General features: G+C 35.1%; 6 protein-coding genes across 6 annotated transcripts; 1 reads left to right on the top strand and 5 right to left on the bottom strand.

Moving 5' to 3' along the window:
* Positions 1-750: 750 nt before the first annotated feature.
* Positions 751-1692, bottom strand: LOC308429001 (olfactory receptor 5M11; the record flags this gene model as incomplete). Its single annotated transcript, XM_080927642.1, has 1 exon — positions 751-1692. The coding sequence occupies one exon, from the start codon at positions 1690-1692 to the stop codon at positions 751-753; it is 942 nt and encodes a 313-aa protein (XP_080783768.1).
* An 8838-nt stretch (positions 1693-10530) lies between these two features.
* LOC308429055 (olfactory receptor 5M5-like) lies at positions 10531-11454 on the bottom strand (the record flags this gene model as incomplete). Its single annotated transcript, XM_080927701.1, has 1 exon — positions 10531-11454. The coding sequence occupies one exon, from the start codon at positions 11452-11454 to the stop codon at positions 10531-10533; it is 924 nt and encodes a 307-aa protein (XP_080783827.1).
* Positions 11455-14966: 3512 nt separating this feature from the next.
* Positions 14967-15905, bottom strand: LOC308429010 (olfactory receptor 5M5-like; the record flags this gene model as incomplete). The annotated part of the gene is made up of 1 exon (XM_080927657.1): positions 14967-15905. One exon carries the CDS (start codon positions 15903-15905, stop codon positions 14967-14969), a length of 939 nt encoding a protein of 312 aa, XP_080783783.1.
* An 18255-nt stretch (positions 15906-34160) lies between these two features.
* Positions 34161-35123, top strand: LOC308429213 (olfactory receptor 5M5-like; the record flags this gene model as incomplete). Its single annotated transcript, XM_080927948.1, has 1 exon — positions 34161-35123. One exon carries the CDS (start codon positions 34161-34163, stop codon positions 35121-35123), a length of 963 nt encoding a protein of 320 aa, XP_080784074.1.
* An 8746-nt stretch (positions 35124-43869) lies between these two features.
* LOC308429212 (olfactory receptor 5M10-like) lies at positions 43870-49642 on the bottom strand (the record flags this gene model as incomplete). Its single annotated transcript, XM_080927947.1, has 2 exons — positions 43870-44684; positions 49492-49642. 2 exons carry the CDS (start codon positions 49640-49642, stop codon positions 43870-43872), a joined length of 966 nt encoding a protein of 321 aa, XP_080784073.1.
* A 13752-nt stretch (positions 49643-63394) lies between these two features.
* On the bottom strand, positions 63395-64348 carry LOC308429211 (olfactory receptor 5AP2; the record flags this gene model as incomplete). The annotated part of the gene is made up of 1 exon (XM_080927946.1): positions 63395-64348. One exon carries the CDS (start codon positions 64346-64348, stop codon positions 63395-63397), a length of 954 nt encoding a protein of 317 aa, XP_080784072.1.
* Between the last annotated feature and the right edge of the window lie 7741 nt (positions 64349-72089).

Here is a 72089-nt window from a genome sequence, read left to right as displayed (position 1 = left end):
GTCTATCACTGAAAGGCATTTTTCATAGAACCAGTGTATCCTGTTAATTCTTTTAAACAAGTTCCCAGAAAGAATACAGGCAGAAATCGGAGCATTCAGAAGTATTTATTTAGCTTTCCAAATACAATGTGCTGCTTAATATGGTGACCCGTCTACAACATGGATTTGAACACACAACTGAGGTGGAATGTGATTCACTGTTTTAACATGTGCTGCAGTGGGATCTATGCTGCTAGTTTGTATCAATTGCTGTGCTCTTCCTTATGAGAAAACATCTCACAGGAGAAACGTAATAGAAGAAGGTTGTATTGCAGTCATTATTTAATAAGGATATAGTCACCGTGGTAGGAAGATACAGAGGCAGGAAGGAGGTACATTAGTCATAGTGTGTTCACACTCAGCATGAGATGAATGGCTGTTTATGTGACTTCTCTGTTCATTTTCATTCAGTTCATAACCCCAAGTAAGGAGATGGCTCTGTGTACTTACAACAAGGATACTTTTCCTCAGGTTAACTTTTCTGGATGTCACTGTACAAACAGAGAAAGAGGTATGTTGCCTGGGTGATATTCAATTTACTCAAACTGACTGTGAATATTAACTAATGATAATATGGCCACAGAGTATATATATATATATATATATATATATATATATATATATATATATATATATATATATATATATATATATATATACTCTTTAAAACACAAATGTCAGGGAACTATTGCTGCAGTTTATTGATAGACATCAGTGCTGTCCTGATAATTTTTGCCTGAATATTGTTTTCAAGGCTTGTTTTACGTCTTTATTCCTCAGACTGTAGATTAATGGATTTAGCAATGGACTCACAAAAGTGTAGAAGACAGCTATTATTTTGGATTCCTCAACAGTCTTGTCAGTGGGTGGTCTTACATACATGCAGAAGAGAGTCCCATAAAACAATGTGACAGCCATCATGTGGGAACCACAGGTAGAGAATGCCTTGTGCCTTCCTTCAGCTGATTTGATCCTTAAAATGGCAACAATGATGAAGGCATATGACACCAGGATGATTGTGAGGGAGTTGGAGAGATTAAAACCAGCCGATATTAACATGGCATGTTCTTTTATGTAAGTATCAGAGCAAGACAGCTTAATGAGAGGTGGGTCAGCACAGTAGAAGTGGTTGATGACATTGGATTTACAGAAGGTCATACTGAAAGTCAAGATGGCTTGGAATAGTCCATCTGAGAAGCCATAGACATATGGACACATGGCCAAGCAGATGCAGAGTCGCCTGGACATTTTCACACTGTAACGCAGAGGATTACATATGGCCACATAGCGGTCATAGGCCATGGCTGCCAGCATGTAAAACTCTGTGAGGAGAAGGGCAATGAAAAGGTAGCACTGTATGAAGCAGCCAATGAAGGAAATTGTCTTCTTTTCTGATAAGAAATTTGTCAACATCTGTGGGGTGGCTGTTGAGGTGTAACAAAGATCCACAAATGCCAAGTTACTGAGAAAAAAGTACATAGGCTTGTGAAGGCGGGAGTCCAGTCTGATCAGGGCCATCATTCCCATGTTGCCTAAGATGGTGGCAAGGTAAACAAAAAGAAACAGCACAAAGAGAAGAGGCTGGAGATCTTGGCGATCTGTGAGCCCCAGTAAAATGAATTCTGTGATTTTAGTGCTGTTTGTGAGAGGCATCTCCTTAGATCTGGGTCTATGTTTCAAGTTGCAGAAACAAGGTAGATTCGGAGATGAAAAATTAAAGTTAAAATCATGTTCTTTTTAAAATATGACATCTAAAGCAAATTATACAATAATCCTCTTTATATTTCAATGTTGATCCTTTTCACTTTGTGTTTCATTCCTCTGTATTGTGCTTGTATACAAATATGAATTCTAAGCATCACCAACAGAATACAAGAGATAGAAGAGAGGATCTCAGGGGCAGAACATAACATAGAAAATATTGACACAACTGTCAAAGAAAATGCAAAAATCAAAAAGCCCTAACCCAAAACATCTAGGATATCCAGGACACAATGAGAAGACTAAACGCAAGAATAATAGGTATAGAAGAGAGTGAAGACTCCCAACTAAAAGGCTCAATAAATATCTTCCACAAAATCATTGAGGAAACAATATGAATTCTGTATGAATCCATAAAACTATGAGTAAAACTCTGCTGCATCTGTCCTATCTCTCGGAACTTCTTTTTCCTTCCCAACCTATCTATTGTACAAAATTAATACGATTTGGGTTTCTTTGTGAGGCATTTCATACATACTTCCTTTATATGTGAATATAATACAGTCTCTTTATTTTAAAGTTTCCAGGACATTTTATACACCCATGTATTCACATCCAATTGTATAGCTTTCTAATGGTAAGAATATAGTCCTGATAATTATTGTATCATGAAGATTTGCCATATAGCAATACTCTGGTTTATGAGTAAAACTTAAGCAAAAGAATTCATAGAAGTAAGAATTATTGCAAAAGGAAAAAATCCTGGATGTTTTGGTGACATTATGTAAATTACAACTTAAATATTCTATGTACAAAGGCATTTCATGTTTAGCTTAGTATTCATTTAAATTCACAGCTATTTCAGGATAGTAAGGTGAAATAAGTTTTTAATGGAATTTATTTTATGGAAGGAAGAAGTCTCTTTATTTGTAGGAAAATAAATAAAATTCTTGACATTTATGTTATAACCATGGGCTAGACCAAAAATTTTGCCACTTAGAAAATAATCTCTTCCCAACACTTAAAAGTCATTTGAATTTCTACAGTAAATTCTATATATAAAATTAAAATTTTAATTTATTTTTTCCTTTTGTGATATCTTGATTGTGATATTTTATGGGCAATAGGAAAAAGTGAATGTGTGTGTGTACTTTTTAACAGAAATTATAAAATATTAGTGTGATGATAATTCTAGTGTTTCTACCAGCATATTTATTTAGTAAATAATTTTATTTGTGAATAAATAATTAAAATGTTACTTGTGTATTAAGATGGTTATTAAAATGCATGATTCCAAAAATTAATATTTTATGATTAATCTAAATGCCCAATGCTTATTTTTTCAACTGATTTTGCACATGACTAACATTAGTATTACTTTATTGATAACTAATTGCTAGTAATAAATATCTAAACCAATATAAAAACAAAGGTGTTAATATAAAAGTTATAATTTCATTCCTACCTTGCCCAGGAATATTTTCTGAGACAACAGCAACCCAAGGAAGAGGTGCTGTAAATTTTCTATATGCAATTTATAACCTTGAGCTTTTATCTCCAAATGTATCTTTTTGACATACCCCAAAGAATTAATTAAGGAACGATAGTAATTAGTTCGGATATTCACACATCATAACATAGGGATTTGTGCAATGAGATTATATCACCCTGAGCCAATTGTTTCAGTTGCTCAGGAATTTATACTTAAGGGAATTTTTTATATGATAAATCAGTATTTCTTTCAAGAAGATGAATTGAATATTTAATCATGGTATAGCGTTATAGCATAATCCATAGACTCTGATGTTTATGAGATTTCTCTCAACTGAAATGTGTGCTTTACAAACATTTTCAAAAATAGCTGAGCTATGTTATTAAATTAAAAAAATTAACTAGGCTAAATTATTACTGATTGAAAAGACTATGCATAGAGTTGTAGTAGGATTATTTTAATATAGTTGTTCTCTATAAGTTGTGACTCTATAGTACAGTTTCTGATGTTGTAATGGCCCCCAGGAAAGCAAGAGACACTGAGGATCCAACAGGGATGGCATAATCTGAAATACCCAACAAAGGCAAGAGAGGAACAGAAGAGATCATATCCAGGGGTTAAGCACAGCCTTTAGTTGAGGGATGGATCCACCAACCAATCTTAAAAATATTAAACCTGAATTACTTCTGTCTAAAGAAAATGCAGGAACAAAGAATGGAGCATAGATAAAAGAAATGTTATCCAGAGTATGCCCCACCTAGGGATTCATTCCATATGCAGACACCAAACCAAAACACTTTTGCTGATGTTAAGACATTCTTTCTGACAGGTGTCTGACATAGTTGTCCCTTGAGAAGCTCTGTCAGAGCCTGACCAGTACAGATATGGATGTTCACAGCCAACTATTAAACTGAGTACAGGGACCCTAATGGAGGAGTTTGGAGAAGAACAGAGGAGTTAAAGGTATTTGCAACTAAATAGGAAGAACAAAAGTATCAACCAACCAGAACCCCAGAGTTCCCAGGGATGAAACCACCAACCAAAGAGTACACAAAGAGGGACCATGGCTCCAGTTGCAAAGCAGAGGACTGCCTTGTCTGACATCAATGGGAGGAGAGGCCCTTTGTCCAGTGGAGGCTCAATGACCCAGTGTAGGGAAATGCTAGGGCACAGAGGTGGGTGGGGGAGTACCCTCACAGAAGCAGGGATGGGATAGGAGGTTTCCTGAGGGAAAACAGGAAATGTAGATAAGACTTTAAATGTAAATAAATAAAAATAACCAAAAAATTAGAATGAATACTTTCCCACATATTTATGGAGACATTGGCCTCAATTTATAGTATAATAAATCTAAAAGTACAATTCTAACATTTAAACTTTAAAAAAGTATCAAGTAAACTAATTCTATAACACATATATTTTTGAATGCACAAACACATTCTGCTACTGGAAATACTAGGGAGTACCACAAAAGTTTCCATATGATAACAAGGAAAATGAGGATTTCTTGGTTTTTAATATCATAAACTGAAGCATATAAGTAGAGACTCAGAAACTTGCGATCAATTTTATGAATGTCTGATAAAAAATCCCTAGAGCAAGCAAGGTATAAATTCCAGCAGCTACCTGTAAAAGAAGAGAAAAAAAGAATAGGAGAAAAAGCATGCCATTTTAGTTAATCTAACTTGTAGATTAGCCACATGGTACACAAGCAGACATAGAATAGGGTGTGAACTCTAAAGGAAAAGGAAGACTATCTGTCATTACAGGAAAACCATTTTTATCCTCTTTCCAGTATCTACACTAAAATGACATGAAAGAAAAGTAAGGGAAAGACATAGTTTTATTAGACAGATTCAGACTGAATCTATTTTGTGACCGACTATATGATCAGTTTTGGAGAAGGTAAGATAAGGTGTGAGAATTAGATATATATTTCAGTTTTAGGGTAAAATGTTCTATAGATGCCTGTTAATTCCATTTGGTTCATAATTTCCGTTGGTTTCAATGTGTCTCTGTTCAGTTCTGCTTCTATGATCTGTCCATTGATGAGAGTGGGGTGTTGAAGTCTCCCACTATTATTGTGTGTGGTGCAATATACACTTTGAGCCTTAGTAGGGTTTCTTTTATGAATGTGGGTGCTCTTGTATTTGGAGCATAGATGTCCAGGATTGAGAGTTCCTCTTGATTGATTCTTCCATTGATGAGTAAAAAGTATCCTTCCTTGTCTTTTTTGATGACTTTTGTTGAAAACCTATTTTATTTGATATTAGGATAGCTACTCCAGCTTGTTTGTTTTGTGGGAACAATTGATTAGAAAATTTTTCCCAACTATTACCTTGAGGTAGTACCTGTCTTTGTTGCTGAGATGAGTTTCCTATATGCAGCAAAATGCTGGATCCTGTTTATGTATCCAGTCTGATAGTCAATGTCTTTTTATTAGGGAATTGAGTCCATTGATATTAAGAGATATTAAGAAATAGTTATTGTTTTTTCCTGCTATTTTTGTTGTAAGAGGTAGAATTATGTTTGTGTGCTTTTCTTCTTTGGGGTTTGTTGCAAGAAGATTAGTTTCTTGATCTTCCTAGGATGAAGTGTCCCTCTTTGTAGTGGAGTTTTCCATCTATTATTTTTTTGTAGTGCTAGATTTGTAGACAGATATTGGGTAAGTTTGTTTTTGTCCCGAAGTATCTTGATTTATTCATCTATGGCAATTGACAGTTTTGCTGGATATAACATGGGCTGGCATTTTTCTTCTTTCCGGGTCTGTATGATGTCAGTCTAGAATCTTCTAGCTTTTATAGTTTCTGTTAAAAAGTCTGGTGTAATTCTGATTGGTCTGCTTTTATGTTATCTGTCCTTTTTCTCTTACTGCTTTAGTATTCTTTTATTGTTTTGAACATTTGTTGTTTTGACTATTATGTGTTGGGAAGAATTTCTTTTCTGACCCAATCTATTTGGGGTTCTTTTGTCTTCACTCTCTTCTACAACTATTATCCTTAGGTTTGGTCTTCTTATTGTGTCCTGGATTTCCTGGATGTTTTGGGTTAGAATCCTTTTGATTTTTGATATATATATATATATATATATTTTTTTTTACTATGGTGTCAATGATTTCTATGGTATTTTCTGACCCTGAGATTCTGTCTTCCATCTCTTGTATTCTGTTGGTGATGCTTACATCTATGACTCACAATGTCTTTCCTAGGTTTTCCAACTTCAGGATTCTCTCCTTTTGTGATTTCTTCATTGTTTCTATTTTTGTTTTCAGTTCTTTCACTTGTTTATTTGTAATGTCCTGTAGCTCTTTAAGTGATTTTTGGTGGGTGTTTGTTTTTTTGTTGTTGTTGTTGTTGTTGTTGTTTTTTGGTTTTTTTTGTATTTTTTTGTTTTTATTTTGTGTGTGTGTGTGTGTGTGTGTGTGTGTGTGTGTGTGTGTGTTTCCTCTTTAAGGGCTTCAACTTGTTTGCATGTGTCCTCCTGGCTTTCCTGTACTTCTTTAAGTGTATTATTTTTGTGCTTCTTGAGGATCTCCATTATCATCATGAAGTATGATTTTAAGTTTAAAACTTCTCGTTCTGGTAAGTTAGAATATCCACTATTTGCTGCATTGCATTCTGATGTTGCCAGGTTGTCTTGGTTTCTGTTTTTTAGATTCCTTTGCTTGCCTCTTGCCATCTTGTCATTAGTGATTCTAGGTGATCTTGTTGTCTCTTACTGGATCTTGTCCCTCCTGTGGGTCTGTGAGCCTGTGCCTCCAGAGGGAGATTGTTCCTGGGTGTTTGGCTCTCTGGGTAGGCTGTGAATTCCAAAGGCAGTGACCAGTCTTTATGTAATAGGGCTGGCTCTAACATTGGGCTGGAAGTGTCTGTTCCCAGGCAACACTACCCCCTGCCCCTGAGAGTTCTGTGTGGCCTCTTCCTGGATAGATAGTGGGAAGGAAATGTAAACGCTCCCTTTCACTCAAGAATGAGAGCCCTCCTGTGCCTCTTCCAGGTATCCAGCAAACTGTGAACAGGCTGCCAGTCTTGATTAGAGTTTGGCTTTCTATGGGCAGGCTGTGAGTTCTGATGGGAATGGGCCAGCTCTAGCTCTTGGTGCAGATGAAGGCACATGGTCTCCATGGGAGATTGCTCCTGCATCTTCCCTGGGCTCTCGGTCCTCTATGGGTATGCTGCAAGTACTTATGGCTGATCTTCCTGTTTCTCTCAGCAAAGATGGATGCCAGCCCAGTCCAATCCCAGACTACATACACCAGGATCCTTGTGCACCAAGAGTTCCCGAAGGTCTTCTTTAGACAATCAGTGGGAAGAGCAGACTTGATCTTTAATTAAAACAAATAAAGGTCCATGGTCTCCCACAAAAGTAGAGACTGTATTGTACAGCATAGGAGACTTGGGTTTTTATAAGGTAGAAAAGGAAGAAATCTGAAGATGGAAAAGTCTATCTGCTTTTCCCTGCATTTCCCAGGAAAATGTCAGTTTCCCTGAAAGTGGTAGACACAGGCCCGGTAGGATGTGGATCTCCTTAGCATTAGCTTCCCCAGATGTTATTAATTAAGTCAATTTTGCCATCCAGAGCTTCTCAGTTCAATGGAAGCTGTGAGGTCATTAAGACTTCAGATATAATGGTCAGTCAGCCTATAAAAGTACAACTCACGAGAACAATACACTTGAATTGTATTAAAATGAGCATATTTCTTTCAATCACATGTATCATACAAAGATATATTGTGAAGAGTTTATAGACATAGCATCAAAATATCAGTACCAAGTATAGTATAGTGAGAAACAAATGCAAATGTATTAAAAACGATAAAAGAACTGCCTCAGAAGTGGTCAAAGAGCATGAATTTCCAGCTAAAACAGAAACAAAGCAAATTAACATCAAAATAGTAAGAAGTATTTAACTTCATTTAGAATAATAATTCAAATATTTTAGAATATAAATTGAATCTTTCCAACTGGAGAATGCTTAAGCAATTTTAAAATACCATGCATTCTGGAAGGTGGTAGATGAACATTTAAATATTCTTAGTAGTTTGTGGTATTAAAGTCTTTTGAAGAAAAACAGTGAATTTAATCATGAATGTCTCTTGTGATGCAAAGTTAGCACTTGCTTGAAGAAACTCTATCTCTGGCACATATTTATGCATACATTATTCAATTTTTCACTGGTTCTTTATATTATCAAGAAAATGGAAATATGCAATGATACTTTAGAGGAGAATGGATAGATGTATCATGTCTTTTATTGGCATAGACAATATGAATAAAAACTGATTTTATATGAATCAGTGAGCATATACTTAAGAGGTTAGTTAAACAATAAGCAGCTTGCAGAGACACAGTTATGTGTTCTCCATCAAGATTTATCAACAGCAAATTGCACTGTATAATTCTTCAGATACAAATACATTTCAACTGATGTAACTCTACATAGGGTTAAGATAGCCTAGGTTACAAGAAGCATTTATTGAGAAAACTCAACTTTTAGTATCAAAATATATTAAACCAATTTTACAATTTACCCAAGTCTTTATTTGGGTGTGATAACAATGAGTTCATTATATTATTTCCTTTTCTGGTTAAGGTTAAAAATCTTTCTTCTGAACAATTAATAAGTAGATTCCTAAAATTAGTTTAATAATGAAGATAATAACAATTTCATTGGACTTAGGAAGCAATTTAACCAATTCCTGAGCAGCAAATTATAAACCAATAAATTAAGCAGAAGTTACATGAGAAGCATTTCAAAATACATTACAATAAAAAGAATTAAAATGGAATATATGCATATGTTTAACAAAGTAATAAGAAGATGATCATATCTTTTGATAAGTTATTATCTATTGGTGATATAAGCCAACTTGAGCTAGATTTATAGGTCCCAAAGAAAGTGGACAGGAAAAGCTACATGGGATGAAGAAGAAAGATGGAAGAGAAAGAGAGAAAGAACATGCACACTCAGGAAGAGAAAATGCAGAGAGAGGAAGACTGAAGAGAGACCAATTCCAAATGTCTGATTTAATAGAAAATAGCTTCTGGGGGAGTGGAAGCCCAGCTCCTGGACTGAAAAAGTCATTTGTTATGTTAAGTAAACACCTCAGCCCCTTGCCCCAAGTCTGAAGTGCAAAAACCTTTTATAGACCTTTAAGATAAAAATATAAAACAAATTTACCAATATATAAATATTGAAAAACAGTAAAGCAATGCATATAGCTTTATCATAATAGAACCTGGAAGTATCAGTGAGTGGATTAAAATGTGACTTTGAGGTCATAGATCCACAGGAATACCCATGCACTGTTACAGTTAAAACATTAAAGACAGCTATGTACAAAGAGTAAGCAAGGGCAGTCTAACTCTTCTGGCAGAATAAAAATGTTCTAAAGAGACAATTCTGCTTCTCCCTTTGCTACCACACTTCTGTAACTGCTCCCAACTGTACTAAAATATTAACTAGGAATCACATCCTAAGTGAAGGAAAAGCCTATGCATCTGGTGTCAAGAAAAGGGGTGTTTTACCCCTATAATAGATTGGCAACCTGTCAATGTTTTGCAAGAGAGTTTGGAGCTGAGGCATTGAAGACTGTCAGGACTACAAAATGGCTTGACCAGGAATGCTTAATACCCGTAATCCCTGCAATGTGTTTCAGTCTATCTGTTATGATCCAAAAGATGGGTTTGGGATGCCTCTGGTCTGTTTTTACTTCTGAAGGAATGGAGGAGAGGTTTAAAACCAAGGGTCATGCATAACTATAAAAATATTACAAAGCATAGACGAACTTTTCATTTCAAACAAGCACCCAATATACAGTGATGCAACTGGCTCACTAAAATCATTTGAAAGGTACATTTTAAAGAAATCAAGAGTTAAGTATCTAAAAGAATTTTACTGCCTTACAATTTCTATTAAAACAAATGCTATTTTCTATGAATGAAAAAAACTATCAAGTTATAAGCAAAATTATAACTGAAAAAATTTCGATTCTCAGAGCACGGGGAAATTACATATTTTATAACTGTGGGTCAGTGTTAGTACAATGGATACATTCCTTTTCTACACTGATTAAAAATAAACATTGTTCCTACTCTAGTTTCTGGATTATTATGCTACAAAAATTCACTGAGATTATAATGCAACTACAGTGAACAAATTAATACAAACTAATAAATCTAACAGGTGAATTAAGAACTATCAAATAAAATGTGTGACATAGGTTTATTCATTTAAAATACAAAGTACTTTGTCAGATAATAAGAACATTTTACATACTAGTAAGCAATTCTCAACAATTATTTCTGGATAACTTTCCTTATTGCATTTTTCACATCTTTATTCCTCAGACTATAGATGAAAGGGTTTAACATTGGACTTACAAAGATATAAAAAACAGCTACAATTTTCCCTTGTTCTACAGATGTCTCAGAGGGGGGCCTCAGATGCATGCAGAACAATGTCCCATAAAAGATGGTGACAGCTGTCAGGTGAGACCCACAGGTAGAGAAGGCCTTGCGCCTCCCCTCTGCAGAACGGATTCTCAGAATAGCTGCAAAGATGAAAATGTAGGAGATGAGGATGATGGTGAGAGAACAGGTGAGGTTAGACCCTGCCACTACAAACATGGCAGTTTTTTTCACATAGGTATCTGAGCAAGCAAGGACCATGAGTGGGGGATCTGCACAGTAGAAGTGATTGATCTCATTGGGTCCACAAAAGGTTAAACGAAGCATCAGGATGGTCTGTATTAGACCATTTACAAAGCCATAAATGTACTGTGTAGCCACAAGAGAGAGACAGACACCTCGGGACATTTTGCTCGTGTATAACAAGGGCTTGCAGATGGCAACATAACGGTCATAAGCCATCACTGCGAGCATATAGTAATCTGTGATCACCAGAGCAATAAAGAAGTGGAACTGAATAATGCAGCCAATAAAAGAAATGTTCTTTCTCTTGGATAAAAAGTTAACCAACATCTGAGGGGCAACAGTGGTGGCATAACAGAGATCTACAAAGGAGAGATGGCTGAGAAAGAAGTACATGGGTGTGTGAAGCTTGCTGTCACTTCTGATTAAGAAGATCATGCTCATGTTACCAATCACTGTGATGAGGTAGATGAGAAGGAAAACCACAAAGAGCACAGGCTGAAGCTCTGCTCGATCTGTCAATCCTAGGAAAATAAACTCTGTAACTGTTGTATAGTTTTTCTTTAACATTTGTATGCTTGGGACCAGACAAGGATTTTTCTAAAGAAAAAAATTAAATTTATATGATTAATGATGTATATGCAACATATTATGTTTCTGTGTAATTCTGAGTCATTTTTCTTCAAACTTCTAATTACACATGGCACAGAAATGTCTCAGGAAACTGAAGCTACAGCTCTGAGGTTTTGAGCACTTGTTACTACTATATAAGTGCAGGTTCAATTCTGAGCACTCATATGATTTCACAACCATCTGTTACTTCAGTACCAGAGACTATATTGCTGTTTCTGGAGTTATGAATCTACCTCCTGAGACAACACTGCAGACAGTAGTACATAATTGAACTGCTCACACACACCATTTCTTTCAAGGTAGAACATTTGCATTCTACTTTGGTAAAATATGTCCATATAGGCAGGTAAGTAACCTGAATCCTACATGATAACCACAGTAACACACACACACACACACACACACAAAAAAAAACTAGTTAAGCACTACATAAACGTACGTTCAAGGGTTCTTTCACATTACAATTTCCTGTTCTACAAAGAAGAACTTAGGATTTATTGGATATAGTATTTAAATATAAAATAAGTCACACTGATAAATGAATACTTACTCTGGGAAATATAAAATGCATTCAGAAGTGATATTACAAAGTCATTGAAATACAATCCAGTTCAGTTTTTAATTATCAAAATGTATATATCTAAAATTTAAAAAGAATGTTCTCTACTCCAACTTGTTGAGAGAGAAGAAATTTGCAATGGCAGCAATATGAAGAAGTTGAATAATTTATAAGAACAACCTCTCATAGAACCAATTCCCCAGGGTTCAATTATCCCTTGTAGTAAGTTATTTGGATTATGAATAAACCCTATCTTCCTGTTCTAAAACCCTAAATCCTAAAGCAGGGGTTCTGTCTGCTTTCCATAGTCATCAGGAACTCAAATCATCCAAGAATGGTGAACCAAAGGACTCATTAATTATTTTACTTGTGCTAAATATCTTTATTTTTAACTCTCTGTGATTATTTGAATGTAAATAGTAATGACTGCTGATAAGGGTAATTATCAGCAGGGATGCAGCATCTATGAGTTTATCCAATGCTAAGTAGTCAGTCCTGAAACTGTATACATACAAGCAACACTAAATCAACTTAGAGGTTATATTTGTATATTTATATTTTCCCACGTTAGAGTAATGGGAGTTATAATTTTATTAATTTGGACGACTTTAATTAAATTTAAGGGGAGGATCCAGGAAAACATCAGAGGCAGGATAAGAGAAGTAGCTCACTGTGTTCTTCTCATCCTCTTCTTATCTAAACATGAGCATGAAAAATTCACCTTTTCCATACAAAGTGAACATTTTCCTGGGTGTTTCTTGAAGAAGAAAGAAGCATGAGATGTTCTTTCTGTTATCAGCTTTTAATGGTTCTGGAACTAGTAGCTACTGTCCTTGCTTGCTGGGGCCACAAAATGGATTTTTTTCCTGGCATGAGCCCTGTTGCTTCATCTTTATTAAATCTTTAAGATCATTTTTGTTCTCATGCATTATTCAATCCTCTTAAGACCAGACAACAGAGAAAAAGGTTACTTTACAGCTATGACTCCAATTTCAACCAGAGGGATGCATGATACATATTTAATGCACATTACAGTCATATAAAAGTAGTCACAATGACTATTTTATATTTTGATAAATGTTTCGGGTGTTTCTGGATTGCTGTAGTTAGAAATTATAGGGACAAATGAATCACTTTCCATCTGTCCTGGCACAGTTGAGAGTCATATGACCACCAAATGCAATCAATATTGACAATATGACAGACAAATTAAAGTTTGACCCTGTTGCTTAAGAATGACTTTCTTTTCTCTTCCTTTGTATTGACATCACCCAGAACCAGAAGAGCAAAGATTGAACATCCAACACCAAGTCTTACAATCTCTGGCACAGGCAGGAATGCAAGTGAAGGAAACTAGTGTGATTGGTAGGGGTAATAGTTGAGAAACTATCGACAACCTACAAACATTGTGGAGATGTTCATATTCTATGAACAGAAATCAGCAGCGCTTTTTCAGAGATACATATTTAGAATCTCACAAAGTATATCTTCAGGGTTTCATATTAACCAGAAAGCAGAATGTACACGTGTTCCTTCAGAAGAGAAGATACACAGCTGTGGATAGATGGCACATGGACATAGATGCAGAGACAATATGAGCAAAGAGAGCACCTAAATGAACGAGTGTGTATGTCTCTAACAATGTTAATGAAATTCTCTATTGCAAAAGAAAATGAACAATTTATTTCTGTGAAGATTGAAATCTAGCAAAGCTATGTTATAGTAATCTATAGATATATAAACAAGTAGCTACTGAGGTAACTCCACAGAGGGACTAGAGACTGACAAGCATTTACTGCAGAAAATAGGGACAAAAACATCAGAAAGAACTTCATTGAAAAAACAGTTAAACAATATGTGGAAATCTGATAGGAATGACTTGCACTTATAAGGATAATCTTTTTATCATATTGTTGGCTTACAGCTATAAATTGTTTCAAGTTAAACAGATCCAGTCTTAATATAATAACCGATATTGGTGATATCTCCTTAATTTTGTATGGAATATATTTTTCTAAGTACAAACAATGAAATAAGATGATATAAGAGTCATTTGTATATGTTAACAAATAATATGCTGTGCTGGAAATATGACACAGCAGATAAGTGCTCTGATGTTCTTACAGATGACCTCAGCAAAACTTCTATTACTCTCATAATACCAAACAATGATCTGTTAACATTATAATATTAAAACAGACAAAGGATGGGGCATGTCATAAGACAACTCTAAAATCTACTCACGGATGAGAGGATTGAAATAGAATGAGTTTTACACAAAACTAGCTGTATACTAATAGGTCTAAAAAAATCAAATTACTGTTTATTTGCAAATACTAGGCAATGGTCATTAAAAAGTAAAGGAGCAGAGGCTCTCTGATGGAAATGCATGTTCAATAACAGATGAACACTAAGCCCTCCTAATGGAAATTTGGCATTTCCATCAAGATAATATGTATAAAGATTCAATCAGATTAATAAAATCATTTGAAAGATCGATCTTGGAGTAATAATATGAGATATATCACTGAAAAATTATAAGTTAACAAATACAAAAATCTTATAAAGAAAGAACTGACCTACTATGGCTAGAAAATTTCAGACACATAAATAAGTACCATATTATATGGCAATTCTACCTTTGCTAAAATAGCTACCGTGTACCATGTTGACTTTATAGAATAAAAGCAATACGCCTGTCCAGTTTTAGTATTCATTTTTATTAATTCAGCAAAATTAAATGTAATATCTATCTTATAAGGTAGTGTTCACTGTTTTACTATTTGTCATTTGTGAGAAACAGAAATTAAAATAAAAAATGACAGAAAGCAATTCGGTAACTTAAAACGTCCATTGGTTTAAAGAGCAAAAGCACAGCAAACCTATCAACTTACTTCAAGAACACTTCCTTCTTAACAACTTTCCTTATTGCTCTTTTCACATCTTTGTTTCTGAGGCTATAGATTAAGGGGTTCAACATTGGGCTTACAAAGATATAAAAGACAGCCACAATTTTACCCTGCTCTACAGACTTCTCAGAAGGAGGCCTGAGGTACATACAAAACAAAGTCCCATAAAAAACAGTGACAGCTACCAGATGGGACCCACAGGTAGAGAAGGCCTTGCGCCTCCCCTCTGCAGAACGGATTCTCAGGATGGCTGCAAAGATGAAAATGTAGGAGATGAGGATGATAGTGAGAGAACAGGTGAGGTTGGACCCTGCCACTACAAACATGGCAGTTTCTTTAACATAAGTATCTGAGCAAGCAAGGACCATGAGTGGGGGATCTGCACAGTAGAAGTGATTGATCTCATTGGGTCCACAAAAGGTTAGACGAAGCATCAGGATGGTCTGTGCCAGGCCATTTGCAAATCCGTAAATGTATGGTACAGCTACCAGAGAAAGGCATACACTTCTGGACATTTTGCTTGTGTATAACAAAGGTTTACAGATGGCCATGTAGCGATCGTAAGCCATCACTGTGAGCATATAGTAATCGGTGATTACCAGGGCAATAAAGAAGTGGAACTGTATGAAGCAGCCTATGAAGGAAATGGTTTTTCTCTTGGATAAAAAGTTAACCAACATCTGAGGCGTAACATTAGTGGCATAACAGAGATCTACAAAGGAGAGATGGCTGAGAAAGAAGTACATGGGTGTGTGAAGCTTGCTGTCACTTCTGATTAAGAAGATCATGCTCACGTTACCAATCACTGTGATGAGGTAGATGAGAAGGAAAACCACAAAGAGCACAGGCTGAAGCTCTGCTCGATCTGTCAATCCCAGCAAAATAAACTCAGTCACTGCTGTATAGTTTTTCTTTGACATTTTGTATAACTGACATCAAACAAGGCCTATAAATTAAACACAATCATATTTGAATTAATTTTTCATTTATTCATTATCTCCTTGATGTTACCTGGTATATTTTCCCTCTATTCTCAAACTAAGATAAGTAACATAAAGACATGGCCTAATACTTGTTTAATTCATGTTATAATTATTTAAGAGAAATGGTAATAGGTAAAGAAAAGATAGATTATCTGTAGATAGATAATAAGTATATGTTACAATGATCAGTAAATAGACAATAGCTAGATGGGTACATAAATTATATAGAAAGATAGACTGATAGATGATAGATAGATAGATAGATAAATAGATGATACATAAATGATAGATTATAAATAAATAATAGATAAATGAGAGAAAGACACATGGTGGGTCATAGAGTAGATAGATATATAGGTAGGTAAGTAGATAGATAGATAGATAGATAGATAGATAGATAGATAGATAGATAGATAGATAGATGATAGCTAGACAGACAGACATATAGAGATAGATAGATAACTAGTGGATGATAGAAAATGTAACTTTTAAAATGATATTCTAATGTTTTTCCTGCAAGTAGTTATCACATTGCTTATGGTTTCTTGGAACATATGGATGTAAAAGTTATATGTAAGTTTAGGTAATTTAAGCCATATAAACAGTGTAGAGACTCACTAAATCAAGATCTCTTCACATGACCTTCTTAATACCCATGGAGTTTTTTTCAGCTATGATTCTCCCCGCTCTCATCCACCCAAAGTAACACTTTATCAATGATATGTCTTAATTTTTAGTACACTGTTCAAATTTTCATTTGCTCAGTACATTTTGCTTATGTAGAAAGTAATTCATGTGAAACAATAAAATGTACCTTATCCATTTCATGTATAAAAAAGTATATCTGTGACTATATTAATCAGAAATAAACACACATGTTAATGTACTTAAGAACATACCTTGGTAGTCTTCAGTGTTCATGATGTGCTGATGTTGAGGGCAAGCAAACACTGCCTATCTGAAACCTCTGGTGAAACAGAAGGAAACAATGTGATCACGTATAGAAGGGAATACTGACTTTGCCATGGCACTGCAGATTATAATTATCAATTGTTTTAATAAATGTAGAAGACTCAATGTAGGTTCCCTACTATAAATCATCATAAATAATAGCCATATTGACTGCATAATGAGGTAGCACATATGCTCTCCTGAATTACGTATCTTACTATTTAGGCAGAGTGAATGTTAATGTAGAAACCGTCACAAAAATTGATATCCTCATTAAGTGATACACACATTGATGATGTTGTAGGATCTGCTCCTTATTTGTAAGGAAAATACCAACAGAAGCAAGTCACTTTGTAAGGTGTTTGTGAATTGATATATAAAATTTATTTATTCAATTCTGTACTTGGAAATTATGATGATAAGATACAAAACAAAATTCTTAACTAAAAAGTCTAATGATTTTGTGCTTTTCTTATTTAATGATTATATTTGCTACTTACACAAGGTATTTGCAATACTAAAATGGTATTTTAATGTATTTATTCATTGAAATACTAAAATTCAAAATAATCAATATCTTCCCTGATTTTTCGTTACTATAAGGAAAATGAAGTAATAAAAGTTATGAGAGTTCTGAATTATATACTTATTCTTTTAGGAAGAAGGCCTTAATTTTGAGACAAACAATATTCACATGGCTTAATACAACATACCTGAATGTATATACATTGGAGCATGCCAGGACTAGCAATGTTGAAATTTACTGTACCTTAAAAATATCTCCTACTTGTGCTATCTCCTTGAATTAATCTTCTAAATTAATTAGAGAATTTACCTTAATTGAATATACCTCTGATTAATTTTAAATACTCAGTACAGTTTATAAATGTAAGTATCCATTTTTTAGCCAAATGGTTGGGCAGTACTCATTTATGATAGTGTAATATTGTAAAGTGAAAAGTAATCCTAAAGATTACTGACTGCCACTTCTGATAAAGCACATAAAAACAAGCATATAAATACTGAGAGTCAGGAGAATGCAAACACTCCTAGATGTGTGTACTTCACTACCTGAGTCTTAGAGCCTCTTGTTCCTGATTGTATGTTTTCAGTGACAACATACAATATAATAACATCATTGTGTCTTCATTTTATAACTCATAAAATTATTTCATATATAAATCAATTTTACGTGAAGAAGTTAGTTGAGGAAAATGTAACATATGACAAATACCTAAAATGTTTGATGAAGCTACAATAATCATGATGGAGATAAGAAAGTGTGAGTGAGATTCAAAGCAGAGATTCTTTAAGAACCAAGGCTGTGGTTGTTTTATGGTTATAGATGCATCAACACCTGGATAAGTGTTTTTCTATAGATGCAGACAATGATATTGATAGCTGATAATGTGTTCTTCTTTACTATTATGCAAATATACACCTTTAGGCCATGTATTTATCTGTGAGTAGCTTGGCTAGAGAAGAGTAGTAATAGTTCAACAATTGACTGTTAATTCATAAATCTATGTTACAAATTGACTTATTTTATAAATTAAAATGTTTATTTCTTTTTCAAACTTTAAATGAACTATAGATATCCTACCTGAAGAAGCAGAGTATGTTCACCATCATGGCATTCAAATGCAGACAATCAAGATTTTATTGAGAAAATTATTTGAGAGGGACCAAATCCCAATGGTTCTGTTATTTCTTGCAAGGAGTGATTAGTATTATAAATATGCTCTGAGTATGATAAACTAATTGATGACTTGAGTTTAACTGCTCAAATCATAGAGGAATCAAATCTCAAAGGAAAGGTAAAGCAATTGGATTTATGATATTTTTGATTAGAATAAATGGTTTCTATACTTTTGTCTTGGAAAAGCCCCACTTCCCTTGTTTGCCATCTCTAAAATATAGTCACAAACAGGAGAAACAGAAAGTTTGAGTCTGAAAAACCCAAACATCAGCTTTTTTTAAAAAAAGTTTGAGCTATCTATTGATTAGAAATTGGTATTTCCCTTTTTGGTGACAATAAAGAATTTAATATTTTACAGATAATATGAATGACCCAGGATACACTTTCCTGCCTTTCCCCCACCAGCAATTAACAAATGCCTAGTGGAGTTCCTTTGACCTTCAGGTTTACTCTTTTTATTTTTGCTAATGAAAGAAACCAGTAATAAGTTGATTAAAGGGAGGAAAAATAATTCCTCTATGGTTCTTTTCATTCCATTTCTGGTCCACAGTAAGCATGCCTGCATAGTCAAAGAGTTCCTAAAAACTCAAAACTAGATATTTGTCAAAGAAGACAATGCACAAGATGCTTTTCTGTGTTGTTGTTGTTGTTTCTTTTGTTTTGCATTGTTGCTTCTTGGGACAGTTGGTTTGGGTTCCAGAATACATTGCACCACACACAATTACAGTGGGAGACTTGAACATCCCACTCTCATCAAAGACAGATAATGGAAACAGAAACACAATGAAACTAACAGAAGTTACTAACCAAAAGGATTTAACTGATATGTGTAGAACATTGATCTTAAAACAAAAGAATATACCTTTTTTTCTCAGTACCTCATGATACCTTTTCCAAAATTGGCCATGTAATCATTATGAAACAGGCCTAAAGAGATAGATGAAGATAGAAATAATCTCATGCATCCTATCAGATCACCAGATGGCTTTAGTTCTGAATTTTCTCAGACCTTCAAAGAATGCTTAATACCAATAATCTTCAAACTATTTCACAAAATATAAACAAAAGGAACTCCACCCAAATTGTTCTATGAAGCCACAATTACACTTATATCAAAACCACACAAAGACCATACCAAAAACAAAACAAAAAAAAAAAAAAAAACAAAAAAAAAAAAAACTTCAGAACAGTTTCACTTATTAGTATCAATGCAAAAATACTCAATAAAATTCTCAAAAATGAAATCCAAGAACATATCAAATGAACATTCAGCATGATAAAGTAGGCTTCATCCTAGGTATGCAGGGATGGTTCAATATATGGGAATCTACCAAGATAACCTACTATATAATCAAACTAAAAAAAAACAAATAATTATTTTATTAAATGATGAAAAAGCATTTAACAAAATTCAACACCTGTTATGGTAAAAGTTTTTAAAATATAAACAAAGACCCATACCTACCCATAGTAAAAGCAATATATAGCAAAATAATAGCCAACATCAAAGTAAATGGAGATAAACTTAAAGCAATATCAGTAAAATCAAGGACAAGACAAGACTGCCCACTCTCTCTCTACCTAGTCAATATAGTACTGAAAATACTAGCCAGAGTAGTTAGACAACAAAAGGAGGTCAACAGGATACAATTTGGAAATGAAGAAGTCAAAATAACACTACTCGCAGATGATATAATAGTATATTAAGTGACCCCAAAAACTCCACCAGAGAATTCCTAAACCTAATAACTAACTTCAGCAAAGTGGCTGGATGCAAAGTTAACTCCAACAAATAAATAGCCTTCCTCTACTCAAAGGATAAACAGGCTGAGAAAGAAATTAAGGAAATGCCACCATTCACAATAGTCACAAATAACAAAAAGTACCTTGGTGTGACTCTAACCAAGCAAGAGAAAGATCTGTACGGCAAGAACTTCAAATCCATAAAGAGAGAAATCAGAAAATGGAATGATCTCCCATGCTCATGGATTGGCAGGATTAATATAGTAAAAGTGACCATCTTGCTGAAAACAAACTATAGGCTCAATGTAATCCTGATCAAAATTCCCACTTAATTTTTATAGAGTTAGAAAGTTATAAATATCAATTTCCAAATTCATTTTGAACAACAAAAAACCCAGGATATCAGAAACTATTCTCAACAATAAAATAGCTTCTGAGGGAATCACCATTCCTGACCTCAAGCTGAATTACAGATCAGTAGTGATAAAAAAAACTGTATGTCATTGTTACATTGTCGGGCAGGTAAATCCATGGGATAGAATTGAGACCCAGAAATGAACCCAAACAGCTATGGTCAGTTCATCCTTGACAAAGGAGCTTAAACTATACAGTGGAAAAAATAAAACATTAAAAAAAATGTACCAATTCAATTGGCAGTCAGCATGTAGAAGAATGCACATTGATCATCTGCCAATGAATTTCACTGTTATTGTTTTTAATGCATGATTAGTACACCATTGTGTAATTGTACCTCACTTTCTGTATCTATTCCTCTGTTGAAAGACATCTGGGTTCTTTCCAGTTTCTAGCTATTGTAAACAAGGCTGCTATAAACCTGTGGGAGCATGTATCCTTGTAATATGTTGGAGCATCATTTGGGTAAATGCCCAGGAGTGGTATAACAGGATCCTCAGGTAGTACTATGTCCAATTTTCTAAGGAATATCTAGACTGATTTCCATAGTAACCAGTTGTATCACTTTGCAATCCCACCTGCAATGGAATAGTGTTCTTCTCTCTCCACATCCTTGCCAACATCTGCTGTCAACTGAGTTTTTGATCTTAACCATTCTGACTGGTGTGAGATGAAATCTCAGGGTTCTTTTGATTTGCATTTCCTTGATGACTATAGATGTTGAAAGTTTTTTTCAGGTACTTCTCAGGCATTTCATAGATCAGGAATTCAAGGCCAATATCTAAGCATAGTAAAAGCAATATACAGCAAACCAGCAACCAACATCCATCTAAATGGAGAGAAACTTGAAGTAATCCTTCTAAAATCAGGAAGTAGACAAGAATGCCCGCTCACTTCCTACCTATTCAATATAGTACTGGAAGTCCTAGCCAGAGCAATTAGACATCAAAAGTAGTTCAAAGGGATAAATATTGGAAAGGAAGAAGTAAAGATACCACTATTTGCAGATAGTATGATAGTATACTTGTGACCCTAGAAATTCCACCAAAGAATTCCTAAACCTGATAAACAACTTCAGCAAAGTGTCTGGATATAAAATTAACTCAAACAAATTGGTATGTTTTCTCTACTCAAAATATAAATATGCTGAGAAAGAAATTAAGAAAATGGCACCATTCATAATATTCACAAATAATATAAAATACCTTGATTTGACTCTAATCAAACAAGTGAAAGATCTGTATGACAAGGACTTTAAGTCTCTGAAGAAAGAAATGGAAAAAGATCTCAGAAAATGGAAAAATCTCCCATGACCATGGATTGGCAGGATTAATATAGTAAAAATGGCCATTTTGCCAGAAAGCAATCTATATTCAATGCAACTCCCATCAAAATTCTAACTCAATTCTTCAAAGAGTTAAAAAGAGCAATTAGCAAATTTGTTCAGAATAACAAAAGCAAGAACAAAAACAGGATAGTGAAATCTATTCTCAGCAATAAAAGAATTTTCTGAAGAAATCACCATCCCTGACCTCAAGCTGTATTACAGAGCTATAGCAATATAAACTGTATGGTATTGGTACAGAGACAGGAAGATCAATGGGATAGAGTTGAAGATGCAGAAATGAACCTGCATGGTCACTTGATATTTGACAAAGGAACAAAACCATCCTGTGGAAAAAGATAGCATTTTCAACAAATGGTGCTGATTCAACTGGCAGTCACCATGTAGAAGAAGGAAAACTGATCCATTCTTTTGGTTTTGTACGAAGCTCAAGTCAAAGAGGATCAAGGACCTCTACATAAAACTAGATACACTGAATCTAAAAGAGGAGAAAGGAGAAGAGCACTGTGGAAAATTTCCTGAACAGAACACCAATGGCCTAAGATCAAAAATCAACAAATTGGACCTCATAAAATTTAAAAGCTTCTGTAAGGCAAAGGACACTATCATTGGGACAAAATTGCAGCCAATATATTGGGAAAAGATCTTTGCCAATTCTACATCCAGTAGAGAGCTAATATCTAATATATACAAAAAACTCAAGAAGTTTATCTCCAAAGAAACAAGTAGACCCATTAAAAATTGGGGAAAAAGCTAAGCAAGATATTTCATACTGGCATTTTCTACTCTGAGCCTATTCACTGTCAGTTTTTCCTCCTTTTCCTCATCCATCTCTAATTTGCCTACATTTCAAAATTAGACACTTTCTATTTTCATCGCATAAATGTTTGTGTGTGTGTTTGTAGACTATATCAAATATGAAAGGCATATTTAGTATTTAAAATATTGGAACTGATTATTTTTTATTGAGTTGGAAAGAGCAATGTGCAATTTCATCTGGATTAACAAAAGACCTAGAATAGTGAAAATCCATCCTCAACAACAAGAAAATATCTGTGGAAATCACTATCCCCAACCTCAAGTTATATTTCAAGGAAATTGTGCTAAAAACTGCATGGAACTGGTACAGAAATAGGCATGTGGATCAATGGATAGAATATAAGATCCAGAAATGAGCCCTCACATATATGGTCACCTGATTTTTGACAAAGGAGCTGTAAACATTCAATGGAAAAAGGACAGCCTCTTCAACAAATGGTGTAGGTCCAACTGGCACTCAGCATGCAGAAGAATGAAAATAGACCCTTTCTTATCTCCTTGTAAAAAAGTGTCAACAATTGGTCATTTAGAATAAAGTTCATGAGCAAATTCAACTCAAGTGTTTAGTAATTCAAAAAAGCGTTCGGATTTGCTAAAGAGATATCTCAGTGTTCAAAGGAACATGTACTTGTAGAAGACTCATTATCTTCTGGCATTTTTTAAAAGTTCTTTTCTGATACAATACATGCAAAGCACAGTTTTCTCTTCCTCTACTCTTTTCAATCCCCTTTTTACCTCCCTATTCCCTCATATCCACCCCTTCTTCATTTACCTTCAGAAATGAACAGCCTCCTACGGATACCAATTAAACATGATGTAACAAGTTATAATAAATACTAGGCACTCAAGAATGGATTAAAAACTCAGAATGGCAATAAGGGTCCCATGATCAAGAGAAATAGTCAGACACAACCTACCTCTCACGGCTAAGAGTCCAGTAAGAACATCAAGCAACACAACCATAATTTATATTCAGAAGACCTAACACAGATACCTACAGGCTTCTATAATTGTTGCTTTAGTTTCTGTGAGCCTATATGAGCACTCCATAGTTGCTTCTGTGGGCTCTGTTCTCATGATGTCCTTGAACCCTCTGACTCCTACAATCCTTCCTCTCCTTCTGCATGGTTCCCCAAACTTAGCCTAATGATTGGCTGTTGATCTCTGCATTTACTCTCATCAGTTACTGCATGAAGCCTCTCTGATGAAAATTGTGCTAGGCTCCTACTTGTGAGTACAGCAGAATAACATTAGGAATCATTGCATTGACTTTATATTAGTTTTTGGTACTTTCCTATTCTACAAGCTATCTATCCCTTGGTTCCTGGCCATACAGGCAGTGTCAGGAATGGGCTCCCTTTTAAGACATGTGCCTCACATTGGACTAGTCATTGGTTGGCCACGCCTATAAGTTCTGCTCCACAATTAACCCAGCACATCTTGAAGAAAGAGCAAATTGGAAGTTGAACCTTGTGTGGCTAGATTGGTGTCTCAGTCTTTTGCTGGAAGTCTTGTCTGGATACAGAAGGTTGCTAGTTTAGTCTCTATCCCCCATTACTAGGAATCTTTGCTAGTGTTACCCTTGTAGTTTCCAGGGAGTGTTCATTGCCCTATGTTTAGACATTGTCCCACAAATTCCAGACACTTCTAGTACTTTCTTTCTCCATCACTCATGAAAATATTTTCTACTTCTCCGTCTGAAGGAGATACATGTATCTCCCACTTGAACCTTAGCCTTTCTGGGGATGTTTGCATGATATTAGTCCCAGTTGATCTCTGTGACTTCCATGCCAGCCAGATCTACAGGATGAGTTCCAGGACAGCCAGGCCTATGGAGAGATACAGTGTCTATAAAAACAGAACAAGACTTCTAGTTTTTTTACAGTCAAACAGTTATGGACCTCTGGGTTCTCCCTCCCACAGTTTCTTATGCTATTCCTCCTCCCCCTTGTCTTTAAGAAAATGCTCTACCCTTCAAAGACTCTCTACTTCCTGGCACCTCAAGTCTCTAAAAAGTTAGGTGAGTCTTCACCCACTAAGGCCAGACCAGGCAGTCCTCTCCTTTGTATACATTGTGGCTTCGGACTAGTTTGTGTGTGCTTCTGATTGGTGGCTCAGTGTCTGTCAGATCTAAATAGTCCAGATTAGTTGGGACTGCTGGCCTTCCTATGGCATTGCCCTCCTCCTCAGCTTCTTCCAGTTTTTCACTAATTAAAACACAGGGGCATCTGTTTCCAGTGCAATGTTAAGAGTGTAAGTAAACAAAACAAACACAAAAACAAACAAAAATTTTCCATCCCAGGCTAAAACAGTCCTATCTGGGGTAACTTCAGATGCTGTCTGAGAAGTGTGTCTGGTAATGACAATACAGCTCTTTCCTTATTTGTACAGTAGGTTACTGTTTTCCATGTTTTCTCATCTGAAAATAATTTGGGCATATCATCAAAACAATGGAATGATTTGCAAGGATAGTTTCTATCCTGGCAGACAGCTTCTGTTGAATCAATTATGACTTAAAACATCTCAAACATGGAAAAACAAACAATTCTTTGGGAAATAAATACCCATTTTTAAAACGTTTTCATTCTATCTTCTAATGTGCCTTATTTTTGTTTCCCACTGTCACCCATCATAAGTACTTTACAAGGTCATGTGTCTCTTTTGGGTAGATATGCTTTTAAACACTCTTAGCCACCAAAGTCTTCATGGGGATCATAGACTTAAGGAGTCTGCTATGTGAAGTTATATATAAGTATAACCAGTATAAGCTCACAATTTCCCTTCCTCATATGTGAAATTTGGAAATTTGCAGAGAATACTATCAATAACAAAAGAACAATTCAGAACTGTTAAAATAATCTGAATCTGAAAAATCACTTTGCTGTGATACCCAACAAATTGTTGCATGGCCAAAGTATCTACTGGGGTACTTTGAGACATTATTTATTTTATTAATCATTCCATTCATGCGTATTCTAAAGGATATCCAACTTCCCAGTTACAACTCCATAAAACCCCATCCCATATCTTTCCATTCTCACTTCCCCTTTGCCTCTATGAGGGTGGTCCCCATGTACTCACTCACTGCTCCAGCATCCCCCTATGCTGGGACATCAAACTTTCACAGGACCATTGGCCTCCCATCTTATTGCTGTCAGGCAATGCCATCCTCTGCTACATATGTATCTGGAGCACTGGATCCCTTCCTGTACTCTTGGTTGGTGGTCTAGTCTCTGGGAGCAAAGGGTGGTTCAGCCAACATTGTTCTCTGTACGTTGCTGCAATTCCCCTTGGCTCCTCCAGTCCTCTGTCAGCTCCTTTACCTGGGTTGGTGAGCTTAGTCTGATTGGCTTCAAGCATTCACACCTGCATTGGTAAGTTTCTCCTAAGGAGCAGCCACACCAGGTTCTTGTCAGCAAGCACCTCTTGACCACAGCAACAGTATGGCCAGTATGTCAGTTTTGTTGTCTGCAGATAGCATTGATCCCCAGGTAGGGCAGTCTTTGGATGGCACCCTTTTCAGTCTCGGCTCTATTTTTTTTGTCCCTATTTTTCCTTTGGACAAGAACATTTCTGGGTTAAAATTTTCGAGTTGGGTTGGTGCCCCCATCCCTAGATCAGGGGCTGAGCCTATCTGCTGGAGGTGGTGTCTATAGGTTCAAGCTCCCTCTTTGCGCATTTTGGCTAAAGTCTTCCCTGTTGGATCCTGGAAGACTTTCCTTCCCTGGTGTCTGGGACCTTCCAGTCATTACCCCCAATTCCTCACTCCTTCACACAAATATATTGTTATTCAATTTCCTGACCCACCAGTACCTGACACTGCCCACTTATTTGCTCCCTCCTCTCTCCCTCCCAGATCCACCTCTACCTCCACCTCAGGTAATCTTCCTGTTCCTCCCTCAGTGTGGGGCTGAAGCATCAACACACTGGTCTTCCTTCCTTCTAAGTTTCATATGGTCTGTGGTGAATCATGGGCTGTAAGCGAGTGGGCTAATATTTATTTATCAGTGAGTACATACCATGTGTGTTCTTTTGTGTCTGGGTTACCTCATTCAGCATAATATTTTCTAGTTCCATCCATTTGCCTGTGAGTTTCATGAAGTCATAATTTTTAATTGCTGAGTAGTATTCCATTGTGTAAATGTACCACATTTTCTGTATACATTCTTCTATTGAGAGACATTTAGGTTGTTTCCAGCTTCTGGCTATTATAAATAGGGCTTCTATGAACATAGTGGAGTATGTATCCTTCTTATATGTTGGAACATTCTTTTAGGGTAAATGTCCAGTAATAGTTTAGCTAGGTCTTTAGATAGAACTATTTCCAGTTTTCTCAGGAACTGCCAGATTGATTTCGAAAGTGGGATATCTTGTCCTTAGATAAATTATACTACAGAAGTATACACACACACACACACACACACACACACACACACACACACACACACACACACTGTGTGTGTGTGTGTGTGGAGAGAGAGAGAGAGAGAGAGAGGAATTGTAATCTAGCAACATGGCTGTGAAGTGCCTAGGAAGCATTAGTGAACCCAAAACAAACAGTTAGGTTCTGATAGAATCACACCAAGGCCTTTATATGAATGAGCTCAAGCTTAGACTCTGCATTCCACTACATGCAGGACTCTGTCTACCACCAACATGCAGGATGGTTTTAGTGGAGAAGTCTTCCTAGCTTGACAAGCAAGCAATTGGAGAGCTACTATGGCCTTTAGCATAATTGGCTAGAGCTGGGAGACAAACTACAGACTTAATTTCTGCTTCTCTCTGCATTTGGTGCTGTTGAGCAGGGGTTTGGCTTGTTTGAGACTAACCCAGAAATCCTGGATTTGTTGGGGGAAATTAATCTGGAGACAAAGGTCTTGTTGGGGTTAACCTAGAAATTAGATCTAGGTTCTTGTTGGAGGGTCTAACTTGGAAAATGATGCTAGATACCGACCTGTTAATTTACCTGAGTTCAAACTTAGGTCAAGTTCTCTAAAATAGAGTCTGAACCCAAAAATTTGGTCTCTCACCTGCTCTGGCAAGGAATTACATACCTTCTCAGCTATGTGATCCACCTAGAAGGCAGACACTCCTTGGATTATAGTATGATCTAGCTGCAATACATTTGTATGCCCATAGTGCATACCTTTAAGGTAAAATTAGTACATAGAAGAAAGCAGCCATATTTGAAAGTGACATCTAGTTGAGGATGTCACAATGATAGGATAGACTCAGCTCCTGAGAACAGCACGGAAAGGAGAAAGTATCGACATCCATGAAATGGAAGTGAGTGCAGTGAGCATAGTAGAGAGGAGCTGAGTCTTTCCTGAGTTCTTGTCTTTCAGTACAGGTCAGCAGAGACAACTGAAAAGAGAGGCGAAGAAAGAGCCAGAAGATTAGAACAAATTGCCAGAGTTAGTTTGAGTCCTAGCAGAGCAATTCAATCAGAAGATAATAGATACCAGATATATTCAGTTAGCTCAGAGAAGAGTTTGAGCCAGAAGAGCTGAGTTGAACCACTAAACCAGAGTTTAGAAAGAATTAGAGTGAGCTTATTCAGCAGTAAGCCTCAGAGATGGCAATTATGTCTGGCTAATAAAAACAATTTTTCATATATGCATACACACACAAGAGTTAAAGTAGAGTTACCCTGTAGAACAACAACCCTGCTAGACATGTGTGGCCAACTTAAATGCACAGGGCCAAGACTGGGTTATTTCTTTTGAAGATGTTGGCCAGTGATGTTCCACAGAACTATAAGTATTACATAATACTGCTGTTGATCTGAGTTACCTTCTAAACTTTGATGATACAACTCTACTGAAGAAGATACCACATTCTTGAGTCACAGAACATGGAGAAATCTAGTTGATCCCTACCAGGAAGTCATCCTTGCTTTGCTTTTCCCTCCTCATTAGTATGCTTGTGCTAAAGGAACAGTCTTTATATTTACTTTCTCCCTTTTATCATCTTATATATTTTTTAAATGTCAAGCATTAATTTGGATTAAAATTTGGGAGAGGAAGATTATCTTAGTTCTGTAGTGCCAGGGAAATGTTAGTGGTCCCCTGAAGAAGAGACAGGAAACAATATGATGCAACCCACAACAAGATCTTTATTCTATTTGAGCCAGTTCAGTCCCCCTCTCCCAATGCAATGCCATTACACAGGATGGTTTTGATGGCAGGGGAGCCCTGAATATCTATCAGGCAAGGATTTATAGTAAGCAGCAAACAGGAAGTACATGTGCAAGCTTCTAATTAAAAAGGTACTGTGTCCTTTGGCATAATTGGCTGGTGCTGGGAATCATATCATATACTTAATTTCTGCTTTCCTCTGCATTGATTGTCATTAGGCAAGGGGTGGGCTTGGAACTTGGAGTGCAGGTGTGTTGGGGGAATAACATGGAAAACTGGTCTTTTTGAAGGCGTAACCTAGAAATACTGGTCTTATTAGAAATTATACTAGAAACTGGAGATAGGCTCAGGATTTGTTGACAGGGGCAGGGAACTTGAAAACTAATGCTAGGTACTAGCCTGTTAGTTTATCTAAATTCAAACTTAGGTCATGTGCTTTAAAATGGAGACTGAAGTTAAAAGATTTGGCCTCTCAGTTCCAGGAAAGTTAAACTTTTGCTGCAAAAGTACAATAAGTTCATAATCATAATAACCATATTATTTTATATCTAACCCATAAATTCAGAGCTTAAACAGATTTCAAATATTTATAGAGGAAATACTCTATTAACCAGCACGTCTCTGAAATTATAAATATATCTTTATATAACTCATTAATATTAATGTACCAAATATTCTAATTTATAATTGAGCTAATTATAATTAAACATTAAAATAACTTTTTATGCAATATTTATTAATTAAACACTAATTGAATATTCAAATCTATGCATACTTCAACCGAGATTACCAAGATATTTATTTTCTGAGTATTTACAGAGAATTAAGACGTGTAGAAAGGTTACAATAGGACACAAATCTATGAAATGGAGAGAAATTCAGAAAACAAAATTAAAAATCTTTGTAAGGGTTTTGTTAATAGAGTCATGGAAAAGTCTTCTCATACAAAGAAATATGAGAAGGTTATTAGCCCTGAAAACAACCTAAATACCTAAATACTTTTATATTTATTTTAAGATCATCCAGACATTTAATGATTAAATCATAAATTAAAATTCTTACCAATGGTGACATCCCCATTGAAAATAAATAACTCCAGGAGGAATCATATTGATTTCTCTGATGATTTCTTGATTACTTCTTAGGAAGCTCCATGTCCCCAAGGATAATTCTTGAGATATAAAGTCTTCCACTTTTGGTGATTCCCAGAAATTGTTGCCTTTCCACAGGTAAGTCTGACTGTCCCAGTGATCCAATCTCATAGGACATAGTGCTTGATTTCTTATTATTTTCATCTTTAAAAATTAAAAAAATAATTAGAGACCTTAAGAGTTGTTATGATGAAATAATAACATAAGCAGACAAACCCAGAGTCTCCTAAGCAGAGGTAGGCAGGACAACTGATCAAGTAGAAGGACAGACAGGTCCTGCAAGGAAAGAAGAGGGTAGATATCTCTGCTAAGGCCCCAATTTAGAGTCATTTTCTGTTCTGAGTTCTAGTTCCTCCACATAATAGTTTTTTTTAACTTACTTTGACTTTTCAAAACCCAAAACCATAAAATCTGGAACAGAAATGTATATTCCTGATGCAACATCCATTTAATTTTTTTTAAGTTTCTACTGAGGAAAGAAACACCAAGATAGTTGAGTAAATCTGAAAAAAGAAACTAATGGTGAAACTCTTTTTTTCTTCCACTCCAAGAAGTGCTTTTTGTGGAGGCTTAACCTGAAACATGATATATTGAACCCAGAATCTTCTAGGCAAGTGAATCATGGTTTAATCAAAGACATTGTATTTTTCCTGCTCTCTATGTATGTATGTATTATGTGTTTTATGTATGTAAGTTATGTATGTATGTGCATGCGTGTATTAGTGCATGCATGTGTGTGTGGGGGGGGGGGTTAAATATAAAACCCAATGATTCTGGCATTCATTATATAGCTCAGGATGGTATAAAACTAGTATCTTCTTGCCGTATCCTCCTAAGTGCTGATATTACAGGAATAAGCTTTCATACAAGGCTTATATGTCAGCTTTCTCAACACTGATACACATTTTAAACTTTAAGATGAATCATCTCTTAGTTAAAATTCTAAGACTTATTTTCTGAAGCTTGCAGTTGGCCTGTGCTGCTACTACCTGGACATCATACAGAGACTAAGTTCTTCTCACTAGGAGTAACTGAAGTACTTTCAGTGAAACTGGAATAATTTAATTATTATCTTATATTGAAGTAATTTTACGTCTTCTATTTTCTCATTCATATTCTACTTATAATGAAGACATTGCACTGAATGGACAGAGTATCTTTTAACAGTGAGATTTGCTCGTGTCCTGGTGTATCATAGTGTATCAAAAATTTCCTATTCAAGCATAATATGCACAAAAGAATACCATAGATCCCCCTTTGAAGTCTTTCATTTTCTGTTTTAGAATTCATAGAGAAAATTTTCATGTACATTTATTATAGAACATTTTACATTTTTGGAGATTTTCTAACATTTAACAAAATATTAGAATTCACAGACTAGAGCAACCACAAATACCAAAATTAAGGCACCTTGTGTCATTCACTAAAACTGTATTCAATGAAACAGGTTATCTCAACTATGCAAGTCAATTCTTGATCCATTATTATACAACACAATCACATAAAAATGTGCTAAGGATCTCATTCTTTTGTTGTTGTCCACTGTGGACAAGGCTATAACTCAAGCTCTAGACCTGCTTTCGGACCGACAGCCACTGGTCCAAAAGTGCATATAAGATTTTATTGAAATAAGAGAGTAGTTACATCTTAAAGGTTGTATATTCTGTCTCTCATGGATGTCTGAGATGTAATACAGTGAAAGAAGCTAGCTTATATTTTCCAAAAAGATTCGGTTTTAATATTTTTCTAGTAGTTTAGCAGGATATTTGTTAATTATTAATTACTAAGTCAATCACCATCAGAACTAGCTTTGTTGTTTAAATAAACCCCTATTGATTTTTTTCAAATACATTCTTTTCTCTATAGTCAATATTTGTAATTATTCATACCCTTTTAATGTCAGAGATGTAAGAAATGTAAATGCTAAGGAAAGAAAAGACAGAAAAGAAAAGAAAAGAAAAGAAAAGAAAAGAAAAGAAAAGAAGAAAAGAAAAAGATAGCCACCATGAATTAGAAAACTATCTCATTGGCTGTTTAGTCCTAGGAGGTTTGGGGGATCTGGTTGGTTGATACTGTTGCTCTTCCTGTGGAGTTGTAAACCACTTCAGCTCCTTGAGTCCTTTCCCTAACTCCCTAATTGGGGTCCCAGTGCTCAGTCCAATGGCTGTCTGTAAGCATCCACAACTGTATTTCTTAGATTATGGCAGATCCTCTCTAGAGACAGCTATATCAAGCTATGTCAACAAATACTTCTTGGTATTAACAATAGTGTCTGGATTTGGTGTCCATATATTGGATGGATCTCTATGTGGGGCAGTCTCTGCATGGCTTTTTCTTCAGTCTCTGCTCCATACTTTGTCTTTGTATTTCCTTTAGAAAGATGCAATTCTCAGTTAAAAATTTGGAGATGACAACCAAAGAGTACATATGGCGTGACCCATGGCTCCAGCTGCATATGAAGCAGAGGATGGCCTTATCTGGCATCCATAGAAAGAAAGGGTCTTGGTCCTGTGAAGCCTTGATGCCCCAGTATAAGGGAATGTCAGGGTGGTGAGGCGGGAATGGGTAGTAGGGGGAGCACCCTTATAGAAGCAGAGGTAAGAGAGATGAAATCGGGTGTTTGCAGAAAGGTAACCAGGAAAGGAGATAATATTCAAAATGTAAATAAATGAAATATGCAATAAAAATAAATGAATAAAAGGAAATTACCTCATTGATGCCAATAATGATTTATGTAATGTATGTTATGATATAACCTGGCACTTCTTTATGTTCTGGATAACATAACACAAACCAAGTTTTTGTCCATATGCACTCACAAATAGCTGAATAGAGAATCACAAGTTATAAAGAAGGGGAAATTAAAAGCTAATTCTCAATTTTGAAAAATTGCAAAACAAAAATAAAAATTATGAATAGTCAGCCTTATTTAAAAAAATCAATAATTTCAGAATGAAAAATGAAATGTAGACACATGAAAAACAGGCTCTAAGGAACTATTTGGTTGTCAAAAATTTCTTGGTTTTTCTTTGCTGACTACACAGTCTTTACATGATTTAAAGGCAACACTTCCTTATTTACCTATGGCAGAAACTACACGTGAGAAGCAGAAATCCTCATTCCTTATTGGGAACACCAAGAGTGAAGTCATCTCTAGAGTTACAGTAGAATTTGAGATGAAAGTGGGTAGCAGCCACAACAGCAGTATAAGGAATGTAAAATCTCCTATAATGCATGTGATAATCAGCACAGTAAATGAGGAAGAGGAAGTTCTTCAACTTTGGGAGTAATTTTAACTTTCTCATTTATTAACCCCTGTGTGCTCACACATGGAGACAAGTGTAGATGTATATGATGATAATGATGATGATGATGATGATGATGATGATGATGATGATGATGTGTGTATGTGTATGAATGTATATGATGTCTATGTAAGCATATATGCTTATGTGTCCAGTTCTCAACTAAATGACCCAACATGGAAGCAGATTTATACATATTTTATAGTAACAGAAGAAATGAAGTTATAAATCAAGACATTTTTTAAAAATTACATTGGTGGAAACATAGGTGTGAAGTTACAGCAAGCAGAGGAATCCCATCTGTAGGTCCCAGTTGCTGTTTGATTACATGCTTAGCTTTTTTATTGGTGGAGAACAGGTTTAAGTTCCATACATACCAAAGGGTTTTATCATTGTCAGGATAAATGATTTGATATAGCTGTGTAGCTGATGATAAACCACATGAAACTGTAATCAGACTGCATCCCAAAGTAGCTATACTCATTGAAGACTATGAGTTGTTCAGCTATTCTAATACTTCTTTAATATTTCACATACATTTATCTAAAGAACATTTTGAGTGACCACTGGTTTGGGATTTTACGGATAATTTAACGATTCTCTCTTACTTGTTTCTCTGTTAGGGAGTATGAAGGCATACTCTGAGGCCAAGGGCAATGACACTGAGGCAACTGAGTTCATTCTTCTGGGACTCAGCACCCGACAAGAACTGCAGCCACTTCTTTTCTCGGTATTCCTCATGATTTACCTCATCACACTGACAGGGAACTTTGGCATGATCTTATTAATCAGGTTCACTCCTCGGTTGCAAACGCCCATGTATTTTTTCCTGACGCACTTGGCATGTGTGGACATTTTTTATTCAACAAATGTCTCTCCTCAGATGCTTGTCCATTTTCTATCTGAGAAGAAGACCATTTTTTACACTGGGTGTCTGACTCAGTGCTTTGTTTTTGTCACCCTGCTCTTGACTGAATATTACATCCTGGGGGCCATGGCCTATGACAGGTACATGGCAATATGCAACCCCCTACATTACAGCACAAAAATGTCCCGGCAGGTTTGCATTGGCCTTGTGACTTTCCCTTACTGCTGGGGTGCTACGGTGGGAACAATGCAGGTGATATTGACCTCACGTCTATCCTTTTGTGGACCTAACACCATCAACCATTTCTACTGTGCTGACCCTCCCCTCTTGATGTTAACCTGTTCTGACACTTATATCAAGCAAACTGCCCTCTTTGTGTCAGCTGGGATTAATCTTACAGGTTCCCTTCTTATCATCCTCATATCCTACGTTTTTATCTTTGTCACCATCCTGAGGATCCGTTCCAGTGAAGGTCAAAGAAAGGCTTTCTCTACCTGTGGTTCACACCTGACAGCTGTTACTATGTTCTATGGGTCCCTCTTCTGCATGTACCTGAGACCAGCAAATGAGAGGTCTGTTGAGCAAGGCAAAATCATAGCAGTATTTTGTATTTTTGTGAGTCCCATGGTGAATCCATTTATCTACAGTCTGAGAAACAGAAGAGTGTTTATAAGAAATCTTTGCAAAATGGAGAAAAGCTCAGCACCTATACTCTGCAAATAAATCAAAATATACCTTCAATTCCAGAAGATTCTCTAAGTTTTAAAAAGAGGGGAAAAGAGGAAAAGGTGAAATTATGTAAATATAATACTATTATATAAAATCTCTCAAAATTATAAATTAATGTATTTAAAATTCTCTGATTTATTTTACATGAATGCATTTTGATTTATTTGGAACTGCAAGAATATGACATTGAGTATATAACTTGTGGTGTAGTAAGAATATTATTGCAGTTATAGATCTGAAACTTGTAGGAAGAGCTGATTGAGAGGAAAAGCAATCCAGGCATCATTTATCATGATTAAACATATCCAGAATTTAGTCTTGCTTGAAAACTCTTCTCTATCTATATTTATAAGAACATATGCTCCTCTGTTAACTTTATACCTATATTGAGAGACATGTAGAAACTTTTTTTACCCAATAAAATTACAATATATTTCCTAAATTTTAAACATGATTTCTATTCATGTGATTAACATACAATACATTTTACCATAGAGATGCTTTCTTTATGTTTAGGTAACTTTTTCATACAGTCATGAATATCTGTATATACAAGTTTCTAATTCTCAAAGTTTAATAAATAGAATGTATTGGCAAAAGTAACAGACAATCTTAAGCAGAATTTCCTGATGCTGATGCAAAACAGGGAGTACTTGATATCAAGCATTAATCAAAAGGACAAATTATTAATCAGTATATAAACCATATTTTACATGAGAATTAATCAGATTGTACAAGAAAAGAAATCTCTCCAATCACATAGTAGTCAAACACCAAATGCACAAAACAAAGAAAGAATATTAACAGCAGTAAGGGAAAAAAGTCAAGTAACCTAAATGGCAGACCAATCAGAATCACACCAGATTTCTCAGGAGATACTCTGAAAGCTAGAAGATCCTGGGCAGATGTCATACATATTACAAGAGACCGCAAATGCCAGCCCAGGCTACAATATCCACCAAAACTCTCAATTAGCATAGATGGCAAAACCAAGATATTCCATGGAAAAAACAAATTTATACAATATTTTTTCACTAGTCCAGCCCTAAGAATAATATATAGAAAACTCCAACACAACAAGGGAAATTATTCCCTAGAAAAAGCAAGAAAGTAATCTTTCAACTAACCCAAAAGGAGACAACCATAATTCCACCTCTAACAATAAAAATAGCAGGAAACAACAATCATTGGTTCCTAATATCTCTCAACATCAACCGACTCAATCCTTTAATTTAAAAGACATAGACTAAAATACTGGATACTTATAGAGGAAAAAAAAACATTTTGCTGCATATAGGAAACACACCTCAGGAATAAAAAGACAGGGACTACCTCAGAGTAAAAGGCTGGAAAACAATTTTCCAATCAAATGATCCAAAAAAAAAAAAAAAAAAAACAAGCTTGAGTAGATATTCTAATATTGAATGAAATCGACTTTCAACCAAAAGTAATCAAAAAAGATACTAGTCAAAGGAAAAACACAGCAAGATAAAATCTCAATTCTGAATATCCATGATCAAAATATAAGGACACCCAAATCCATAAAAGAAACCTTACGTTCTGTCCTACATGTACTTCATGCTTATGGTAGCTAGTGGGATTTCTATGCATGCTATCAAACCTCTAAAAGAATTATATAATGTTATGCCAAAATGACTTTAAAAATCTATAAATGTATCCCTCTTTTTTTTAATAAAGTGGCAAGGAAAAAAATGATACCTTACAAAAATCTCACAGCACACCTTTTAAAATTTGTTTCATTGGATATTCTCTGTATTTACATTTCAAATGTTATCCCCTTCCTCCCACACATACCCCCTCCCCCTCCACATGTTTCCATGATGGTGCTTCTTCTCCTAATCACAATTTTCAACTCAGTGCCTTGGTATTCCCCTCCACTGGGAAAAATGTGTCTTCACTGGACAAAAGAATTCTTCTCCCATTGATGCCAGAAAATGCTTTCCTCTGCTACATATGCAACTGGATCCATTGGCCACTCCATGTGTGCTCAATGGTTGGTATTTTAGTCCATGAAAGTTCTAGAGGGTTTGGTTGTTCGATAATGTTGTTCTTCCCATGAGGTTGCAAACCCATTCAGCTCTTTCAGTCCTTTCTCTGGCTGCTTCATTGGGGTCTTCATGTTCAGTCCAATGGTTAGCTACAAGCATCCTCAGCTGTATCTGTATGACTCTGGCAGAGCCTCTGAGGAGGCATCCATATCTGGTTCCTGCCAATAAGCACTTCTTGGCATCAGCAATAATATATGGGGTTGGTGGCTGCATATGGGGTTTATCCCCAGGTGAGGTAGTCTCTGATCTGTTCTTCAATCCTTGCTCCTCTATTTGACCTTGTATTTTCTCCTGTGTGTGTTTTGTTCTCCCTCCTAAGAAGGACTAAGGCTTTCACATTCTGCCCTTCCTTCTTTTTGAGCTTCATAAGGTCTGTGAATTGTTTGTTGGGTGTTCAGAGCTTTGTGGGACTAGCATCTACTTATCGGTGAGTGTATACCAAGTGTGTTCTTTGGTGTCTGGGTTACCTCACTCAGGATAATAGTTTCTACTTTCATCCATTTTCCTAGGAATTTCATAAAGACATTGTTCCTAATAGCTGAGTAGTATTCCATTGTGTAAATGTACCTTGTACAAAGCTCAAATCCAAGTGGACCAAGGACCTCCACAAAAAAAAAAAAAAAAAAAAAAAAAAATAGATACACTCAAACTAATATAAGAAAGACAGGTAAAAGTCTTAAACACATGGGCACTGGGGAAATTTTCCTGAGCAGAACACCAATTGCTTATGCTCTAACAGCAAGAATAGGCAAATGTGACCTCATGAAATTGCAAAAGTTCTGCAATACAAAGGACACTGTCATTAGGACAAAATGGCCACCAACAGAATAGAAAATGATTTTTGCCAATCTTACATATGATAGAGGGCTAAAATCTATTTTATACAAAGAACTCAAGAGTCTAAACTCCAGAGAATCAAATAACCCTATTAAGCAATGGGGTACAAAGCTAAACAAAGAATTCTCAAATGAGGAATACTGAATAGCTGAGAAACACCTAAAGAAATTTTCAAAATCCTTAGTTGTCAGTGAAATGCAAATCAAAACAACCATGGGATTCCACCTTATACCAGTCAGAATGGCTAAGATGAAAAACTCGGGTGACAGCAGATTTTGGTGAAGATGTGGAAAAAGAAGAAAGGTCCTCCACTGTTGGTAAGATTGCAAGCTGGTACAACCATTCAGGGAATCAGTCTGGTGGTTCCTCAGAAAATTGGACATGGTACTACCTGAGGACCCAGCTATACCATTCCTGGGCATATACCAACATGTTGCTCCAACACCTAATGAGGACACATACTCCACTATGTTCATAGCGCCCTTATTTTAATAGCCAGAAACTAGAAACGACCAAGATGTCCTTCAACAGGGGAATGTGTTGGGACATTTACACAATGGAGTAGTACTTAGTTATACAAAACAATGACTTCATGAAATTCTTAGGTCAATAGATCAGGCAGGTTGTGCCCTCTCATTTTCCTCTTCCATACTAAACCACTAGAGCTAGGCACCAAAGTCTATTTTTTTAATTTGTTTTCTTTCATTGACTTAACTAATTACTGAGGCTTATCACCAAGGTTCAACTATCAGAACATCAAGGTCTGGCAATCAAAAACCTCATTACCTGCCCAGAGAGAACATATAAACTCATTATAGCTCATTCTAACACTGAGTTCTTATATTTTTAATCTTTTCAGACTATATTTTCAAAGCTATTTGTTAATGTTTCTGCCCAATTCATATTTAACTATCTTGTTTCTTTGTCTTGCATACTAAATATGTTTTTTGTTTTTTGTTTTTTTTTTTTTTTTTTTTGTTTTTTTTTTTGCATGTAGAAAATCAGAGTTTGCGTTAATGGTTGTGGTTTGTGCCTAATCTGTGGTCCAGAATGGAGCACCCAGCAATCCTTCATATGTTTAATATAATATACTCTGATTATGGATTCCCCTCTCCAAACTCTTTCAAGAAATTTTTCTCCAATTTGAATGCACACACACTGTGTTTCTCCTTAGGAAACAAAAAGGCAGATAAAAACTAATAACAAAGAAATGTTAAAAACAAAAACAAACTATAATAGGATATAAAAGAAACAAATGGAAAAACAAAGAAACATATGTTCATATACTACTTAATCTAACAAACTCTTTGTAATATATTCTGAATCAGTTGTTCTCAACTTTCATAATGCTTTAACCCTTTAATTCAGTTCCTCATTTTGTGGTTACCCCGACCATGAAATTATCTCATACCTACAACAGAACTATATTTTTTCTACTGTTATAAATCATATAGTAAGTATCTAATATACAACAGCCAAAGAAGTCATTACCACAGGTTGAAAAACAACTGTTCTATCAAGAAAGTTAAAGTTGTCTGAACAAAGCAAGATGGCTTCAATACACACAAAACTTGGATTAGAATTTAGCAATTTATTTTCCAAGAAAGTAATTTATTTTCTATGCCGAAGACTTTATTTTTTAGTGCCAGGAGCCATCTAGAAGAAGCTAAAAACTCAGGTAAGCTTCCTGAGGCCAAGGTCAAAGGGACTACATTTTAGGAAATATTCCTGCTATTAATATGCTTTTATGATTATTATTAAAAATATATAGCAATAATTACATATTAGCTCACTCTTTTGGGTGTGGTTCTGTAGATCCATAAATATGTAGTATTTTACAGTGATGCTGTATAGACTTATAGAAGAATTAATGATGATGATCCTATAAGAACTCCTAAAATTATATTAGAAATTAGTAAGCCCTTTATAGTAAGACTTCTAGCAATGCTCTCTCTTATATGAAAACTGCAGTGAGAACTCTGCCAGTTGCCATGTGTCACGTGTTGTTTGTTTCTGAGATCAAAAGGAGGCTTTTACAATTCTGAACACATTTCAAGAGGTTGGAAAATAATTAATCAAAGGCCACAAAAAGGGAACTAACAATTTACTGTGGGTACAAGGACTGGAGATATTGACTGGATTTATCGGTACAAATCTTCATTGATAACTTAGTTATGCTCTGTATGAACCTGTAGAGCTTGTGACAGATAATACCTTCCTAGTCTCAATAAACATCTTTGTTGTGAACTTATTCAATTTATTATTTGAGTTTATGTTTGAACGTTAACTGAAATTTTGTTTAACAAAAAAAAAAAAAAAAAAAAAAAATGATGCTTGGGAAAACCATGTAGTGTTTTCTCCTAGAAAATGCACAAAAATTAGAAACAATTACATTGCAGGGCATTATTACATCAGTGCAATATGGAGAGCAGGATTAGAAGGAGAAACAGAGCAGAGTAACTTAAAAGTTAAGAGAGTAGGCAAAATGCAGAGAGAATGAAGGACAAAGAGAAGTTGCAGAGAGACCAAAAAGAGTAGGCAGTCTTCTCCTTACCATAACATGGAATAGATGTTTTCTAATAGCAAAGCAGGCTTATTCTCACTAAAGAGATCAGTTTTTTTTTCTTCTTAGACTCCAGTTTAATTCATTTAGCATTACAAGGTAATAGCTTATTCTTTCTCTATGCAAAAAAGATTGTAGTTGAGTATTTTTTTGCAGTTACATTTAGTTCTTTTCACCATATGCATATGTAAGTATGTATATGTGTGTGTGTGTGTGTGTGTGTGTGTGTGTGTGTGTGTAAGTATGTAATTATGAGATAAGCATTTATCTGTGTTCAACTGGAATGCATGAAAATCCATGAACATGTGTGCATGGGTTGGTATATTAATGTATGTCGGTTTATGCATATTTGCTTATATAAAAGGTTTTCCTTCTGTGAGTGACTCTCTTCTCTTGGTTAAATAAAAATTTGTTTTTCCAAACCTCTCTTCAGTTTAACAAGGGAGAGGGAAGGCTTCTAGACAAGAAAGGAAAAAGCCCTAGAAATTTATTCTTTACTCAATGCCCCCACTGTTTTATGATGAGATGCTAAATGCCAGAGGCTCTGCAGCTTCTGTCCTCAGAGAAACTCAAACAGGCTGGCCAGCTACTACTGCATTGTAATTTAGAATCAAAACAGGTAAGAGTTATAATATTACAAAACAACCATAATTTATTACAAGGCCAAGTCTTTATCCTGCAGAAGTTCTTTCACCTCAGCTACATTCAAGAGAAAACAAGAATGCTGGAGCTAGCCTCAGGCAATCAAAAATAAAAGTAATCATACTTTACCTTTCATTTCCCTTTTGATAATTAAAACCAATGATATGAAAATCAGCAACTATATTGATATCACTCACAAATATTTTATGTATAATTACTTGTATTTTATTAGTCACACTGTGCAATGAAACAAATATTTTATAGGAAATGTAAATAAAAATGCTTATAAAGACTAAAGTTAGGTATCCACTTGTACTAAGAAAGGTGACAAGTCTGAAAGGAAGATGAAATTCCCTAAGGCAAAGACAAAATTTTAAAAATGGCCATGCAATACCAAATTGTACAAGTAATTGTACAGATTTAGCAGATTGTATTTATGTATTTAGGAATGTGTGTGTGTGTGTGTGTGTGCATGTGTGCGTGCTTGTGCATGTGCATGTGAGTGTGCTTGTGTGTCTAACAATAAGAAAAGAAGAGGAAATGAATTTGAATATAACAAAGGCTTCGTTTGTAGGAGGCTTTGTAAAGAGGAATGGGAAAGGAAAATGATGAACTTACAATATCAAAACTACTAAAATTATTGTAAAATAAGTATAGAATTATAGAATAAGCATAGAATTAAGACAATATGTGTTCTGTAATGATTATGAAATATAGATATAAAAAGTATTACATTCTAGACAGTGAATTTATTTCATAGCTAGAAATGGAAGCAACACTGAAAGTTTGGTATAAGTAAAAGTCTTGCAGAACTTGTCATAAAAATTAAGTAGAACCAGGGACCATGTTACAAAATTCATCAGTCCTACTCTATTGGCACCACATATCACCTATTTCTTAACTCCCACTGTGTTATAATACTGTTAATAAAGATACATAAATGTAAATTGTAGTAACCAAAATTCTCTTACTTTTTTTTTTTTTTGCTGTGGAACTGTATACAATTTTTCTCATTTTTTATTAGATACTTTGTATTTACATTTAAGATGGTTTTCCTCCTTCCCCGGTTTTGCTCCCACGCCCTTCTCCTCCATTTGCCTTCAGAAAGGTACACTCCTTCCTAATTACCCTTCACCCCATGGTCTTGGCATTCCCCTACATTGGGAAAACATGCCCTCCCTGAACCAAAAGCCTCTTCTCACATTGTTGCCAGACAGTGGTATCTGCAGTTACATATGCAACTGAATCATTAGGTCTCTCAATGTGTGCTCAGAGGTTGGTGTTTTAGTCCATGGGAGTTTCAGAGTGTTTGGTTGTTAAAAAAATAGACAGAATTTTAAAATTATTCAGCAAAGAAAGTCTCTAAAATAATCCAGCTTTACAAATTCTATACATTTTTTTTCAAAAATCAGTTATACGTTTTTTTTCAGTAAAAATTCCTAGAGAATTTTTGTATACACTTTAACAAAATAAAAAATTCCATAGTTAAGGGAATTTAATGAAAGGTAATTATATATGTTTCACCACACAATGATCTAGTTGTATGATAATAAATGAGTTATTAAATATTAATTTTCTAATAATGAATGAATGGGGGAGAAAATAACTTTCCACCTTATGTTTTCTCATTTTTATACCTTATGTCACTGATTTGAGTTTTTAGTACTATGACATTATATAAGAAATAAGATTTTATTAACTCTGGATCTTCTGTTTTATATGCTTATCTCAGAATAACAATCAGACTTAAAGAGCCAATGACTGTGAGAGGGAGTCAAAAGCATGACCTGAATGGGGTTTGAGAGGAGAAAAACTGATTTATATTTTTATTAAAAATAAAACTTATGACAAAAATTAAAATTTCATTGTATGTAAATCTCAAGAACTTTGAGACTGTATTTACTTGTGTACCATGTTTCAAATAAGGTTTTCTTGGATATTCAGAAGTCAGTGGATAGAACATATTGTTCCAAATTATTAAACTCTAATGATAATTGTTTATCTGGTAACAATATGCAGAGTGTAATGCTGACTGAAATTAATGAATACTCTTAATAATATATAAATATATGTCATTCAGTAGAATATTTCCAGGCTTGGAGAATATCCTTAGTATCACCAAATTGAGAAAATGATTTTGAGAAAACTAACAGAAATCTTAGGATGATAATTCATATCATTAATGTTTACATGAATGCTCAAATAATTATTTAGATATCAGACCATGTTCTTTATCTAAGGCATTGTATTAAAATGATTTAATGTTTCATATATTGTAAAATAATTGTAGTATATGTTTGTAACATTATCCAAAGTAAATGAACTGTAAGGTTACACTGATTATAGATATATGATCATGTACACATATACAGAGGAAAGGTATTGTAAAAAATCATTGAACACTAAGAGCAGTATAGTTTAAGTTTTATGCTAAAGAAGGTATTTCTCACTGTCAGTATTGACTATTTGACCAAATATTTTCCTTAATTTCAAGAATAAATGAGAAAAATTAGTTAACAATAGGTCAGTTTGAAAATTGTTATAATACAGAAGCAAATGAGTCCCTTAAAATGATTAAGGTAAAGAAGACACAGAGTGATTTCATTTAAACACCTGCATAAACTGACGCTTATTGAAGGAATTTTCCTTTAATGATCTGTTTCATAGCATTAATGACATCTTTGTTCCTTAGACTATAGATCAGGGGGTTCAACATTGGACTCAAAAAGGTGTAAAAAACTGCAATTACTTTTGACTCCTCTACAGACTTCTCTGATGGAGGTCTTAAGTACATGCAGAAAAGGGTTCCATAAAATATGGTGACTGTTGTCATGTGGGAACCACATGTAGAAAAGGCCTTTTTCCTTCCTTCAGCTGACTGGATCCTCAATATAGCTACAAAAATGAAAAGGTAAGAGAGAAGAATAATAGCAAGTGAACTTGAGAGTGTAAATCCAGCTACCACAAACATGGCCATCTTTTTGACATGAGTGTCAGAGGAGGCTAGCATTATCAGAGGAGGATCTGCACAGTAAAAGTGGTTGATTTCATGGGAGCCACAGAAGGACAGGTGGAAAGTGAGCAAAGTCTGAGACAGCCCATTCAGAAAGCCAAACACATATGGAAATGTAACGAGAGAGACACAAACATTGTTGGACATCCTTGTACTGTAATGCAGAGGGCTGCAGATAGCCACATAGCGGTCCAGTGCCATAGATGCAAGGATATAAAATTCAGTGATCACCAGAGCAATGAAAAGGAGACACTGTGTGAAGCATCCAACATAGGAGATGGTCTTCTGGTCTGAGATGAAGCCATACAGCATGTTTGGGGTAACATTGGAAGAGTAGCAAATGTCTACAAAGGAGAGGTGGCCAAGGAAGAAGTACATGGGTGTTTGCAGGTGGGAATCGGTCCTGATCAGCACAATCATGAAGAAGTTTCCTGTCAGGGTTATAAGGTAAATGGCCAGAAACAGCACAAAGAGGATCCTCCCCAGCACTGGGCTGTCTGTGAGTCCCACCAGAATGAACTCCATCACTGCCGTGTTATTTAAAGGTGACATTCTCATTCACTTTGCAAGCTGAAAGTGACAAGAAATGTAAGCATTGCCTTCTCATCTAAACTTTGCGTTTGCCACTGATTTCTTAATGTATATATGTTGATCTGTTGTCCAATTTCGTTTTCATCAATTGCTTCAATATGACTACCTAGAATGCCCAATGTTTTCTTTTTGGTGATCTGTCTCTGTTTTTCTTTTCATTTGTATCTCTTTTAATCATATAAGCAGACATGACAACAAACACAAACAATTCTCATTGTGTTTCTTTATTCTTATCACAAATGTATGCTTTTTCATCATAGATAAACACTTTTACATAAATATTTAAACATGTATGCGTGTCTTCCTAGTAATATCCATGTACAATCAGTTTCCATAATTTTTAACAATTGAACTTTAGAAGAAAGTTTTAAGTGTATGTCACTTAGTCATTGCTATCAATCAAATGCAAAAGGAATGAGTGTTTCCAGTCTTTGAACCTACCATGTCCTTTACACTTAAACTCAAAATAAAAGATGACCATCCAATATCGAATGTTACTTATAACTCATAGTTGTCAATAAGAGAACAAAATGTCTCTCAAGTTTTGAGGTTTTTCTTTTAATAAATTATATTAACCTTTAAAAATCAAGGAGTGTTCTCAACATATCCTGGTGCCATTTGCTTGCATGCTCAGCCCTTGGGTTATACAGAAGGAAGAATCACAATTTCTGGTTAGCCAGGAAATAATTAATCAACATAGCAAAACCTTGTTTCCAAAGCTCAAACCACTACCATCAGTAGCAATAATAAGAAATAATCACAAGATAATTGTTCTCTTGTGTTGGATATTTGTCAATACTTTAACTTTTATTCATTGAAAATTCCATTTTGCCATTATTCAGCAATATAAAATTACAGCAATAATCAAAAACTGTCTTCTCACAGAGTTTGTGAGGCAAAGCAAAAGAAATAGACACTATAAAGCTATGTAATATATGATCAGATGAAAATAAGTTAGGATAAAAAAAATCAAATTTGGAAAGCTCTCAGATGAAAGAGAAAATCTTCCTTAGAGGGAATAATTGAACAATCAAAAAGATATTCAGGTGTCTATAATAAGCCCCATCACTACAGTGTGGAGTATGTGTGTGTGTGTGTGTGTGTGTGTGTGTGTGTGTGTGTGTCTATAAAATATTCTTATATTCTAACCCACCAGTAGTTCATTTATTTCTGGAAGAAAATTAAGTATACTGTCAATGCCAGTTTGATCTACCATCTATGTAATTTTGTGATGAAAATGCCCCAATACTAACTTTAAATATAGTTTATATGCTTCTCACACATACAGAAGATAAATCAGAGTTCACATATAATAATGAATACTTTAGAGTCCTTAGGATATGTCCACATATAAATAAAATGGTCAAGTGCAATTGACAATATATTTTCCACAATGATAAATAACAACTTATATAAGTACACACAAATATATTTTATACATCATATACAGAATTCAACCTACCTGCAAATACTGACCTACCACACATCCTATGAAGTAGAAAGATTTATAATATAATTCCTTGATATAATTCCCTAAGTGTTTAAAGATACAATTAAAGATCAATTTAAATAATCTTTGATTCTCGGGGGCATAATCTTAATTTGATGCTGTGAGAAGTTGTATTCATCAATGAAGTCAAAATCTCTCCCTAACATGTTTAATATGTAAACAACCTCCCTTCTCTCTATTCCTCTCCTGCCCTCCCTCCCTCCCACTCTCTCTATTTCTTTCACTGTGTTTGTGTATTGATTGTCTATTAATTTCAATAGCAAAGACAGAAATATAATTAGGTGATGTTTTGTATATTTAGTAAACTTGTAAGAGATTCCATCTAGAGTCCCTCATTTTTCACTGTACTCACTAAGGAGAAGACATCCCAAAGGATAGAGGGATATGATAAATGACAATTTTGAGGGAAGATTACTGAAAAAAATAGAATACAAGTACAACTTTCTACTTGTAACTCATTTCTTGAAATTTGTTAAACTTCATAAGTTTTTGTTTTCTTCTAAATAATACTATCTATAAAAAGTTGATATAATTTTTTTTCTTTCTCTTAGTCAAACAAATCAAGTTATCCTTTGGATATTTAGTTTTATCGTGATGAGAAAAGGGAGCTAATCATTTTCAAATTATTTTTTTCTCTGAAAAAAATATAATATTGTTTACCACAATGGTTTTTAATTAAATGTCACAAATAATTTTTAAGAGTGTAGAACACAGAAAATTACTTTTTATAAATAAATGTCATAAATGTTATAGTAGAAACTCAACACTTTCTGATTTGATGAGAAGCCTGGTTCACAAGTCTGCTACTATTAACTGGATCAATAACCTATCACTTATGAACACATAAACATAAGGCATAATCTGATACTGCTTATCTGCTAAATGAATATATTGGTAATCTTTTTCTTATGTTCTTATTTTTATGCTTATAGATTAGTGAATCACTCAGTTGTTATTAAAGACACTTTTTTTAGTAGCTAAAAATTAAACAGAGACTCTCCACTGGTCAACATGTGAGAATAAGAGACTGTGAAGTGCTGTTCCAATGGACACTCCTTCCTCTCAGGGACCACTAGAGAATAAATGGAAAAAGGTTGAAGAGTCAAAGTTCTTAGGCATCTACACTAAAATATGGTTTACTTTGCTTAACAGGACCACAGAGATGAGTTCCCAGTGACTGTAGCTGCATCCCACAAACCTGCAGTAATTCTATTAATATTTATTCTATGAAGGAAAAGAAATATCACAAAATTAAAACACTGTAGCTCTGGTTGATTTTTTTTAATTATTGGAAATAGTTATAATTGTGAATTTAATGTGTATTATGGCAAAGATAAGGGAATAAATTATAAAAACATGTCAGAAATAATTCATGTTCTTCTGCAAGAATATGTCTATGATAATCTAAAAAAGTGTGTAGTATAAGTATTTTTTATTGAAGTAAGGAAAGAAATGTTGACTAAATAAAAAAATTAGACATTAAGGAATATTAGAAGACTATGAAAGGTTTCCTAGAGAAGGTAAATTGTCAACAATCTTCTCTAACTGTGTTTTCATAGATACAACAGTGGCATTTATATCACACAACATAGTAGTGTTTCCCTTTATGGTCTGAGGTGGTTGATATGTTTTTAAGAAGCAGGAATGAGACATTTATTCAGTCCTAAACCTTCACATTATCTATTTCAATGTGGTATATTAACACAGATGTTAGTTGTCATATTGCTCCAACATTGATTTTCTCGTACTAAATAAACAGCATAATACCTGTATCATTTCAGAATTTTTAAAGAACTCTATGACATTCTGGAAGGAATAAACACAAAATAGCGAATTCTGTCTTCAAAATATTTTAAATAATTTTAAAAGATCCAAATATTTCCACATTATTGCTGTAGTTCAAATTTTATAATAAACACTGATAAAAGTGTTTATATTAAATATTTTATTCTTTAGATAAATATAAGAAAATGAAGTTAATATTGATAATGAGTGTCTGATAAACTAGTCAAAAGTGCCTATCATGGAAGAACAATTTATTTCTCATATACCATATATTTGTGCAACTCAAAATTCATGGCTATTTTCCACATAGAGATTGTGGATACAAAAATAATTAGCCTTGGCATAATATTTCATTCTCTAAAATGCAGAACATCATTTACCTAAAATATGTATTTTTGGATTCAATAGACATCTTTATGACATGGAAGAGATAAAAATTATGCTTCATATTCATACATCATCTTAAACATGTAGAAACAACTGAAGAAATCAGAGAGCATACTTAAAAATTTATTATGTTCTACCTAACAGAAGAATGGCAACATAGCCTTATAGGAGGTGTTTTTGTAAGATTCTTTTTACTGCCTCTTTTACGTCTTTATTTTTTAAACTGTAGATTAGAGGATTAAGCATCGGAATCACTACTGTATAAAACACAGAGACAATCTTGTCCTGCTCCATAGAGTAGCTAGTAGTAGGCCGCAAGTACATAAAGAGAATTGAACCAAAGAAGATGGTGACAGCGATGAGATGGGAGGCACAGGTGGAGAAGGCTTTGTGTCTTCCTTCTGCAGAAGACATCTTCAATACAGCAATGAGAATGCACAAATAGGAAATAAGAACAATCAAAACACAGATAAGTACAGTAAAACTGGAAAAAACCATGATCACAATGCCATTGATATGGATATCAGAGCAAGAGAGTTTGAGCAATGGTGGGGTGTCACAGTAGAAATGATTGATCTTATTAGAGCCACAAAAGGACAGTCTGAAAGTCATCCCTGTGTGGATGGCTGCATTGCCAAAGCCTGCTAGGAATGAAGTAGACACCAACATGAAACAAATTCTCCCAGACATAAGGACTGGGTATAGCAAGGGATTCCAGATGGCAGCATAGCGGTCATAGGCCATCATGGCAAGCAGGAAGCACTCAGTTCCCAAGAAGGAGCCAAAGAAGAAGAACTGGGCTGCACAGCCATTGAAAGAAATGCCTTTATCCTCAGCCACAAGGTTCAGCAGCATCTTAGGGGTGACTGTGGAAGAGGAAGAGGCATCAACGAAAGAAAGGCTGCTGAGAAAGAAGTACATTGGTGTGTGCAGACTGCGGTCAATCTTAATCAAGGCCATCATGCCCAAATTTCCCACAAGTGTCACCACGTAGATGATCAGAAACAATGCAAAGAGGATTTGCTGTAGGTCTGGATTGTCTGACAGCCCCAACAGGATAAATTCGGTCACTTCTGTGTCATTTTTATCTTGGATTCCTTCTATGGTTTTGACCATCTGTGCTGCAGTGTAAAAAAAGAGCATTCCATTTGGCTAGATGAATGTGTCATACAGACATAAATATATATTTAAAACACCTATAAGTGTTATATAAATATAGAAAAATAAAATAAGTAAAATTTTAGTAAGTATGATATTACATCAAGAATATTGTTTGAATACTGTATGTGAGCTCCTAAGAACCTTGAGACAAGTGTTTTATTATCTACTAACTTCAACTACATTTTATATCATTTGTGCATTAATTACAACATATCATTATTAGTTATTATGTCTACTATGATTATAATTATGCACTTATATGTAGCGAAATATAACATTTTTAAACCACAGAGTGTTCTAGTGCTAGTTGATGAATAAAAATTAATGATAATTGTATAAAATAAATAATAAACAACAAGATATGTAGCAATTAGCATTAAATTAATTATCGAATGTGTGAAGCAGGGAAGTTTTAGAAAGGCAAGGGGAAAAAATGAAGGTAGTCTGATATAGCCAAGAGGTTTCCAATATAATGCTAAATTTAGAGAATTAACAACTATAAAATTAGTCTTTTTAAAACTTAGAGTTTTTAATTTGGATAATCAGATTATAAAGCTAATAGAAAAGTCTTGATACAAATGATCTGGACAAACTGTCATAGAATTACAAGTCTATAACTGAGAATCACAGAAGTACAACAGACTTTACCATAGGTCAAGTTGGGGATGTTATTATGGACTGAATATCTCACGATCTAAAGTAAAACAGCTGCATGTTTTCTGTTTAATGAATAATCAACTGTAGGAGGAGAAGATAGGTATTAACCATAATCTTAACACTATTTATATATTATACAAAAATGTACGTATCAAATTCTCACTTAATAGTGCATTAGAATGTACAATTTTACACTTTAATTTTCAATCAAAATATAATAATTAATAATGATAATATTTACTGAGTAGTAAGACACAAAACACCATAGATGCTATGAAGATCTCCCTGGCAGTACATTGAGTTAGTAGAACAACCAAATAACTTCAAATTTAAATGAAAAATATCAGCTTACTCATGCAAATTCCAATGAAAGAGGATAAAATACTAAAAATAAGTTAGAACTATTTTTCATTCTATTTATTAAAATTACAATTTAGAAAGCCTTAACTACTAGTAGTTTGTTTCAATTATAATCAAATGGTATATTATTAATAGTAAAAAAACTACTAAAATTAAACACAAAAGCATGTTTTAAAATATAAAACAAAGCACTTAATTCTGCATCACTCGCAGGAGATGGACAATTCCAAGATTAGAAAATACTCTACTCTAATCTACGTAATTTCTACTATGTCAAGATTTTAAAACCTAATATAACTTTCTGTTTTCATTGAGGAGTATAACACCTGCACCCGTGGTTCTACATGACTCTCCACTCAAGTCAGTGGTGAAGAATTAGGAGATACTGTCTAAAGTCTATGCCTGTGATCATTTTCATGTGCTGCCATCAAGGAACTATGGGCATTCATCATCCAGTGTTGCACCCTAAGGTATCACATACATTCAAGGTGCAACAAATTTTCCATTCTTCAACACCATATCACACTAGATTTATAGATCTCTGATACAGATGGATAGCCTCTTTCTTGGAGTGATAGTCACCTGTGAACTTCAATAATAACTTCAGAAACAAGAAACAATGCATCTTTTTGTTTTCTCCTTCCACCACTACCCCTGAGAGTACAAATATAATAAAAGCAAATGAATTAATAAAATACCTCAGATGTGGTAAACATACAAAAAAGTAACATGTAATATAAAATGCACATATTTAATGTCTAAAATATTAATGACTTCTTGCACCCTACAGGCTTGGTATTTGTTGTGTTGTTTTATTTAAGTCTCCTGAGATTAAACATTGTTAGCTCCCTTTTGTAGAGAAGAAATTTACCATTATGAATTTTCAAATTGCTGTAAATAACTAACTTAGATTGGATGGATGGATTTTCATCCATACTCAGTCTCATCCTATTAACATGTGTGATCATTTAAAATTTCAACAACCAACTTCAGCACTTGAGCAAAGAACACCCATAGTTAATTCTCAGAGCTCCCTTAACTCTCCAGATAATGTTTAGTTACAGTAAAATTTAACGCAATTTTGACAAATCATATAATTGAAGTTGCTGAAAATACTTTTCTAGAATTCCCAGTAATGAATAACCCTTTATTAACCAAACACAGTATACGTTGCCTCTCATAGAATAAACAGCAAGCTTCTACCTCTATTATTTTTACATATTGTTTTTTTTTTCTGAAATATTCATCTTCATGCTGTTGAAATTTCTCAGTAAAACTGCTATCCAGAGATAACTGTTTCTCATTTTAAATTGTCATGTTTTTTTTTTTTTTTGATAGCTGTATGATTTCCTTAGCTGTTTCTTGAAATTAAAAACGCTTTAAATTATGCTCGGCATACTGACACCCACCTTAAATTCAAACACATGGGAAGCAGAAGCAGGCATATCTCTGTGAGTTTAGAGCAAGTTTGGTCTACATAAAGATTTCCAAGACAGCCTTTGCTACCAAGAAAGACTGTCTCAAACAGGCTCTATAACATAGTATCTGTACTGTTTTATATCTGCTGTAATCTAAAGTGTTTTAGTAATGAAAATGTGTGTAGCATTTATACCACTCAATGCTATTGGGACCCTGTCAGTGAGTAAATTTTTTTCATGTTAGGAAGTCAAGAGGCTAAACATCTTTACATTGTTTCATTGTCATTTGCTGTTCACTGATTGCAATTAGATCTGTTTACTTCTTTTTCATTTTTTTGCCCAAATTCATACACAACAACAAATTAGATAAAAAGATTAAAAGATTAAGTCCGTCTTCTTTTAGGGTAGGCATGCTCTTTGAATGAAAAAAATTATTCAAGGAAATTTAAGAGACTGTATAGAATAAGATACAACTCTGTATTCAACAGGTAATCAATTCTGATTTTTACTTACCATACCAGAATACAGTACCTTTGAAAATGCAGTGTAACTAATAGAGCTCTTAGGAATGGTGAGCAATTCTCACCAGTTAGAGTCTTAGGAAATACTAGACTATTCTTATTCCTTTAAGTAGGATATACTTGATGTTCACCCTTCTCTAGGGACTCCATCTCCTATGTGCCTCATTGTAATTTATTGCTTTTCCCTTATGAAATTAAGAAAATCTCAATTCTCTTTCATATTGTTTTATTCTGCTCTTGGGACTTTGAAGTCCAATGTAGGATAATCTGAGGTTCTGGGTTCATAACCTCTATTTACTATCTTTTTTATGTTATGAATGGAGCTCTTGTGATTAGAAGCAATGAGTCCACAGAATGTCAGGGTGTTGCCACCTCTGTTCACCTCCCTGAGTTTAGGAGTATGAGTTATATAGGTAACATTTATAGACTAGCATGAATGGGACTGCCAAGTAATTGAGAGACACAATGCATATTCTTGAGTTCTAGCTCTTCAACTGACAAGATATGTGATTGAGTCCTTAATTCCTTTTTCCCTTAACATCTGCATTTTTTGTTGGTTACATCATTGGTAACTTCAAAAATCCAATAAGGAAAATGAGGTGACACATTCAGTTCATATTGTTTACAGATATATTAAAGATCCCATAGGCATAATTCTCCCTCTTTTCAGAGTAAAAAACAACCATCAGCTAACTTTTTCAGATGGAAACCTTTATGATTTGCACTAACCAAATACTCCTTTCCCACACATGACATGAGCATAAAATAAATTTATCAAAATAAAATGATGAGTGCATTGATAGTGTTGATTGTGGAGGTTTGTAAAGGAAGAGGGAGGTGATAAAGTGATTTTAATTAAAAATACATTTTTAAAAAGAAAGTACCTGTCTGAGCATCCTGCCATCCCAAGGGATCCTCCATTCTCCTGCTGCCCCTCTGCCACCTCCACCAGACTCCTGAATCATACAGAGTCCTGAACGATACAAACTCTTAAACCATGCGGGCAACCTCCATTATCCCACTGCCTTTGCTCCACCTTCATTGATTCCAGAACCACACAAGCAAGCTTCTTTTCCCTCATCCAACTTCTATGCTATGTGAGTCCTCTGAGCCAAGCCAAACTTTACTGAGCAGCCTGCAATTCCAGCGGGACGTCTATTCTCTTCATGCCTCCCCTCTACCTTCAACAGACTCCTAACAGTACAGGGAAGCTTCCCTTCCCCCTGACCAATTGACCAGTTTTCCCTATTAACTGAGCACTCTGATCCAAGCTAAGCCATCCCAGGGGTACTTTCATTCTCTCACTGCCCCTCCCCGTTCCCTCCATCACACTTGAGATTCTGAACCATTTAAATTAGCTTCATGTCCCTTACCCATATATTACCCATATATCCTTTGCTACCTAAGCCTCATTGTCCTTCTGTCTTCACCTCCACCTGAATCCATGACCAATAGGCCTGCCTGGCTCCCTCCACAGTCTGTCTCATAGGAGGTCTGCCATAACTATTAACACAGGTGTAACCCCCACCCCAACTCTATTGAAGCTTGGATCCTCACAAAGACCAGAAAACATGGGATATGTCCTGCTCTGCCTGCAACCCTTTTTCTTTCTGGTCTGCATTTCCACCTGAACGCTTTGCAGGATGTAATTTGGCACCATCAGAACCCAGTTCACTTACCACAGTAAATACTAGCTACCCTAACACAGCTGAAGAGCCGGAATCTGACTTAAAATTCCATCTCAAGAAGATAATAGAAGCATTAAAGGAGGGTGTAAATAGCTCCCTTAAAGAAACATAGGAAAACACAGGCAAACAGGCCAATAAAAAGTAAACAAATAAATCTCTTAATGAAATAAAGGAAAATACAATCAAACAGGTAAAGGGATTGTAAAAATGGTCCAAGACCTAAAATTGATAATAGAAAAAGGAAAGAAAGAAAGAAAGAAAGAAAGAAAGAAAGAAAGAAAGAAAGAAATCCCAAATGAAGTCAATCCTGAAGATAAAGAACTTAGAAAAGAGAACATGAACTATAGATGCATCATCAACAGAATACAATAGATGAAGGAGAGACGTACAGACTTAAGAGATACAATAAAGAATTTGCAAAACACTGATCAAAAAATACAAAGTGTAAACAGTTCCTAACTCAAAGCATCCAGAAAATTTAAAACACAATGAAAAAGAGAGTGAAGAGTCCTACTCCAAAGGGCCAGAAAACATCAAAAAAATCATAGAAGAAAATCTATCTAACCTAATGAAGAGATGTCCATAGACATACAAGAAGTCAACACAACACCAAATAAATTGCACACACACAAAAAAAAATCCTTCTGCCATGTAATAATAAAAACACTAAACATAAAGAATAAAAGAAGAATATTGAAAGCTATAAGGCCAAGAAAGACTTTCAGACTTAAACCAGTTTTCTCAAAAAACACTAAAAGCCAGAAAACAGAGCAGATATCATGCAGACACTAAGAGATCACAAGTGCCTTCCCAGGCTACTATACCAAGCAAAACTCATAATCACCATAGATAGAGAAACAAAGATATTATATAGTAAGTCCAAATTTAAACAGTATTTATCTACTAATACAGCCCTACAGAGGATAATAGAAGGAAAATAACAAGGGTAACTGCACCCAAGAAATCACAAGAAATTAAACACTTCCCAAGCAACACACACACAAAAAGAAGAATTAGAAACACATAATACCAATTCTAACAACAAAATTAGGAAGAGGTAATAATTACTGGTGTTTAATATTTCTCAATATCAATGGACTCAGTTGCACAATGAAAAGACACAGGATAACAGAATGAATGTGCAGACAGAATCTATCATTATTCTGCATACAAGAAACACCTCAGCAGCAATGAAACTACCTCAGAGTAAAGGGCTGGTAAAAAGTTATTCAAGCAAACCATAGCAATAAACAAGCTGGAGTCACCATTGTAATATCAAATAAAAAAGATTTTCATCCAAGAGTAATCAAAAGAGATGGAGAAGAACACTTCATACTCATCAAAAGAAAATTCACCAAGATAATATCTCAGATCTAAATATATAAGCCCCAAATGCAAGGGCAGCCACATTTATAAAAGAAACTTTACTAAAGCTCAAAGCACGCATTCAACCTCACACAACAATAGTAGAGGACTTTTAGCTTCCCACACTAGGCAATAGACAGGTCATTAAAACAGAAGCTAAACAAAGACACAATGAGTCCAACAGAAGTTTTTAGCCAAATGGATTTAACACATATTATGTTCTACAGAACATTTAATCATAAAGAAGATAACTTTTTCTCATCACCTCAGAAAACCTTTTACAAAATTGACCATATAACCAGACACAAAACAAGTCTCAACAGACACAAAAAGATTGAAATAACCCCATACATTCTATCAGATTGCCACAAACTAAGGCTGAATTTCAATAACAACAAAAACAACATAAAATCCATATACTCATGGAAACTAAAGAACTACATGCTGGTTGATAACTTAGCCAGGTAAGAAGTAAAGATATCATAGAATTCAATGAAAATGAAGACATAGCATATCCATACTTATGGGAAACAATGAAAAAAGACATAAGAGAAAAATTCATAGCACTAAGTGACTTCATAAACAAATTGGAACAATCACATTCAAGCAACTTAACACCACACCTGAAAGTTCTAGAATAGAATGAAAGAAACATACCCAAGAATAATAGAGGACAGGAAATAAGGAAACTTGGGGCTGAAATCAGCAAGTAAGAAACAAAAAGTTTCTAAGTACAAAGAATCCACAAAAACAAGACCTGATACTTTAAGAAAAATCAATCAAGTTAGCTAAACTAACTAAAAGGCACACAGACAGTATCCAAATTAGCAAAAATAGAAGTCAAAATGGAGACAAAAAAATAAAAACATGAAATTCAAACCATCTTCAAAACTTACTATATTCAACAAAAATGGAAAATCTAAATGAAATGGGTGATTTTCTAGGCAGGTACCATGTACTGAAGTTAAATGACAATCAGGTAAACTATCTAAATAATCTCATAACTTCTAAGGAAACAGAAATTAGTCATTTAAAACCTTCTAGACCATAAAAGCCCAGGTCCTGATGAGTTTAGTGAAAGATTCTACCATACCTTCAAAGAAGACCTAATACCAATACTCCTCAAACTCTTCCCTAAAATAGAAACAGAAGAAACCCTACTGTACTGGCTGTTTTGTGTAAACATGACACAATCTGGAGTTATCACAGAAAAATGAGCCTCAGTTGAGGAAATGCCTCCATGAGATCCAGCTGTGAGGCATTTTCTCAACTAGTGATCAAGGAGGGAGGGCCCAGCCCATTGTGGGTGGTGCCTTCCCTGGGCTGGTAGACCTGGGTTCTATAAGTAATCAAGCTGAGCAAGCCAAGAGAAGCAAGCCAGTAAGCAACATCCTTCCATGGTCTCTGCATCAATTTCTGCTTCCTGACCTGCTTGAGTTCCAGTCCTGATGTCCCTTGGTGATAAACAACAATGTGGAATTATAAACTGAATAAACACTACTCCAAAACTTGCTTCTTGGTCCTGATGTTTGTGTAGAAATAGAAACCCTGACTAATACAACTGCCTAATTCATTCTATGAAGCCACAGTTGCTATGATACATATACCACATAAAGAAGAGAACATAAGACCAATCAATAGAAATACCCAATAACATACTCACAAGACAAATCCAAGAACACATAAAAACAACCATTCACTATGGTCAAGTTGGCTTCATCCCAGAGAAGCAATGATGGTTTAAATAAGAAAATCCATCGACATAATCCACTATATAAACAAACACAAATACAAAAAAAAATCACATGATCACTTCATTAGATGTTGTATTAGACAAATACAACAACTTCATGTTAAAAGTCTTGGTGATATCAGGAATTCATAGCTCATACCTAAACACAATAGAAGCAATATACAAGAAAGCATTAGCCAACATCAAATTAAATGAATAAAATCTTGAAACAATCTCGTTAAAATTAGGAGCAAGAGAAGACTTCCTACTCTCTCCCTATCTATTCAGTATAATACTTGAACTTGTAGCTAGGAAATTTAGACAACAACAGTCAATCAATGGGACATAAATTGGAAAAAAAGACAAAGTATCCCTATTTGAGGATGATTTGATAATATATATATATATATATATATATATATATATATGTGTGTGTGTGTGTGTGTGTGTGTGTGTGTGTGTGTGTGTGTGTGTGTGTGTGTGTATGTGTGTGTGTGTATGATTATGTGTGTGAGTATGTGTGTGACCCCAGAAATTTTACCAGAGAATTCCAATAGCTGATAACTTTAGCAAAGTGGCTAAAATTAACTCAAACAATTTAGAGCCTTCTTTTATATAAATGATAGACAGGCTGCAAAAGAAAATATGTAAACAAGTCACTTCACAATATCTATAAATAACATAAAATATATTGTTGTTAACTCTTACCAAATTAGTGAAAGATATGTATGACAAGAACTTCACATCTCTGAAAATAAATAAATAAATAAAAGAAGATCTCAGAAAGTGGAAAGATATCCCATGATCATGGCTCAGGATTAGCATAGTAAAATTAGTACGAAAAGCAGTCTATAGACTCAATATAATCCCTATCAAAATTCAGACATAATTTTTCACAGACATAGATAAAACAATTCTCAACTTCATATGGAAAATCAAAACAGCTCAGGATAGCTAGTACAATTCTCATCAGTAAAAGAACTTCTCGAAGGACTTCTCAATCTGTACTACAGAGCAATAGCAATTTTTTTAAAAAGTGCCCAGTATCACTACACAAAATGACATGTAGATCAAAAAATAGAATTGAAGACCCAGAAATAAACCCACATGGCTAAGGACATGTGGTTTTTGACAAATAAGCCAAAACCTTACATTGGAAAAAAAGAAAGCATCTTCAACAAATGGTGCTGGACAACTGGCAGTCTTTGTGTACAAGAACACAAATTGATCCATATTTATAACCTTGTAAAAAGCTCAAGTCCAAGTGGAACAGGGACTGAAACATAAAACCAAATACACTAAAACTGATAGAAGAAAAAGTTTGAATAGCTTCAAAAGCACTGGCAAAGGGGAACATTTCCCAGAGAGAACCTCAATGACTCAGGCTCTAAGATCTGAAATTAACAAATGAGACCTGATGAAACTGAACACTTCTGTACTGCAAAGGACACTGTCAATAAAACAAAATGCCAACAAAATGGCAACTTTTCTTTACAGATTAGAAAATTTTCTTCACTAAACCTACATTGAAGGTTAATATCCAAAATATATAAAAAGCTGAAGAAGTTAGACTCCAAAAACAAAAAACCCAAATAACCCAATAAAAATGGGTTGCAGAGCTAAACAGAGAATTCTCAATAGAGGAATCTTGAATGGCCCAGAAGTATTTTTAAAAATGTTCAGAGTCCCTAGTCATTAGTGAAATGAAAATCAAAAGGACCCGGAGATTCTGCCTTACACCAATCAGAATGCCTAAGATCAAAACCTCAGGTTATACCACATGTTGGCAAGGATGTGGGGAAAGAGAAATGCTCCTCCATTGCTGGTGCGTTGCAAACTGGTACAATCACTCTGGAAACAAATCTTTTGTTCCTCAGAAAATTGGAAATACTTCTACTTGAAGTCCCAGCTATACCACTCCCAGGCATATACCTAAAATATGCTCCAATATAGCACAAGGAGACATGCTTTTCTATGTTTCCAGGAGCTTTATATATAATAGCCAAAAGCTGTAAACAATACAAATGTCCCTCATCCGAAGAATGGATACAGAAAATTTACACTATTGAATACTATTCAGCTATTAAAAAACAATGGCTTCATGAAATTTGCAGGCACATGGAAGGAACTATAACATTTGAAATGTAAATTAAGAAAATATCCAATAATTTTTTTAAAGAAGAAAATGGCATCTTAAGTGAGCTAACCCAAATGCACATGTGACATGCATGTTCTTATTCACTAATAATTGGATATTAGCCAAAAATTACAGAATACCCATGATACAACTCTAGGACCCTAAGAAGTTTAACAAGATGAAAGACTCAAGTTAGGGTGCTTCAGTCCCACTTAGAAGGGAGAACACAATAGCCATGTGAGGCAGAAGGAAAGAAGTACCTAAGTGGGGAAGGGGAGGCTAAGGAGAAAAGTGGGGCAGGATCAGGTATGTAGGGAGAGAAGAAAGAAGTCCAGAGGGCCAAGAGAATGAATGGAAATATATAGCTGCCAGGGGAGACAGTAGGGCCCTCTAGAAAATCCAAAGCCCTGGCACGTGGGAGGCTCCCAGGACTATTGGGGATGACCTTAGCAGGAACAGGTCTTTTCTTAACAAGGCAGGCTTACTCTTACTAAAAAGGACAAAGCTTTCTCTTTTTTTCTTTTCTTTTCTTACAGACTTAGGTTTGATTCATTTAGCAATAAAGGGGTAGAAGCTTTTTCTTTCTGTACTGTAGCTCATTTTTCATCAAGAATGAATAAGAATAAGTGAGTCCTTTCTACACTGGTACTTGGTCTTTTGCTCCATACGTATATATCAGTATGGATGTGTGTGTGTGTGTGTGTGTGTGTGTGTGTGTGTGTGTGAGAGAGAGAGAGAGAGAGAGAGAGAGAGAGAGAGAGAGAGAGAGAGAGAGAGAGAGAGAGTATATAATAATGAGATAAGTAAGTAGCAGAGCCAAAGTGGAATATATAAAAATGCATGAATATTTCTAGGTGAGTTCATATATGAATGTATGTAAGTTTATGCATATGTAAAGGTTTTTCCTTATTGTTTCAACTTCTCTCCAATCTAAAAAGGGAGAGGGGAGGTTTCAAGAAAAGAGAGGAATAAACCCCAGGGATTAATCCTTTACTTAGTCCCCTGCTGTTTAAGATGAGGTGCTAAATACCAGAAAGTGCTGTTTCTGGCCTATGTGAAACTCAGTGAAGTAGGCTGGCTAGCACTGCAAAGAAACTTAGAATCAGAACAGGTAAACATTTTAATATTAAAAAAGCAACCCTAATTGGTGGCAAGACTGCATTTTTCCCCACCCCAGAAGCTCTTTCTCCCTGGATACCATCAAGAGAAAACCAGAACTCCTAAGCTGGCCTCAGGCAATCCTCCACTGAGGCATCATCCTTCACTCCAATCACCTTCTTTTTTTTTAAATTAATTTAATTTATTACATTTCAAATATTGTCCCCTTCCTAGTCTCTGCTTCCCAAGCACCCACCTCATATCCCCTCCTCTTTGCCTCTAAGAGGGTGCTCCCCACCCACCCAATTACTCCCTCCTCACCCCCTAGTATCTTCCTTCACTGGGGCAACAAGCCCTCACAGGACTAAGCACCTCCCTTCCCACTAATTCCAGTTGAGGCAGTCCTCTGTTACATCTGTAGCTGGAGCCATGGACCTACTCATGTAAACACTTTGGTTGGTGGTTTAGTCCCTGGGGGCTCTGAGGGGCCGGTTTAGTTGATTTTGTTATTTTTTTCCTATGGGGTTTTAATCCCTTTTTAGCTCCTTCAGTCCTTCCTCTAACTCTTCCATTGGGGTCCAGTAGCTGGCTGTGAGGGTCTGCACCTGTGTTACTCTGGTGCTGGCAGAGTAAAGAGATACATACACCAGAAAAGAGATACATACACCAGACTCCTGTCTGCAAGCTCTTCTTTGTATCAGGAATAGTGTTTGTGTTTGGTGTCTGCAAATGGATGGGTCCCAAAGTGGGGCAGTCTCTGGATAGCCTGTCCTTCAGTCTTTGCTTCATTTTTTTGTCCCTGCATTTTTTTCTGATAGGAACAATTCTGGGTTAAAGATGTTGAGATGGGTGGATGGCTCCATTCCTTAACTGTGAGGCATTGTCTATCTATTGAAGGTGGTCTCCTCAAGTTCTGTCCCCCTCTTGTTAGGTATTTCAGCTATTATCTGCACTGGGTCCTGGGAACCTCTCATTTCACTGGCATCTGGGACTTTCCCAACCAACACCATCCCACATGCCCTACTGCTACCTATTTCTATTCATTCTCCTGTCCCTCTCTACTCTCCTGTCTCTTTCCATACTTGATGCTGAGCCCTATTTTTCTTCCCCACTTTCCCCTTCCCTCTTCCACCCAGATCCCTCCCTCCTTCTCTCTCCCATGATTATTTTGTTTCTCCTTCTAAGTGGGACTGAAGCACCCACACTTTGGCCTTCCTTCTTGTGCATAACAGACTTATTTATAATAGCCAGAAGTGGGAAACAACCCAGGTGTTCCTCAATATAGAAATGGATACAGGAAAAGTGGATATTAAACCAAAAGCTCCAAATACCCATGATAAAACTTACAGAGTATAAACTAGCCTTCCTCCTTGAGGAGATGAGAGAAGTAAAAGAGTGGGTGTCTGAGAAATGTAACAAAAGGACCTGGGTTCTACTCATAGTTAAGTGTCTTGTGAAGCATCAACCTTTTGGATGTATGCCAGAATTAATCTAACTTATTGAGTTAATGCAATCAACAAACCTTGAGTTCAAGACAGATGTACAATGTAGGCTTGTTTATAAAATGGGTAATAAGAAAACTGGCCCTTAAAGATAACTTCAAAAGATACCATTGAAAAAGCCTGAGCATTATTGCTAGAAGAGTCAGAAGGCAAGTATTTACAGTATTCTCATCTTACAGTTCTTACATATTTCTTTCTAACTTATCCAGACAAATTTAGCTGCCACCATACACAACACACACAAACACACACACATGCATACAAACATACACACACACAAACACACACAAACATACACACACATACAAACACAAACATGGCAGACAACTTAAGTTGACAAATGTTTATTGATAGCCACCTAAATTTTAGGTAGTATAATTACACTTAAACTACTGCAGTTCTGACTTGAAAAACAATGATAAACCAATTGACAAAGTGAACAAATAATTACTTATTCTTGCTATAGCCCTTAATTAATACAATACCTGTCAGAATTCCTTGTAGTGTCTCATTAGAAATGGTTGAATACCAAATGCATGGTACATGCTGCCATCCTGAGTCCTTCAATGCTATGCAAATCACACAAAGTCTTCCTTGTTTCCCTACATACTAGGCATTTGAACAAATGTCAGTCCTCATGTAACTTACATGTCTGAAAATGTGCCCTGCTAGAATTGTCTAACTTCAAATGATGATTACTCTACTGCCAAACTACAGATGAACAGGCCACTGTGGCAGTGCAGTTTAAGACAAGAAGGAACTACCAGAGCCCAATTCTTTATGCATTCATCGTGTTTTATTCTATCTGCCGAATTCTGCTTTCCTCCTGATAATACATTCCAATGACCATTCTGAAAACAATATCTCTTTGTCTCAAAGACAATCTAAAAAGTCAAAATTAATACATGCAAGAAAGGGACCTCAAATACATACATAATAATATGAATACAAGTGTGTATATACACATACATATTAAAACAAATTACCTAAATATATAAAAACTAGAGCACATGCCAATTAATTTTCAATGTTTATATACTCAGACCTCCTCAAGTACCATTTTGAATCATCATAAGTCCCCCTGTAGACATACGTATGACACTAGAAAATTAAGATAAGTATTATCTGAAATCATCAATGCTACCCCAGAAAAGGTTGTAAACAAGTATATTTTTAACAAATTAAAATGCAATACATTCAACATAGGAGTAAAATCATATACCTTGGCTTCAAGGCACACATTTCTGTAAGATTTTCTTCACTGCTTTCTTAACATCTTTATTTTTTAAACTATAGATGAGAGGATTAAGCATTGGAATCACTACTGTATAAAACACAGAGACAACTTTGTCCTGCTCCATAGAGTAGCTAGAAGTGGGACGCAAGTACATGAAAAGAATTGTTCCAAAGAAGATGGTAACAGCCATGAGGTGGGAGGCACAGGTGGAGAAGGCTTTGTGTCTTCCCTCTGCAGAAGTCATCTTCAATATGGCAATGAGGATGCACAGATACGAAATGAGAACAATCAGAACGCAGCTGATGACATTGAAACTGGAAAAGGCCATGATCACAATGCCATTAATTCGAGTGTCAGAGCACGAGAGTTTGAGCAGGGGTGGGGTGTCACAGTAGAAATGATTGATCTTATTAGAGCCACAAAAGGACAGTCTGAAAGTCATCCCTGTGTGGATGGCTGCATTGCCAAAGCCTGCTAGGAATGAAGTAGACACCAACATGAAACAAATTCTCCCAGACATAAGGACTGGGTATAGCAAGGGATTCCAGATGGCAGCATAGCGGTCATAGGCCATCATGGCAAGCAGGAAGCACTCAGTTCCCAAGAAGGAGCCAAAGAAGAAGAACTGGGCTGCACAGCCATTGAAAGAAATGCCTTTATCCTCAGCCACAAGGTTCAGCAGCATCTTAGGGGTGACAGAAGAAGAATAAGAAGCATCAACGAAAGAAAGGCTGCTGAGAAAGAAGTACATTGGTGTGTGCAGACTGCGGTCAATCTTAATCAAGGCCATCATGCCCAAATTTCCCACCAGTGTCACCATGTAGATAATCAGAAACAATGCAAAGAGGATTTGCTGTAGGTCTGGATTGTCTGACAGCCCCAATAAGATAAATTCTGTCACTTCTGTGTCATTTTTATCCTGGTTGATTTTGACAGTTCTAACCATCTGTGCTGCAACACAGGAATTGTTAGAACACTAGGTTAATTTTTATGAATGTAGACTATTGATTATATAAATACTAACAAATGTAATGACAAAACCACAAATACATACATGGATTTTTGATACATACAAATTCTTACAGAATAGTGAAATATTTAATATCAGAGTCAACAGTATTTGCTATGACATCACTGTATTTATGATTAATTATTAACAAAATTGTAAACATTTATGTTTTATACATATAACTGAAGAAACATGACACACATTACTTAACTCTCTGACTTCTCTGTGTTAGTCTGTATAAAGTAACTTAAAATATTAATAGTTAACAATGTGACCCAAACATGACAAGCAGCTTCTGAGGTACTTTATATTTTATGACCATTGAATTTAATGAAATTGAGGCTATTCTCATACATGCAAGAGATTTACATCAACTCACCATCAAGAAGGTTCAGTAAAAGATTCTAGTGATTACAGAGCTAGATAGTATGTGTATAAACATTCATAATAAAAAATATTAAGCAGCCAATGAAGTTCAATGGTTTAACTGAGTCACAAGATCACAAAACAATTATTATAAAGCAAGTGATCTATGGATAACACTTATGTACTAGATTACTCCAACTTGCAGAAAAGTTTTCCAATGATTTTACTAGAATAAAAGACAAATGTGTGAATATAAACATATATAATTCTAAAACTTATTTAACAGTTACAATACTATAAGCATTTTTAAAAGAGCCATGTATCTCCTTGAAGAAATACAGTTTTGATGTTTACCTTACCAGTTAAAACAGATTTAGTTAACAAGGCTAACATGACAGGACCAGCACACATAGCACATAGAAGAGCCTTGCTATGAGAGTAAATGAAAAGAATTAGTCTAATATCATAAAATATAACTTAAAATCATGTTAACACCTACAATACAAGGTGAAGTCAAACAGAGGAGAAAATATGAAAAGGTAAAGGAAAATTCAAACGAGAAGCAGCCTTTTCCCCCAATCACATACTTAGACAATACTCACAACCTTATGGACTCATCATGACTATTTCAGAAGAACGTATCTTGCATCATCTCCTATTATTTACTAATAAATTAAATTGACATAACCTGCTTAGGATTTTACATTCCTCCCACTTACCACTCACCAAGAAATATTACTTGGCACGATCTAAAATGAAGTCGCAGGGCCAGCATTTACCCAATACTTTTACTGACAGTGATGATGAAATTGTAACTCAGTGTTCATCTGGTTAGAAGAACATAAAAGATCTGATTCTATCTTACAGAAATATCCATACATGCAGATTGATGCTGAAGTTTAGCTTCCTTTGAAACTGTCACTAACGAGATTAGTAACATAATCTCTCTTTTTCTCACATTTACTAAAATGGTTGAGGTGTCATTGCTTCTGTTAGTATATAACCAATCAGTGATGGGGTTTTTGATGGGTACTATATTAAGAGTATTGTTAGAGTGTGTTGAGGAATCTCATCTAACCAGTAGTACTTTTTTTTGACATAGCATAGATATTGTGTTGATACAACATTTTCCCTTCCTTAACATGATATTGTCTATATCAGTGATTCACTAGCACAGACAAACTGAGAATATAATCTTCATGATCTGGGGATATTGCTCGGTAGTTAACAACACTGGCTGCTCACATAGAGGACAAAAGTTGATTACCAATATTCACACAGTAGCTTGTAATTGTGTATAATTCTAGTTTCCAGGGAGCTAATGCTCCTTTAGATATTGCACATATAAGTTACATAACTATATATGCAGACAAAACACTCATGAACATAAAGTAAAATAAAGACATTTAAAAAATAATTTTGTCTCAGTAAAGCAAAGATGAACCCCTTTTATTAGATTTCCAAACAATTCTCATGAGAGCATAAGTCAAGTAAAAATAGTGAAAATAAAATTTCTCATCAGTGCTAATAATGATGAGCAGAAAGAAAATTTTCAGTAAAGACAGCAAGTATTGTAATGTGCCAAGTATGCTTTTATGTATATTCTCTATAAGCCCTGTGTTAAATACTTTAGTTACATTATTTTATTAAGTGCCTAGAGGATAACCACAAAACAGATCTCATGTACAAATTAATAGCTTTCCTGGTCAGATAGTTACCTCAATAGATCATAAATTTATACTCAAACTGAAAATCTCATTTAGTCAATATGTGAAGTCATTTACAATAACATCATAAATGCTGAAGTGGGCACTACTGCCCAGAGGATTGGTAGCACAGTTTCACGGGCTCTATCAAGCTTCTGAATTGGCTTAGTTACAATGAAAACATCCTAAGTCATCTTGGGATGCAGCTCAATGGCAGAACACTGACTGAAATATATATGAGGTCTGAGTCAACCCTAATGGTGACCCGAAAATCCATGTTGTCTCCCAAAAAACTATGACTTTATATATTTATGAAAAATTATCTGTTTACGTCTTTGCTTGTGAATCATGCTTTTCTGGGTTTTTTATTCTTATGTAAATCCTCCCTGTGTTTAAATCAGGACTTGAGACACTCTGTTATAGCTGCTATATGGCTAGGATAACAGGAGTGGCCACCAGCCTCACATTCCTCCTCCATCCTAACAAAGTAAGGTCCTGTTTTGTTTCTTTGCAATATGCTTCCTGCCTTCAGTGACTTTGTAGTCAAATTCAAAGTCCTGACAACACTGAACAAGACTTTCAATGTTTATGTCTATCTGAAAGCATATAACTGTATATGTTATGTATATGTAACTATATGTATAACTGTAATCTAACATTCTTCTTGAACTTAAAACATCAAGAAGGAGTATATAGGAAGTCTATGAGGAAAGAAGTAAAAATGTTGTAATTTTATTACAATCTCAAAACAAATTAAACAACTGAATTTTAAAAAGAATGCAGAATTATATTATCTCTTGCTTTTCATGCTTATTATCACAACTATAACTCTCTGCTCAACCAAAATAGGTATAGAGTTAATTTAAAATACGTTCTCAATTCTCAGTACATTGACATTTTCAATCAGTTAGGAACATGGAAAATTAATAGCTAAATGGTGTTTCCTTCAGATCAGAATATTCAAAGCATTGTCCTTACCTTATCTAATTCCTTGACTTCTTTTGATCCTGCTGTTTCTGGTCTTTGCCTGAATTCACAAACACACACAGCTTCAGTAGGAGCACAAAAACTGACCTTCTTGAGAGAGCTATTGACCTCTTGAGTCAACAAACAGCAACAATAACTAAATTAAACTTTATTCACATTTCCTTAAAGGTGAAAACTCCAACTAATTATATTGCAATGAAGTCCCTTTCAAAAGAGACTATCAGTCACCATGGCCCAACTCTGTGTGTGTGTGTGCGTGTGTGTGTTTGTGTATGTGTGTGTGTGTGTGTGTGTGTGTGTGTGCCACAGTTGCCTGAAACTTCAGAACACACTGCATAGTATTCAAACTCATTTTAACTAGGATGTGATTCTCATTCCATGTTCTCTGGGAATTGATTCTCCCATGTGGCATCCATATAGTCTACATATTTCCTCTCTGAAGTTGAGAAAACATTAAGTCTCTTTTGTCTTTATATTCTTTTCCCTTGAGACCCCATAGCCTATTGAAGAATAATTTTTGAGGACTATGATTTTAAGCACTAGTTGCACCATTCCTCTGTGAGCTCAAAACACTGGGGTTGTGTCTGCTTGAAACATTTGAGCACAGGAAACAGCAGGTTAGACATATCTCTAGTGCCCCCTTCTAAAGAAAGCAATGTACACACAAGAAATTAGATCATTGGAAGATACTTAGGGGTAGAATGGAAGAGAAACTGAGCAATTGAAACCCCAAGGGTTGTTTGGGAAGATGACATCTCAGTTATGTGCTTCTGTAACTGTGTGCCTGTAAATATTTCTTAGGACTTTCTTAGCTATATCATTTCTAATGACATTGGAAACAAAAATAATGAATGTAAATTCATCTAGTACACAGAAATAATTAGAAAACAAGAATACATGTGCACAATTATAAGAGATGCATAAATTTGTGCTAGAGTAGAGGGACAAAACAGGTATTGTAGGGAGGAAATTAAGGGGTGAATAAGTTGTGAATATACTCTCCACAATTAAAACAAAAGAACAGCAATCCCTCATCCTTACACCCATTTTATACATGTATCAAAATGTTCACAAATATAATTTTTAAAATGCAAAGCTATTTGAGGTTTTCTTGTAAAGTCCTGAAACCATACTGAATACACCTGAAATCTTATCTAATCCCTTCAGTGGATGATCTCAGCCTGGCCTACATAGGGAAATTGATTGTTTTAAGATTCTGTATCATTTATAAAGAATACAGGAACAACTCATACTCAATATATAAATTTGGATAAGTTTAGACATTTAATTCATATTTCAAATAATATAACAAATGGTCTCAGATACCTCTGAATGTTTTTCTTCCTTTTGTGGCCTAATTACACAGGACACTTTTTCTTTAATACATCAATGTCATTCTCTAAGAAATAGCATAAACAAAAGATTTTCAAGAATTATTAGAAAGCCTTTTAATTCATCCCTTAAATCATACTACAGAGGGATCTATAGCCTAAGCAAAAATCCTGAAATGACTTGGCATAGTAATGCACATCTTTAATTCTAGTACATTTTAATCTGGTCAGTGAAAGGCAGGCAGGTCTCTATGAACTTAGGGCTAGCCTGGTTTACATAGGGAATTCCATTCCAGCAAGTGCTGCAGAGCGAGACCTTGTATCAAAAAAAAAAAAAAAAAAAAAAAAAAAAAAAAAAAAAAAAAAAAAAGAAATGAAATAACATTAAGTCCTTACAACAGATCATCATTTGAGTACAGTATTGCCAAATAAACCTGTACATGTTTTTGTCATTAATCTCAAAGGGAAGAAAAGTAAAATTCCTTAGGGGATAGCACTTATGCATATCTCTGAGTCTCTGGTGAATGTAAAAAAATCATTTCGAGATGTTTCTTCCAGAAAACAATGCAAAGCTCTGAGATTTAAATACCTCAATCACACAGACACAACAGTAGGATGAACAACTGGCTCTGAAACAAACGCGAGGACAACTCAGGGCCTTTCAATTAATCGCAGAACACTCAGTCAACAAGAAGTCCATGTAAGAAGAAGAAAGTTTCAGCCTGCTACTGACGTGTAGAGAACAGGTTAGCATTCTACTGGTACAGGGCAGACTCACACTGACCAGTGCTGCTTGATCTACCAGCTCTTAGTGCTCACCAGGTCCTTATGCCACATTCTAATAACAAGACACGGCCTGATTTTAACTGCGAGCTGTCATTAGAAGTTAAAATATAGAAGATGATGGAACTAAAGGTCTTCACCACCTCTAACTTACAGATCGGAAATCCACACTAAATCAACAGCTGACATAACAGTAACAACTATTGCAAATGCTACAGTAGCATCTCCAGACACTTAATACACGTTCTTTTCACAAAAAATTTGTTTTCAGCTGAAGCATATAAATCTGAAATATATTTGCCCTCCACATACTTCAAGAGTAAGATTCTATACTTTGCTTAAATAGTTCTGTTTGTGGTTAAAAAATGATCAACATTTAATTTCCAATAAGCTACTATTTCTTTATAGGGATTGATCAGTAATTACTTGGATAAAACTAAAACAAAACATTATATGTGTGTGTGCATACATGTGCATATAAATACATGAACGTACATATGAACATAAATGAATATGTATGCTTGTATATAGTTATATACATATATATGCTCATTTATTTTGCCTTAGTAAAGCTGAGTCTGAATACCACAGCTAACTTTCTACTCATTTTAAAATGTAACTGACTTGCTCTGGAATTAAATACTGTTTTCTTAGCAGTAAAGACAGCAGATGATATGTCATCACTATAAGATAAACATTGAATATCTTTTGAGAATCATAGAAATGAACTTATATAAAATTAAGAATTAATCCTAGTACACTATAGCCAAATACATTCGATACTGAACATGTAAGAATCATTGCACCCAGCACTATTTTGTGGAATAGTTTAAAGCATATTGGTATTAGTTCTGCGTTGAATGTCTTATAGAATTCTGAACTAATGGAAGAGTTATAGAAAAAACTGAGTAGGCTGAAGTAACCCCATAAGAACATTATCAACCAACCAGAGCTCAAAGGGAATAAACCACTATCCAAAGGATACACATGGATAAACCCATGGCTCCAGCTTCATATGAGGCAGAGGATAGCCTTGTTGGTCATCAATGGGAGAAGAATCCGTTGGCCCTGCCAAGGCTCAACCCCTCATTATGAGAGATTCACATGGCAGAGAAGCAGGGGTGGTGGGAGGATGGGTGGGGAGCATCCTCAAACAAGCAGGAGGAGGGAGGATGAGATAGGAGGTTTCAGGAGGGGAAACATGGAAAGAGGACAACATTTGAAATGTAAAGGTAAATATTTATAAGAATATGTATATATATATGTGTGTGTGTGTGTGTGTGTGTGTGTGTGTGTGTGTGTGCAAAATTCTTCACTAAATCCTTATGTTCCTAAACATTTTTCTTTTGGTTGGGAGACTTCTAACAACTGCTTCTATTTTGTGAGAAGTCATCAGACTATTTAGATATTTTATCTAATCATTATTTAGCTTTGGCAGCTGGTATATGTCTAGAAAATTGTCCATTTTACTCAGATTTTTCAGTTTTGTTGAATATAGGCTTTTGTAGTAGTATCTGATGATTTCTTGAATTTCTTAAGTTTCTGTTATTTTGTCTCCCTTTTCACTTCTGATTTTGTTAATTTGGATACTGTCTTTGTGCCCTCTTGTTAGTCTGGCTAAAGGTTTATCTATCTTGTTGATTTTCTCAAAGAACCAGCGTCTGGGTTTCTTCATTATCTGTATAATTCTTTTTGCTTCTTTTTGGTTGATTTCAGCTCTGAGTTTGATTGTTTTCTGCCATCTACTACTCTTGGGTGTATCTGCTTCTTTTTGTTCTAGAGATTTCAGGTGTATTGTCAAGCTGTTAGTGTATGCTCTCTCTAGTTTCTTTGTGGAGGCACTCAGAGCTATGAGTTTTCCTCTCAGCTCTGCGTTAATGTGTGCCATGTGTTTGGGTGTGTTCTGCATTCATTTTCATTATATTATAAAAATATTTAATATTTTTCTTTATTTCTTTCTTGACCAAGTTATCATTGAGTGAAGTATTATTCAGATTCCATATTTATGTAGGTTTTTTGTTATTGTTGTTATTTGGTTATTGAAGACCATCCTTAGTCTATGGTGACCTGATAGAATGCATGTGATTATTTTAATTTTTTCTGTGTCTGTTGAGGCTGGATTTGTGGAATGATATTGTGTAAACTGATTTTGGCATGGAATATCTTGGTTTCTCCATCTATGTTAATTGAGCGTTTCACCGGATATAGTAGGCCAGGCTGGCATTTGTGTTTTCTTAGGGTCTGTATGACATCTTCCCAACACTATAGCTTCCATAGCCTATATTGAGAAATCTGATGTAATTCTGATAGGCATACCTTTAAATGTTACTTGACCATATTCCCTTACTGCTTTGAATATTCTTTCTTTTTTCTGTGAATTTTGTGTTTTCATTATATGTGACAAGAAAAATTTCTTTTTTTTTTGTCTAATCTATTTGGAGTTCTGTACACTTCTATGTATGATCATAGGCATCTCTTTCTTTAGGCTAGGGAAGTTTTATTCTA

Source organism: Micromys minutus, assembly GCF_963924665.1.
Source record: "Micromys minutus genome assembly, chromosome: 13".
Taxonomy (NCBI): Eukaryota; Metazoa; Chordata; class Mammalia; order Rodentia; family Muridae; genus Micromys; species Micromys minutus.
The sequence above is the reverse complement of the archived record's forward strand: the minus strand, read 5'-3'. Positions and strand labels throughout refer to the sequence as shown.